The sequence below is a fragment of the Convolutriloba macropyga genome, chromosome 10 (genome assembly GCF_964194025.1).
Source record: "Convolutriloba macropyga chromosome 10, txConMacr16.3, whole genome shotgun sequence".
NCBI lineage: Eukaryota > Metazoa > Xenacoelomorpha > Acoela > Convolutidae > Convolutriloba > Convolutriloba macropyga.
Window position 1 is genome coordinate 36,392,061 of NC_134477.1, and position 72,089 is coordinate 36,464,149.

General features: G+C 35.1%; 1 protein-coding gene across 1 annotated transcript; it reads right to left on the reverse strand.

Moving 5' to 3' along the window:
* Positions 1-3,589: 3,589 nt before the first annotated feature.
* LOC142348485 (uncharacterized) lies at positions 3,590-45,922 on the reverse strand. Its single transcript, XM_075399861.1, has 2 exons — positions 45,194-45,922; positions 3,590-4,509 (listed from the first exon to the last, which is right to left on the reverse strand). The coding sequence occupies exons 1-2, from the start codon at positions 45,568-45,570 to the stop codon at positions 3,684-3,686; spliced, it is 1,203 nt and encodes a 400-aa protein (XP_075255976.1). The 5' UTR covers positions 45,571-45,922; the 3' UTR covers positions 3,590-3,683.
* Between the last annotated feature and the right edge of the window lie 26,167 nt (positions 45,923-72,089).

Consider the following 72,089-nt stretch of genomic DNA (forward strand, 5'->3'; position numbering starts at 1 on the left):
CAAAACTATTTAGTCTTGCTCCGGTTCTGCTTCTGTATGTACAGAAGCAGGAAACAAAAAAAAATTTGAATATTGAAAAAAAAACAGACTTATGAAAAGACTAATGGTGGACCCATGAAAAGACCTTAACTCGACTTTGCTGGTTATTAAAAGACTAATGCTGGACCCATGAAAAGACCTTAGCTGGACATTTCTTCGCTATGAAAAGACTTTAGCTCGACCCATGAAAAGATATTAGCTCGACTTTTACTAGGAACCTCGACCGTGTAATTATAGTCAATATTGGCCCCCCCCTACTAGACTTTTAAAGTCTTTTCATAAGTCGAGGTCTAGGCCTGGGTTGGTATTCGTAAAGTGTGAGATCTTTACAGAAAAAATGAAAACACTGCGAGGCGTGAAAATAACTCCCACGAAAAACAAAATAGCATCTTTTATACCATTCCTTGGCTAAGCTAAGATAGAGTATTGGGAGCCAAAATAGACTGACAAAATCAAATATCTGTCTCCAAGCAGATCAGCCTGTCTTGCTTTCTTGTGTTCATCAATTGAATAAGTTTTATCTAATGTTTCAGCTTCTGGTACACAATCAACAAGGGTTTTAAAACTCCAAAGCATAATTCAGAAAAAGTATCAGATTTTTTATTTGTGTGCAAATCGTGGCGATCAGTCCAGCACAGCTGTTTGTTGTGTCAGAAACGTTGCCACCGAAAGGAAACACAGATAAGTGAAAATCCAGCAGTTAGACAGACAGCCAATGCTCAAAAATTAAAAAATATTGGTGTTGACTTTGGAACTTTGAAAGTGATCCTATTTCGGAAATTTGTAAAGGAATGGGCCTGGCTTTTACTTCGTTTAGTCTTTGAGAAAACCATCTCAACACTGTTAATGGTATCGATACCGAGGCTGTCTGGATGTGGTCCATCGATTCGTTGCTACAGGAGGACAACTAATGACAATCTTATCTGACAATGGCACAAATAAGTCGGAGAAGCAAACTGGTTCAAGGCTCATGAAAGATCAAACGGTTTGCAGACATTAGGAAGATTAGAAAGGGAGCAAGTGTTCGTTCAACCTAATTGCAGTTTCAGAATTCGGAAGCGTTTGGGAACGGTCAGTTTTTGCATCAAAGCCATGTATATCTTCTTCGGATCTCCACCGATGAAAGATTCTCTACGAACAGCATTGGTATTGTCCAGCAGTTGTCGAACAATATACCACTCATAACAGTCAGTGGAGATTTCGACGATCTGGCACCAAAGCGCTGCCACCAAATCATTTTTTTTTTCGTTTGCTTGTGGGGCATTTGAATTTAACTTGGGCAACCAGTCTGTCATCCGATAAACCTGCAGATCATAAAAAAGTTATTAGGAGACCAACCGAAATAAATACAATTATTTGTCTGAGTTCCTTCCTTCCTGGTATAAACTGTATAAATGTTGGACCGAAGAATTGGAAATACCTGTATTGGCAAATTTGGATTGAATGATTGAGCAGCTCATACAAGTTTTCAATTATGCATTAGGAAAAAAAACTCGAGTTGTATCAAACACAAGATGCCACAGCGTGCTCAGCTTTTTTTAAAACTGTAATGGGAAGCTATAAAAGGCCAACTGTCACAATGAGAGCTGTGCAAAATAAAAGCAAATTAAACTAATTTTGCTTTGTGATCAAAAACTGTTCCAGCTATGGTGCCAACATTACCTGAAACTTGAAACTTGATAATAACTGATAATAAACTCGTCATATTGTCCATTGAATAAATCCAAAGATTGAGTTTACCGATTAAAATATATATTGCTGCATATCGTATTGTAAACAGGGTTGAACTGTTTTATCAGATAGTGAATAGCGCGCTGAAAATCTCAAAAAAGGCAAATTGAATACAATATGGCACCTTGCTTTGAGTATTAAGCTTTTTAATGAAATAAACAGGTTTTTTTGTAAATTTTATGTTTCAACCTTAAAAATACATTTTTAAAACTCTGTGTCTTTCTGTTACTCTTTACATTAGAGAACTTTATTTGCTATCAAAACTGATAACCTACAGACGAAGTGAGTCTCAATAAGCTATTCAATTAAATGTGCTAAAACACAAACAACTTTCTATGATTAAAATCAAGTTTTTCCCAATTAATTTTTTTCTGATCCTCAGCATCATAAAATACGTTGGTAAGTGATTGAATTATATGATACAAGCTGTTGGAAACCGGAAAACATTTTTCAAATCGTACTTGAAGATCTTTTCCCTTCCCCCTACAAGCACAAATTTCTTTAATTCGATATTAAAGTTAAAAATCAATTCGTTTTATTGTTATCTTTAAATAAAAGCTGCTCTATCGGACAAACTGCTTTTCCAACTGTGTTTTAATCAATGCAGCTCATTACTTTCTGTATGGTGTACAATTTACAACATTGAGTTTATGTATGAATCAATTTTCAATGGGGAAACCTTTGTGTGATATATATAAAAATGACATTTTAAAATTTTGGATTTTTTCTAAATCTTCTAAATTTTAAAAAGGATTTTATCATGCAATTTTGTGAATCAGTGTCAATGTCCGGCGGTTTATCATCAAACATTACAATTGCATTATGCAGCCAAGTTTGAGCAAATCTGTTGAAAGGATTGGCGAAACCAAATTAAACGCAATCCTTTCATTAGATTTTGATGTGATTGAACCATGCTGCGTAGCAGAGTTTCAAAGTATACAATTTTTGACCTCAATATTTACACTCCTCTATTTACCGCCTTTAGTTTTTTAGTATTAAAAATATTTTTAAAAATAATTGAAAAAAACCAATTAGCTGAAAGATTGTGTTAAACAGCTTAAAAATTTGTAATCTCATGTAGGATAGGAAAAAAAGGTTGGTCTAGAATGTGTGGTCTAAATTAAAAATTTTCGTAATAGAGAAGATGATCTGTAAAAATATATATAAAAAATGTACCCCTGGTTTTATGCTCGTTTGTTTTCGCAAATTGGTGCGAAATTGGGCAAAGATGAGATTTTGAGACAGTTAGATAACATTTTGAAGAAAACCAGCTAACATTTATGTAACAACCAGCTGAAACCAGCTAACACCAGCCTAAAAGATAGCATTTTGAAGAAAACCAGCTAACATTTAGGTAGAAAAAGTCCACCGAGACAGCTCAGTAGTTACTCTTTATCTATAAACGTACTGCGTGTGTGTGTGTGTGTGTGTGTGTGTGTGTGTGTGTGTGTGTGTGTGTGTGTGTGTGTGTGGTGTGTGGTGTGTGTGTGTGTGTGTGTGTGTGTGTGTGTGTGTGTGTGTGTGTGCGTGTGTGTGTGTGTGTGTGGGGGGGGGGGTGAGCCTAGAACTCTGAAGAGTACTTACAAAACTGCTCAATTTTTCCGACAGTTCTCCGTTTCTGGTTTTCAACCTCAATCTACTGAAACTAGTTTGAACAGCAACAAGTGATCCAAATTACTTTAGCAAATTTAATCATTTTCTGGAAGTCATTAGTCTATTGCCAATCTTATAATCCTGCCAGGCAACAAATAAACTTCTAATATGTTTATAATTTTGTGACTGTTTCCACTCGTTTTGTCTGATAAACGGGAAAAATCAATTCAATTCACTAATTTATTGAACAATTCTTCTAAAAAGCTTCCTTTGTAAACTTGACGGTTTTGGCTTTCGTCAAAAAAAATCAAAAAATAAATCTATTCGAAATTGCTGCTATTAATTTCATCTTCAGAAGGCGAATAAGGTTCGAAAGAGTTCTGAGATATGTAGTCTTCGTTGTTCACACTTTTACTCGCATGAGTCCACCTATTTTGAGCTTTTCGAATTTTCGCAACGCTGCTTCTAAACAACCGTCTCATTTCGGACCGAAAAGATCTGCTCAAAAATCCATAAAATAGTAGGTTGCCGAAAGCGACCAAAAGACCATCCAATACGAATAACATAACAAAGTCAAAGTGAAGTTCGGAACCCACGGGGCCGTTATATAATTCGTATAACTGAACAGATATCACGGGTAAGAAAGCGAAAGTGTAAATAAAAGTAGGTATTGAAAACTGTAGCGCACATTTGTAAATTTTATGGGAGTAATCTCGCGCCACCGCAAACCCCGTACCAGAATGACTATACGAACTGTTGTTCTCAATTTCGGCTTGAAAGCAGTACTTCACATACGACTGCCTTGCTTTGTATATCACAGTTACCAGCAATACCCAAATTATAGCGATGATTGTCAATTTTATCAAACTGGACCCCAAAATTGCGATTCGACCGTTATCGCCTATGACGCATTCTGAACCATCATCTACAAAGGTGTAATTCAACCGACAAGCGGTAGGTTGTAAATAGGTCAAACTGTAGACAATTTTGTATTGGCCTAGGTAGAGTACTTCGAATACGTTGATGAGGATGCCTAAAGGCCAGCCAATCAGATTCATGAGCAGAAATCGTTCTCTGTACCAGAAGGCAGAGTTGTCCACTTTTTCAAACACGGCCAAGAATAAATTGCCGAATAGAAGACCAGTCCTGAAATTGTAAAAAAAAATAATGTATAACTATTGCGTTATATGATAGTTGTTTTTAGAAAAATTGTGATAAATTAGTAGTTCTAATTTTTTTACATAATCCCGGGTTGACCACCATAAATGTTTCTTGGAAACCATACGTAAGACATGTATGGTTGTATGGCTTCTTTGATACCATACATAAGACCATACAAAAATTTCAAGGTGATCTCAAATGACGTATTTTGGACCATGTAGTACAACAAATGTATCGTAGTTGCCATTGGCCTTCAACAAAAAAAATTTTTTTCTATGGTGTCTTGGATACCATATCCAAGACCATAGACTTTTATGGCCCATCCAAGATCATAAAACTTTTTTTGTGCAACATCTTTTTTTTGACACAAAATGATTTTAACAACGTCCTATGCGGATTTCAGACAATAAAAATGGAGATTTAAAAATTTCTTGTGAAAAAAATTTTATGGTGTCTTGGATACCATATCCAAGACCATAGACTTTTATGGCCCATCCAAGATCATAAAACATTTTTTGTACAGCATCTTTTTTTGGCAAAAAATGATTATAATGACCTCCTATGAGGGTTACAAACGATTGAAATAGAGATTTAAAAATTACTTGTGAAAATTTTTGTGGTGTCTTCGATACCATATTCAAGACCATAGACTATTATGGCCCATCCAAGATCATTAAACTTATTTTTTACAACCTAATTTTTGGCTCAGAAATGCTTATCACCGCACCCTATGCGGGTTTCAGGCAAACAACTTGAAAGTCCAAGACAAACTCATGAATGATAATTTATGGTTTCTCGGATATCATCTCCAAGACCATATACTTTTATGGCTCATTCAATATCATAAAATTATCTTTTAAAAGCTTTTAACAAAATCAATGCCATTTTTCAGATATTGTGCCATTTTTTTCGTCAATTTTGCTTTAATTTTTGTGATCAGCCATGCATTCAGTATTAGCTGAGCTCTTCTTAAACCTTGGTCAACCTTTTCAGCATGTTATTTTGATGCAAGTCAAAATTTTACGTTTTTTTTTTGTTTTTGTAGTTGGAGTGTTTAAGTTTCAATGATACGTCCTTCTCCCTATTCTACTTGCGCTTTCTACATCTATTTCTGTCCGTGAAGCCAGTTTTACTGATGGTTATTGTTAATTCAACCATTTTTCTCTTCTGACAATCTCGACAAATTTCTGTGTGTGTGTTGTTTTTTTGTCAAACTAATCAAAACATCATAGCCTCCATGGCGAGGTGCGAATTTGTTCCCGCCTCCCCATGAAGTCTTGCAGTGACGAAAAATTATTGAGTGGACCTAAGCTACTTCCACAAACACGTTAGCATGGCTGTTCTACTCAGCTGTACTTGATTTCTGCAAAACTGGGTCTCTGCTTCTAGCTCAAAAAAAGAGGTACACTTCTGTAATTTGCTGATATCTTCCAAAGTACTCTATCAAATTTTTTGGGCGGAGAATCGTTTTTCTGATGCCGTAATTTTCTTGTTTTTGCTGTTTAGGTGCTGTCCTAAGTCGTCGTGGTGAAAAAGTTATTCACTGTTAAATTTTAAAAAGTCACCAATAATGTGATTTTGGTGTTCTCCAAAAACGGGTACCCCAGAAAACCAGATTAAACCTACGTATTTTGGTTCCCTGAATTCTCTTCTTATTAGAGAGGATCCCCATATATATTTTTAGTTTGATTTTTTGGAATTGAGTTGGTCAATTTTTGCTCTGCATGCGCCGAACCTCCATTTTCGGCCATGTTCGGCTAATTCGGCGGTGACATAAAGTGGAATTTTTTTGTGTCAAGAATAAACATGATAATGTTTTAGACTGCTCAGTTAAGGGGGAGTATCACTATATACTTATTGTACCATTTTTTCACACGTTTTGATGGTGCAATTTAGCGATACGTTAAACTTGGTATTCTAAATAGGTCATTTGAACAAATGAATTACTTTCTTGCAATTGAACAAGTTATCGGGCGTGCTTTTTGTGTTTTCTGAACAGTATTCAGGTTCTTGAAGCTATTTGTATCAATTAATGGGGTTTACTCAACAATTTTTCATATTTCACGATTTCATCAAATTTCTGTGAATGTTGTTTTATGTCAAAACACACAAAAAATCAAAACCTTCATGGTGAGGTGGGAAATTTTTTCCCATCTCCTCATGAACGTTTTTCGTGATCCAGAACGTCAAAGTGCACCCGAATCACAAGCAAAAATACGCCGGCAACTCTGTTTCACGTTGTTTTACGTCAGTTCCGGAGATTTTGGGCTTTGATTTTAGCCCAAAAAATGGAGGCAAAACAGTATTTTGTTAATATCTGCTAAAGTGCTGGACCAAATTAAACGGGAGTAGTCGCATTTTGTTGACACTAAAGCCATCTTGCTATCAGTGCTTTGTTGATTTCTTAAATCGTCCTATTCAAAAACTTATTAATGTTTAAATTTGGAAAAAAAGTCGAATTTTTGGGCTATGTTGAGTGACTCAAATTTCGGTACAACAAAGCACAAGCTTTACCCAACAAATCTTAGTGTATTATAGTCCTCAATTAAATGGGAGTATCCCCATATATATTTTTCTTTGAGTTTTTGGAATTGAGACAGTCAAATTTGGCTCTAAATCTGGTGACCTCGCTTTTTTGGTCAATTAGCAATTTTGTTACGAGCTGATTGTTTCAGGATTATTATTTTCTTTCAATTTATTTTGATCTTTTACTTCAATCACAGCCTTCAGGGAAAAGACAGCCAGGTAAATAAGAATAGTTGCAACAGATATCCAAGCAAAATCTGCATTTGCGGAGGAAACAACTTGCTTTATCACATTGATAAAGGAACTTAAGTTTGTACTTTTTCGAATTTCCCATTCAATTTTTGACCCAAACGAGTGATTTTTGGCATAATTGGTTGCTATTAGGACATTCTTCTCTGGAATGGCTAGTCACAGTCCTGAAGATATTCTTCAGAACAGTTATTCAATGTTGAAAGCGGAAAAAAAAATTTTTCTCAAATTTTATGGGTTAGTGGTGTTCTGCGCAATTGAACAAGTTTTTGGGCGTGCGTTTTGTGTTTACTAGACACTATTTAGATTGCTGAAGCTAATTGTATCAAACAATGGCATTAATTCAATAATTTTTCTTTTTTCACGATTTCATGAAATTTCTGTGGATGTTGTTTTATGTCAAAACACACAAAACATCATAACCTTCATGGTGAGGTGGGAAATTTTTTCCCACCTCACGTTGAAGGTTTGCCGTGACCTAGAACGTGGAAGTGGACCAGAATGACACTCACAAACACGCCGGGAACGCTGTTTCACGTTGTTTTACGTCGGTTCCGGAGATCTTGGGCTTCGATTTTAGCCCAAAAAATGGGGTACAGAACAGTATTTTGTTAATATCTTCTGAAGTACTGAACCAAATTAAACGGGAATGGTCGCATTTTGTTGGCACTGAACCCCTCTTGCTTGCAGTGTTTGGTTGGTTTTCCAAATCGGCCTAATCAAAAAGTTATTAATGTACAAAGTTGAAATACGCCGAATTTTCGGGCTATTCTGGGTGACCCAAATTTCGGTACAACAAAACGCGCGATTTACCCAACAAGTGTTAGTGTTTTGGAATCCTCAGTTAGTGAGGAGTATCCCCATATATAGTTTATATAGTATTTTATGTAGTTCAGATGGTCAATTTTGACTCTGCAGAGCGGTCACCTCGCTTTTTTGGGCATTTGGTACGGTACCTTATAATTGCTATAACTACTTGAAGAATGTACCGATTGTGCTCATTTTTTAATATGATGCGTATCTCAAGCAGTGCTACAAACAGTACTAAGGGCATTTGTTTTGGTTCAGCCGTTTTAGAGAAATTGGCCAGTAAACTTGCCCTCGATTTTAGCCCCAGAAGCGGTTGACACCAGCGGGTGACCACGTTGACACCAGTGACACCCTGAAGCTTTGAACTATATTATGAAAGTTGAGTGTTTTGAAATCCTCAGTTAGTGGGGAGTCTCCCCGTTTATATTTTGTATGTAGTTTTACGTAGTCCAGGTAGTCAATTTTAGCTCTGAAAGTGGTGTACCTGTCTGCTAAGGTCATTTGGTATGGTACATATTTTGTGCTATAACTCCTCGAAGAGTGCACCGATTGGGCTCATTTTTTAATATGATGCGTATCTCAAGCAGTGCTACAAACTGTACCAAGGGCGTTTTTTTTTGTTCAGCCGTTTTGGAGAAATTGGCCAGGGAACTTGGCCCCGGTTTGACCTCCTAAAGCGGTTGACACCACCATCCGATTGACACTTTTGACACCTTGAACCTTTGAACTGTGTTACAAAAATTAGTGTTTTGAACAGCCCGTGTAACGTAGTTTTCGAATATGTATACTTTATATAGCGTTTTCAGAGGTTTAGGTGTTCAATTTTAGCTCTGAAGTCAGGTCACCTCGCTTTTTGGTCATTTGGTACGGTACCTTATAATTGCTATAACTCCTCGAAGAATGCACCGATTGGGCTCATTTTTTAATATGATGCGTATCTCAAGCAGTGCTACAAACTGTACTAAGGGCGTTTTTTTTGTTCAGCCGTTTCAGAGAAATTATCCAGTAAACTTACCCTCGGTTTTAGCACCTGAAGCGGTTGACACCATCCGTCACCACCTTGAAGCTCTGTCAGAAATCGATTTAAAGCTTGTTTTTTGGTTCGTTAGCCTCCTTATATAATGACAAAGTTTTCTAGCTATTATTTGAGGAGTCTCTCCATATATGTTTTGAGCACGTGTCACAACATGGTAAATCAATATTATTATTATTATGACTTCGAGGATATGCCACTGGGATGTTATTCCCGCTGTTAGGTTCTAGGATGTGCACGACAGTTTTCACAGATACAAATGAATGTCCATGTGCAAAGATTCTGCTCATTCCAGTTCCTTTCCAAATAGCTCCACATGTATTCAATGAGCTTCCTCTTCAGTACCTTATTTTTATATAATATTAGTATTAATACTATTATTCTAAGGTGAGGGCCTCGGGCCCGCATGAGGTGCACCCCCCCCCCTGCCCCGTTGAGACGCCGGTTAGTCGGTTCCCCCCCCCCCCCCCCCCGCTGGGCTTTTGTGCATCTCATGTTGGGGACGTCTTCGGTGTGGTTTATAAAAGTTAGGTTTTCGTACGGAAATTCACGATTATTTCAAATAAATAATTTTAAAAATAGGTCTTTTTTATCGGGTCAAGGAGTTGTTCAAATCGAACCAAACTCGGCATCGAGTATCCCATGGGTAACTAGATTGTAAAACAAAAAGAATTTTTGGTATAGCTTGCCTAGGAAAAAAGTTAGTTTTTCATACGGAAATTTGCTATTATTTCAAATAAATAATTTTAAAAATAGGTCTTTTTCATCAGGTCAAGAAGTTGTTCAAAGTGAACCAAATCAATATCCCAGACTACCAGTACTATTCAGGTTGCAATGCAAAAAGAATGGTCCGCCTAACGGTCCTAGAAAAAAAGTTCGTATTTCAATCGGAAATTTTGACTTATTCGCTTATTCTATTTTCAAAAATATAGAAATTTCATCGGGTCAAGGAGTTGTCCAAATCGAACCAAACTCGGTATCGAGTATCCCATGGGTACCTAGATTGTAAAACCAAAAGAATTTTTGGTATAGCTTGCCTAGGAAAAAAGTTAGTTTTTCATACGGAAATTCGCTATTATTTCAAATAAATAATTTTAAAAATAGGTCTTTTTCATCGGGTCAAGGAGTTGTTCAAATCGAACCAAACTGGGTATCGAGTATCCCATGGGTAACTAGATTGTAAAACAAAAAGAATTTTTGGTATAGCTTGCCTAGGAAAAAAGTTAGTTTTTCATACGGAAATTTGCTATAGTTTCAAATAAATAATTTCAAAAATAGGTCTTTTTCATCGGGTCAAGGAGTTGTTCAAATCAAACCAAACTGGGTGTCGAGTATCCCATGGGTAACTAGATAGTAAAACAAAAAGAATTTTTGATATAGCTTGCCTAGGAAAAAAGTTAGTTTTTCATACGGAAATTTGCTATTATTTCAAATAAATAATTTTAAAAATAGGTCTTTTTCATCGGGTCAAGGAGTTGTTCAAAGTGGACCAAATTGATATCCCAGACTACCAGTATTATGTAGGTTGTAGTGCAGAAAGAATGGTTTGCCTAACTGCCCTACAAAAAAAGTAGATATTTCACACGGAAATTGCGACTTTTTCGCTGACTTTATTTTAAAAAATAGTTAAATTTTATCGGGTCAAGGAGTTGTCCAAATCGAACCAAACTCGGCATCGAGTATCCCATGGGTAACTAGATTGTAAAACAAAAAGAATTTTTGGTATAGCTTGCCTAGGAAAAAAGTTAGTTTTTCATACGGAAATTTGCTATTATTTCAAATAAATAATTTTAAAAATAGGTCTTTTTCATCGGGTCAAGAAGTTGTTCAAAGTGAACCAAATCAATATCCCAGACTACCAGTACTATTCAGGTTGCAATGCAAAAAGGATGGTCCGCCTAACGGTCCTAGAAAAAAAGTTTGTATTTCAATCGGAAATATCGACTGATTCGCTTATTCTATGTTCAAAAAATAGTGAAATTTTATCAGTCATGGAGTTGTTCAAATTATTTGTTGTTTTTCAGCTTAAGTTATGAGCTCTTCTTTCCTGTCAACTTACAAAATTCCAAAGATGATTCCAGGAGATTGCAAGGAGGAATGCCATCCTGTCAAAAAGGTTAAAAAAAAATTAATATGTATTATAAAATTGAGAGGGGTGCCTCAATGCCAACGGGTAATAGTTCGGGAAACAACCAGATTTTCCCGTTGGCATTGGTTGAGGGCTTTTGGATTCATTGACTATAATTCAAAAAGAATGATCGGACTAGCGTTCCTAGGAAAAAAGTTCGTATTTCAATCGGAAAGATCGACTTATTCGCCCATTCTATTTTCAAAAATATAGAAATTTTATTGGATCAAGGAGTTGTTCAAAGTGAACCAAATTGATATACCAGACTACCAGTATTATGTAGGTTGTAGTGCAGAAAGAATGGTTTGCCTAACTGCCCTACAAAAAAAGTAGATATTTCACACGGAAATTGCGACTTTTTCGCTGACTTTATTTTAAAAAATAGTTAAATTTTATCGGGTCAAGGAGTTGTCCAAATCGAACCAAACTCGGCATCGAGTATCCCATGGGTAACTAGATTGTACAACAAAAAGAATTTTTGGTATAGCTTGCCTAGGAAAAAAGTTAGTTTTTCATACGGAAATTTGCTATAATTTCAAATAAATAATTTCAAAAATAGGTCTTTTTCATCGGGTCAAGGAGTTGTTCAAATCAAACCAAACTGGGTGTCGAGTATCCCATGGGTAACTAGATAGTAAAACAAAAAGAATTTTTGATATAGCTTGCCTAGGAAAAAAGTTAGTTTTTCATACGGAAATTTGCTATAATTTCAAATTAATAATTTCAAAAATAGGTCTTTTTCATCGGGTCAAGGAGTTGTTCAAATCAAACCAAACTGGGTGTCGAGTATCCCATGGGTAACTAGATAGTAAAACAAAATAATTTTTGATATAGCTTGCCTAGGAAAAAAGTTAGTTTTTCATACGGAAATTCGCTATTATTTCAAATAAGTAATTTTGAATAGTTTTTAAAAATAGGTCTTTTTGATTTGGTCATAGACTGGTCGAAAGTGAACCAAACTGGGTGTCGAGTATCCCATGGGTAACTAGATAGTAAAACAAAAAGAATTTTTGATATAGCTTGCCTAGGAAAAAAGTTAGTTTTTCATACGGAAATTTGCTATAATTTCAAATAAATAATTTCAAAAATAGGTCTTTTTCATCGGGTCAAGGAGTTGTTCAAATCAAACCAAACTGGGTGTCGAGTATCCCATGGGTAACTAGATAGTAAAACAAAAAGAATTTTTGATATAGCTTGCTTAGGAAAAAAGTTAGTTTTTCATACGGAAATTCGCTATTATTTCAAATAAGTAATTTTGAATATTTTTTAAAAATAGGTCTTTTTGATTAGGTCATAGAGTGGTCGAAAGTGAACCAAACTCGGTATCGAGTATGCCATGGGTAACTGGATTGTAAAAGAATAGGAATTTTTGGTAAAGCTTGCCTAGGAAAAAAGTTAGTTTTTCATACGGAAATTCGCTATTATTTCAAATAAATAATTTTAAAAATAGGTCTTTCTCATCGGGTCAAGGAGTTGTTCAAATCGAACCAAACTGGGTATCGAGTATCCCACTGGTAACTAGAGTCTAAAACAAAAAGAATTATTGGTATAGCTTGCCTAACAAAAAAGTTAGTTTTTCATACGGAAATTCGCTATTATTTCAAATAAATAATTTTAAAAATAGGTCTTTTTTATCGGGTCAAGGAGTTGTTCAAATCGAACCAAACTGGGTATCGAGTATCCCATGGGTAATTAGAGTCTAAAACAAAAAGAATGATTGGTATAGCTTGCGTAGAAAAAAAGTTAGTTTTTCATTCGGAAATTTGCGAATTTCGCGAATAACGCTTTTTAAAAATAGGTCTTTTTCATCGGGTCAAGGAGTTGTTCAAAGTGAACCAAACCAATATATTAGACTACCAGTACTATTTAAGTTGTAATGCAAAAAGAATGGTCCGCCTAACGTTCCTAGAAAAAAAGTTCGTATTTCAATCGGAAATTTTGACTTATTCGCTTATTCTATTTTCAAAAATATAGAAATTTCATCGGGTCAAGGAGTTGTTCAAATCAAACCAAACTAGGTTTGGAGTATCCCATGGGTACCTAGATTGTAAAACAAAAAGAATTTTTGGCATAGTTTGCCTAGAAAAAAGTTAGTTTTTCATACGGAAATCTGCGATTATTTCGAATAGATTAAGATTATTGAATTTTAAAAATAGGTCTCTTTTATCGGGTCAATGAGTTGTTCAAAGTGAACCAAATCAATATCCCAGACTACCAGTACTATTCAGATTGCAATGCAAAAAGAATGGTCCACCTAACGTTCCTACAAAAAAAAGTTCGTATTTCAATCGGAAATATCGACTTATTCGCTTAATTCGGATTCTTTTTTTAAAATAGTGAAATTTTATGGGGTCAAGGAGTTGTTCAAAGTGAACCAAATTGATATCCCAGACTAGCACTTATATGTAAGTTGTTTTACAGGAGCGTGCTCAGATGGACAAAGAAAACAAAAAGCCCTCGATTAAGAAAGAAAAACGAAAAAACTCATTCAGGAATCCAATTTCTTTTCGTTTCTCAGGATTTAAACCCACTGAGAACAGCTCTTTTGGCCCAGCAAAAGAAGAATTGAAAGCTGCCTACCCTCTGATTCAAAATGTTTCATTTCTGGGGCTGAGAAAAGACTCAAAAAAGTTACACGGTTGGGTCAATTTTTTGAATCCCAAGGATTGCTCATCGACTTTTTCTCTGATGCAGAAAAACCCAATACAGGGGATCAAACCCGAAAAAATGGGAGAAATGCGTGAAGCAGAGTTTGCGGCAAGTCTCACAAACCCACCTTTAAAGCCTCTCCCGAGGAAGCAACCAGAGTTTAAGGATTTTTCAAAAGATGTGCAAGATTTTGATTATAAATGTTTTTAACATTTTCTGAAAAAAAATTGTGCGTATCCAACAGGTTTTTTACTGTTTATCTCTTTCTATGATTACCCTCTATTCGGTAAATTTTAGGTTTGTAATAAAAAATTAGTTTTCCGCCTAACGTTTATAGGAAAAAAAGCTCGTATTTCAATCGGAAATATCGACTTATTCGCTTATTCTATTTTGAAAAATATAGAAATTTCATCGGGTCAAGGAGTTGTTCAAATCGAACCAAACGGGGTATCGAGTATCCCATGGGTAACTAGATTGTAAAACAAAAAGAATTTTTGGTATAGCTTGCCTAGGAAAAAAGTTAGTTTTTCATACGGAAATTTGCTATTATTTCAAATAAATAATTTTAAAAATAGGTCTTTTTCATCGGGTCAAGGAGTTGTTCAAAGTGGACCAAATTGATATCCCAGACTACCAGTCTTATGTAGGTTGTAGTGCAGAAAGAATGGTTTGCCTAACTGCCCTACAAAAAAAGTAGATATTTCACACGGAAATTGCGACTTTTTCGCTGACTTTATTTTAAAAAATAGTTAAATTTTATCGGGTCAAGGAGTTGTCCAAATCGAACCAAACTCGGCATCGAGTATCCCATGGGTAACTAGATTGTAAAACAAAAAGAATTTTTGGTATAGCTTGCCTAGGAAAAAAGTTAGTTTTTCATACGGAAATTTGCTATTATTTCAAATAAATAATTTTAAAAATAGGTCTTTTTCATCGGGTCAAGAAGTTGTTCAAAGTGAACCAAATCAATATCCCAGACTACCAGTACTATTCAGGTTGTAATGCAAAAAGAATGGTCCGCCTAACGGTCCTAGAAAAAAGTTCGTATTTCAATCGGAAATTTTGACTTATTCGCTTATTCTATTTTCAAAAATATAGAAATTTCATCGGGTCAAGGAGTTGTCCAAATCGAACCAAACTCGGTATCGAGTATCCCATGGGTACCTAGATTGTAAAACAAAAAAAATTTTTGGTATAGCTTGCCTAGGAAAAAAGTTAGTTTTTCATACGGAAATTTGCTATTATTTCAAATAAATAATTTTAAAAATAGGTCTTTTTCATCGGGTCAAGAAGTTGTTCAAAGTGAACCAAATCAATATCCCAGACTACCAGTACTATTCAGGTTGCAATGCAAAAAGAATGGTCCGCCTAACGGTCCTAGAAAAAAGTTCGTATTTCAATCGGAAATTTTGACTTATTCGCTTATTCTATTTTCAAAAATATAGAAATTTCATCGGGTCAAGGAGTTGTCCAAATCGAACCAAACTCGGTATCGAGTATCCCATGGGTACCTAGATTGTAAAACAAAAAGAATTTTTGGCATAGTTTGCCTAGAAAAAAAGTTAGTTTTTCATACGGAAATTCGCTATTATTTCAATTAAATAATTTTGAATATTTTTAAAAATAGGTCTTTTTGATTAGGTCATAGACTGGTCGAAAGTGAACCAAACTCGGTATCGAGTATCCCTTGGGTAACTAGATTGTAAAACAAAAAGAATTTTTGATATAGCTTGCCTAGGAAAAAAGTTAGTTTTTCATACGGAAATTCGCTATTATTTCAATTAAATAATTTTGAATATTTTTAAAAATAGGTCTTTTTGATTAGGTCATAGACTGGTCGAAAGTGAACCAAACTTGGTATCGAGTATCCCTTGGGTAACTAGATTGTAAAACAAAAAGAATTTTTGGTATAGCTTGCCTAGGAAAAAAGTTAGTTTTTCATACGGAAATTTGCTATTATTTCAAATAACTAATTTTAAAAAATAGGTCTTTTTCATCGGGTCAAGGAGTTGTTCAAATTGAACAAAATTGATATCTCAGACTACCAGTTTTATGTAGGTTGTAGTGCAGAAAGAATGGTTTGCCTAACTGCCCTACAAAAAAGTAGATATTTCACACGGAAATTGCGACTTTTTCGCTGACTTTATTTTAAAAAATAGTTAAATTTTATCGGGTCAAGGAGTTGTCCAAATCGAACCAATAACGGCATCGAGTATCCCATGGGTAACTAGATTGTAAAACAAAAAGAATTTTTGATATAGCTTGCCTAGGAAAAAAGTTAGTTTTTCATACGGAAATTCGCTATTATTTCAATTAAATAATTTTGAATATTTTTAAAAATAGGTCTTTTTGATTAGGTCATAGACTGGTCGAAAGTGAACCAAACTCGGTATCGAGTATCCCTTGGGTAACTAGATTGTAAAACAAAAAGAATTTTTGGTATAGCTTGCCTAGGAAAAAAGTTAGTTTTTCATACGGAAATTTGCTATTATTTCAAATAACTAATTTTAAAAAATAGGTCTTTTTCATCGCGTCAAGGAGTTGTTCAAATTGAACAAAATTGATATCTCAGACTACCAGTTTTATGTAGGTTGTAGTGCAGAAAGAATGGTTTGCCTAACTGCCCTACAAAAAAGTAGATATTTCACACGGAAATTGCGACTTTTTCGCTGTCTTTATTTTAAAAAATAGTTAAATTTTATCGGGTCAAGGAGTTGTCCAAATCGAACCAAACTCGGCATCGAGTATCCCATGGGTAACTAAATTGTAAAACAAAAAGAATTTTTGGTATAGCTTGCCTAGGAAAAAAGTTAGTCTTTCATACGGAAATTCGCTATTATTTCAAATAAATAATTTTAAAAATAGGTCTTTTTCATCGGGTCAAGGAGTTGTTCAAATCGAACCAAACTGAGTATCGAGTATCACATGGGTAACTAGAGTCTAAAAGAAAAAGAATTATTGGTATAGCTCGCCTAGCAAAAAAGTTAGTTTTTCATACGGAAATTCGCTATTATTTCAAATAAATAATTTTAAAAATAGGTCTTTTTCATCGGGTCAAGGAGTTGTTCAAATCGAACCAAACTGGGCATTGAGTATCCCATGGGTAACTAGATTGTTAAACAAAAAGAATTTTTGGTATAGCTTGCCTAGGAAAAAAGTTAGTTTTTCATACGGAAATTTGCTTTTATTTCAAATAAATAATTTTAAAAATAGGTCTTTTTCATCGGGTCAAGGAGTTGTTCAAATCGAACCAAACTGGGTATCGAGTATCCCATGGGTAACTAGAGTCTAAAACAAAAAGAATTATTGGTATAGCTTGCCTGGCAAAAAAGTTAGTTTTTCATACGGAAATTCGCTATTATTTCAAATAAATAATTTTAAAAATAGGTCTTTGTCATCGGGTCAAGGAGTTGTTCAAATCGAACCAAACTGGGTATCGAGTATCCCATGGGTAACTAGAGTCTAAAACAAAAAGAATTATTGGTATAGCTTGCCTGGCAAAAAAGTTAGTTTTTCATACGGAAATTCGCTATTATTTCAAATAAATAATTTTAAAAATAGGTCTTTTTCATCGGGTCAAGGAGTTGTTCAAATCGAACCAAACTGGGTATCGAGTATCCCATGGGTAACTAAATTGTAAAACAAAAAGAAATTTTGGTATAGCTTGCCTAGGAAAAAAGTTAGTTTTTCATACGGAAATTTGCGATTATTTCGAATAAATTTCGATAATAGAATTTTGAAAATAGGTGTTTTTCATCGGCTCAAGGAGTTGTTCAAAGTGAACCAAATCAATATCCCAAACTACCAGTACTGTTCAGGTTGCAATGCAAAAAGAATGGTCCGCCTAAGGTTCCTAGAAAAAAGTTAGTATTTCAATCGGAAATATCGACCTATTCGCTTATTCCGTATTCTTTTTTCAAAAAAATAGTGAAATTTTATGGGGTCAAGTAGTTGTTCAAAGTGAACCAAATTGATATCCCAGACTAACAGTGACATTTAAGTTGTAATGCAAAAAGAATAGTCCGCCTAACATTCCTAGAAAAAAACTTCGTATCTCAATCGGAAATATCGACTTATTCGCTTATTAATAGCCGCCCTCATCTTCTCAGCCGGCTATTATAGCGCTCCTATTTTTTTTACTTCGTCGAATAAAAAAATGTTTCGCTTTACCTCATTTTGCCGCTTTTTCAACATTTTGCGTGATATCTTTTTGACTTCTCTAGGCTAGTTTCTCGCTTCTCTCATTCTGCTAAAAGTGATTTTGAGCATCAGTTGCTCAGCAAAGCAATTCAAAATGAACAAAATCAGTATAAAAAATTGAATTCAGAAGTAGAAACGGGATAAACCCATAAAGCCCAATTTTAGATGCCCGCTATTTGAACGTCGTTCCTATAAGTCTTAGCTACCATCTCTAATGCTTATTGGTATTGATAGTAGCCCCTGTAGCCTCTCTCTAAGAAACAGAAGTACGTTATGTTCAACTAGGAAATGCCATCAAAATAAATCGGACTTAAAAAATGTTTTTGTACAAAAATCTTTTTTCAATATCTTCTATTCTTTCAATCCCAATCATGCTTATTGGAATCAACGGCGGCTATTTTCCGGCAATCTGTTAAAAGTTGGTCTGACATGCGAAATTATCGACTTCTTCGCTTGTTATTTTTTCCAAAAATAGTGAAGTTCTATCGGATTGTAGACTTCTTCAAATATCGGATCATAGAGTTGAATAGATATGATGAATTGACATCCCAGGCTGACAGTAATGTGTGGCTTGTAATACAAAAAGAGTGGTCTTCCTAACGTTACTAAAAAAGTTTGTTTTTCAACTAGAAAGAACTGGACAAATTTTTCTGTTACTGAGCACTTTTTTATTATTCAGTTTTCCTTTTTTTGTGAAGATAGCAATTGCGGTGTTTCGTAAGCTGACTTGCGCGGCTGAAAAACTGCATTTGCTATCCTATCAGAAAAAGAAAGGCTGAAAACAAAAAAAATGTATTTTTTAAAGAAATTGTCCTTTCCAAACGTTTTAGCTCATTTTTAATTTTTTCTCGACATGCTAGACTGATCTATGTTGATTTTTGACAATTTCTTGACGTGTCTCACAATTATGATGTTCCTTGAATTGAATGCTTTGCATAGAAATATGATATGATGATTTTATTTGTGTTTGCAACTTAGATGACTTAGGTCTACTCTTTGCTTCTTAAATAGAGCCTTTTTTGCTTCAAGTCACTCTAAATTGACATCGTTTTGACCTTATGACCTTCACAACCTATTAATTATCATGAGTAGATGTCTTAAGATTGTTAAAATTTACATGTTTGTTGTAATTGGTTCTAGTAAATCTAAACTTTTGTCTAAATATCAAAAAAACCTGTCAAAAGTCAACGTTTTTCCGAATTTTTGAAGATTTAAAGAATCGTGTTTTTTTTCGGTTTTTGTTTGAAGTTCCCCAGGATAAACCAGTAGTACTAGTAGTATGTGGATTTTACTGCAGATCATTGCCCCGCCAGACGTTTCTACAAACAAAGTAGATATGTCATTTTGAAATATCAACTTTTTCGTTTAGTCTTTTTTCGAAAATAGTGAAGTTCTATGGGATCATAAACTCGTTTATATATCGGACCATAAATTTGAAGCAATAGTATTGCTCAACTAACAGTATTGTGTAGTTTGTAACACAAAAAGTATGGTCTTCCTAACGTTGCTAAAAAAGTTTGTTTTTCAACTAGAAAGAACTGGACAAATTTTTCTGTTACTGAGCATTTTTTTGTTATTCAGTTTTCCTTTTTTTGTGAAGATAGCGATCGCGGTGTTTCGTAAGCTGACGTGCGCGGCTGAAAAACTGCATTTGCTATCCTATCAGAAAAAGAAAGGCTGAAAATAAAAAAATGTTTTTTTTTAAAGAAATTGTCCTTTCCAAACTTTTTAGCTCATTTTTAATTTTTTCTCGTTATGCTACACTGTTCTATGTTGATTTTTGATAATTTCTTGACGTGTCTCACAATTATAATGTTCATTGAATTGAATGCTTCGCATAGAAATGTGATATGATGATTTTTTTTGTGTTTGCAACTTAGATGACTTAGGTCTACTTTTTGCTTCTTAAATAGAGCCCTTTTTTGCTTCAAGTCACTATAAATTGACATCGTTTTGTCCTTATGACCTTCACGACCTATTTATTATCATGAGTAGATGTCTTAAGATTGTTAAAAATTACTTGTTTGTTGTAATTGGTGCTAGTAAATCTTAACTTTTTTCTAAATATCAAAAAAACCTCTCAAAAGTCAACATTTTTCCGAATTTTTGAAGATTTAAAGAATCGTGTTTTTTTTCGGTTTTTGTTTGAAGTTCCCCAGGATAAACCAGTAGTACTAGTAGTATGTGGATTTTACTGCAGATCATTGCCCCGCCAGACGTTTCTACAAACAAAGTAGATATGTCATTTTGAAATATCAACTTTTTCGTTTAGTCTTTTTTCGAAAATAGTGAAGTTCTATGGGATCATAAACTCGTTTATATATCGGACCATAAATTTGAAGCAATAGTATTGCTCAACTAACAGTATTGTGTAGTTTGTAACACAAAAAGTATGGTCTTCCTAACGTTGCTAAAAAAGTTTGTTTTTCAACTAGAAAGAACTGGACAAATTTTTCTGTTACTGAGCATTTTTTTGTTATTCAGTTTTCCTTTTTTTGTGAAGATAGCGATCGCGGTGTTTCGTAAGCTGACGTGCGCGGCTGAAAAACTGCATTTGCTATCCTATCAGAAAAAGAAAGGCTGAAAATAAAAAAATGTTTTTTTTTAAAGAAATTGTCCTTTCCAAACTTTTTAGCTCATTTTTAATTTTTTCTCGTTATGCTACACTGTTCTATGTTGATTTTTGATAATTTCTTGACGTGTCTCACAATTATAATGTTCATTGAATTGAATGCTTCGCATAGAAATGTGATATGATGATTTTTTTTGTGTTTGCAACTTAGATGACTTAGGTCTACTTTTTGCTTCTTAAATAGAGCCATTTTTTGCTTCAAGTCACTATAAATTGACATCGTTTTGTCCTTATGACCTTCACGACCTATTTATTATCATGAGTAGATGTCTTAAGATTGTTAAAAATTACTTGTTTGTTGTAATTGGTGCTAGTAAATCTTAACTTTTTTCTAAATATCAAAAAAACCTCTCAAAAGTCAACATTTTTCCGAATTTTTGAAGATTTAAAGAATCGTGTTTTTTTGCTTTTGTTTGAAGTTCCCTAGGATAAACCAGTAGTACTAGTAGTATGTGGATTTTACTGCAGATCATGGCCCCGCCAGACGTTTCTACAAACAAAGTAGATATGTCATTTTGAAATATCAACTTTTTCGTTTAGTCTTTTTTCGAAAATAGTGAAGTTCTATGGGATCATAAACTCGTTTATATACCGGACCATAAATTTGAACCAATAGTGTTGCTCAACTAACAGTATTGTGTAGTTTGTAACACAAAAACTATGGTCTTCCTAACGTTACTAAAAAAGTTTGTTTTTCAACTGGAAGGAACTGGACAAATTTTTCTGTTACTGAGCACTTTTTTATTATTCAGTTTTACTTTTTTTGTGAAGATAGCAATCGCGGTGTTTCGTAAGCTGACTTGCGCGGCTGAAAAACTGCATTTGCTATCCTATCAGAAAAAGAAAGGCTGAAAATAAAAAAAATTCTAATTTTTAAAGATATTGTCCTTTCCAAACTTTTTAGCTCATTTTTATTTTTTTTCTCGACATGCTAGACTGTTCTATGTTGATTTTTGACAATTTCTTGACGTTTACCACAATCATGATGTTCATTGAAATGAATGCTTTGCATAGAAATTTGATATGATGATTTTATTTGTGTTTGCAACTTAGATGACTTAGGTCTACTCTTTGCTTCTTAAATAGCCTTTTTTGCTTCAAGTCACTCTAAATTGACATTGTTGTGATCTTATGACCTTCACGACCTTACTTTCACCTTATCGCCACTTATTAATTTTTCGTGACATGTTAGATTGGTTTATGTTGGTTAGTGTTTGGTCAATAAAATTGGTGTCCTATCAATCTCCTTTAGCCTATGAAAACAATCACAGATTTGTTTCCAGAGTGTTATGGAAAAAGAAAATCAAGAGGATTGTAGGCGTAAAAGAGGCCGCAGAAGTCGAGAAAGTGTCGTGAAGAGAAAGAAAAAATATCAAGATAAGCAAATTGGTTTTTTAAAGAAGCGGCAAAACTTTTGTGAAGAGGAGCTGAAGGAAGCAAAAGAGACTATTTCAAGGCTCAATGCGCATATCTCTCGTTTCAAAGGCAGATCTGGCTTGCAGTCACGAGTAAGTTTATTACCTGTAATTTTTCTGGCCGTTCCTTTGTCAGAATTAATTTGAACATCTGATATCTAGAAAAACTTTCCGTTTTAATATTGGTAAAGTTTTCTTTTGTTTGAAAATAATCTGAGTTTATCTCCTTAACAAAGTTAGAATAATTGTTTAAATTGTTTTTTAGAGTGTACTAAACAATGGCAGACCTCAAAGGTTTTGCGTTAAAATGCAATCCGAGAAAAATGAAAACCACGATGGTCGGGTTCAGAGGAGAAACGTTATTAAGCGACTTGCAGCTGTGTCACAATTTAGTGTCAGCAACTTTAAAGTACGACACGAACGCTGCCTGGGTTCTGGATCTTTTGGACAAGTGTACGCTGGGTCTTTTGGTTTCAAACAAAAAATGCAATGTGTAGTAAAGATCGCTAAAAAAGGAGCAGAAGAAGATTTGATTCTCGAAGGCCGAATTCTTAGAAAAATTTTTGATGAGCCGGTGGACTCTAACCAAATGTTCTTCCCCTTTCTCTATGGTTATCACAACGATGAAAAAGGTCTCGTATTGGAGCGTTTTTTCGGATATTCTGTGAAACATCACGCTCTCGGAAGTATAAAAAATGATTGGATAAAGCGAATAACTGAAATATCGAAAGCACTTATGTTACTCCATTCTAGAGAAATTCTGCATCTTGACATTCACGCAAGCAATGTTCTGGCCTCACCCGATACTACAAAGCTTATTGACTTCGGTAAAGCAACGTTAGAAGATTTTCCTGTCACTTACAACCTTGATGCTGTGGAACGAGAATTGTATAATAGAAGATATCAGCAAGTTGAGTTTGAGCTGAGAAATGAAAAGCTCTGTAAAACTAAAAGGTGCTCCGATGTTTACAGTTTGGGTGCTCTCATTCTATATATTGTTGAAAAATGCCCTATTTCAGTGGACATAAAATGCAGTCTCGAAGTAATAGGTAAAAATTGCTGTGCACCTCGTGCAATTAGAAATTCTTTGGACCTCATTATTATTGAGTTAAATGAACTGTCGACAGAAGATTTTTCCTTAAGATGAACTGCAATAAAAAAATTCTCGTTGTTGAGAAAATCTGATCTTTAAATTTTGGTTACATCATGTAAACTTTACAGAACGCAATTTTATGGTCTGGAAGATACAATTTGAAAGAAAATAAAGTTTTCGTTGGTTGCCTTGTATTTGAAGACTTTCGTTGGTTACCTTGTATTTGAAGACTGACAAAAGACTCACATTATCTGAGATAGCGTCGGTTAAATGGCTTCTTGTTTAGCATTGCCACTTTACCTGTTTACCATTTAGCAATTTTTCAGTCGAATTGGTAGTGCTCAATTATCCTAGCTTCTAAATCAAATTTTTTAATAATCACAATTCTTTTGTTTTCAGAAATGAATGAGCCAAGAAGAACAGAGCGTTCAAATAAAGGTTTTAACTCTCAGCTACACTCCGATTTGTATGAAAACGAGAAACTTGAGAAAAGTGCTAAGGGGAAATTATGGCTTTTCTATTACAAAGGGGACACGAATTCTTTCCCAATAGAATACAACAGCTGTAGGTGGCCAGATGGAACAACCCTAGCACAGAAATTAGAGATTCGTATTGGTGACAAGATGGACATTCGTTACAAGAGTGTACCCATAAGAGCTTCTCTGAGTGGCATAGTGTTAAAAGCTGACGTGGTTAGAGCAGAAGCTGCAATTGCAAAAAAAATTGCAGATGCTGATAGATCTTTGACAGATGTGAGCTACCATGGGTTAGTTAAAATTCGTAGTAACTATTTTTTTGCTTATTGTTATTAAGAATATCTGAACAATCCATTAGAGATTTGTAGAAAGCTTTAGAAAATTCTTTATGTGTCAAAGCAAAGCTTTTTTTGTTCAGTGATGCGGATCAAAGTGAGGTTGCGTCATTGGAGCGTTACGAAGCGCCAGTCCTCCCTAAGACGAAAGAGAAGAAGAACCGCTCTTCTGATTCAAGGAAATCAGCTCCTCCAAACAAAAAGCTGCGTTTCGATGATTCTGTTGATGATAAAGATATCAGGGCACAAGATCCTGTTGTTACATTAGGTGCAACTTCAACTCCGTTAGAGGTAGTGTTTTTTATCATCTAAGCAAGATAACCAAAATTTTTTTGCAGAAAATTTGCAAACAATTTTTTAAATCGTTAGAATCGATTTGATTGTGTTAACGGTTCAGTTTTTTATCTGTTTTCCAATATTTTTTAGAATACGAAACCAATAACGGAAGGAGCTATGAAAGCCCTTGTTGATGCCTTCCAGACAAAATTCAAAGAGGCTGTGAAGGTGCAGGAGGATCACACACGAAAAATGGCAAAGGAAAATCAGCTGTTGCGCGCCAAGTTAACAACCTTAATTAAGAAAGCGCGTCCTTCTATTGCTTCGTCGGAATCGAACCCAATACCAAGCCGTGTCGAGGGAGATAGCATTTGGGTTGGAGATCTGGACCTCATGACACTAGTTCCAGATAGCGGACCTTCTTCTTTTGGGCGAACTGTAGCAGCAGCTGCTTTCGGAGAAGGTGATAAGTGCAAACTTATCAACGAGAGGATTGGTCCTAAATTGTCAAAAAAAGGCGCAAGAACTCCGTGCTATGCTGATCTCGAACAGAAGTTCAGAGATTGCATTGCTCGAAACTTCTCGAATGACATTCAAGCTGCAACCGAGAAGGCCATTTCAGGAGCAAACCAGTATGGACTAGAAATGAGGCAACGTTTTCCTACAAAAATTTTGAAGCATGATGCCGAAAACATACCACCTACAGTCAATGATTTGAACAACTAAGTCTACTTCTGGCTTGTGGAATCTAAAAGAGGGCAAGGCAATTCGCTCTTAAGCGTTGCCAGACTTTTTTGTACTATGATTATTTCTATACTTTGATAATCTTGGCCCTCATCAGTGCTGCTGATATTGTTTCTTGGCAGTCATCAATTGTGCTGTTGTGAACACATTGAGGAGTTTGCGAAAGAAAATGAAAAACTAGTGCTCTCTAACTTATTATACTCAAACAAATTGTCTTCTGCTTCTTTTCACATAGTCGCTTTTTATGCTACCGATGTATTCAATTCTCTTGAAACCGCCCTACAGCTGCATTTATTGCTCCGATTTATAAAATTTCTCCTCTCAACTTTTATTATGTTCGTTTTTCGTTGCTTAGTTCAGCTTAAAAGTTTTCATACCTAATCAGGATTACCAAACATTTTTGTACCCGGATACTTTATTTTGATAACCTTGGCCTTCATCAAATGTGCTGATATTGTTAATTCACAGTCATAAATTGTGCTGATGTAAACATATTGAACATTTCTCAATTTGAAAAACAAAATGATAAAACTAGTGCTATACGTTTTTATACACAAACAAGTTCTGTTCTGATTCTCTCACTATATTTGCTTTTCGTACTGAACTTCGTACGCTTTTCGAAGTTCAGGTCTCTTGAAGTTCTCTTAGGGCTGCATTTTTTGCTGTTTATTAATAGTTCTCAACTTTCACCAAGTTTGCTCTCTATTGTTTTATAAATGAAACGTTTCCTAATAATTGATCTTCGTTGCTTCTTTTGACCTAAGCGTTGGGAAATATTCGACAGTAAAGAGGAACATTCAATCTTAAGGTTTCCTTGTCAATTTTTTTGGAAAAAATGCCTAAGCACACCTCGTTTTTTAATTCTGGAACCTAATTACTAGTTAACGAAAATTTTTCCTATTGTGAAACGTTATCTAGAGTTTGTCATGTCAAATGTTTCACCTTTTCAGACCAATGTCCGAGTCCGACAGGAGCGAAATATTCTCTTCAGAAGAGGAAGGTGAAAAAGTGTTCTTTGCAGAAATGTCCGATTCAAAGAGGGTCAAGAGAGCTCGTTTCGAATCCGAGGACGAAGAAAACGAGGCAAACAAGTTATCAAAAAACTCAACTTTGAAAAAGAAGAGAGCTTACGTTGAATCTGAAAACGAGGAAGAGTTAATTGAGGAGAGTTTAATCGAAAAAGTTACTGACGCCAGCATAGTAACTCCAAGCGGCGTAAACGTTGCAAGCTCTGCAGTGCCTTCTGGTGTTGGATCTTTGATACACCCAGTAGTCGATTTGTTTAACTCTTCAGTTGACACAGTATTGGAAGAGCATAAAAACAACCTTAAGCAGCTTCGCATTAAAGAAAAGGCATCGAATCGCGAGTTTATAGATTCTCTCCACCACTACATGTTCGGTGAAGGTGCAGCTGCCAGCAACGATCGATCCGCGTCTCCAGTAATAGTGAATGGTTTCAATTTAATGGAGCTGCAAGCGGGACCAGAGCCATCGAAATTCGGACGCAAATTAGGGAAACAAATGTTCGGAGAAAATTCTGACTGCCTGCTTACTACTCACATGATAGGACATCAACGGTCATTCTCCGAAATGCGGGAAAAAGTTGACGAGCACCTGGAGGAAGCTTTCGAAAGTTAGGCTTAGGAAATTTTTCATTTTATTCACATAAAGCAAAATTAAGTAAATTTGTTTTCCTGCTAAATCTGAATGCCTAGGTTGAAAAACGTTGAAAAAAATTTACAACAAATTTTACTGGAGCGTTCTGCAGAAAGACCTAAGTGTTCGTTTAAAATGACTTTTATTCTATCTAAAACTCTGTGTGATATATAATCACGGCTTTGATCTATTGTTTTTGTTTCAGAGGTTGTCAAAGCGAAGTATCCAAGACAATCGGAAATTGCCTTTCGTGAAGCCAGAAATGCCGCTAATCAAATGGGCTTAGATCTTAGAAGAAAATGAGATCGTCACTCTCACTGGCAAGACCTCAACCCTTTTCTCTCCAATTCAGCTGCGATTTAAATAATAGGCAATTTTTGATTTGTAATTTTCTGCTGTCAAAGGTGATTTTTTGTGTATTTAATGTGAACGATAGTTCCTCTAATCAAACAATAACTCAGCCGTCTTCTGTTTGATGTTCATTTGTACACATTCATTATGTGAGTTTTAAGTCGAGCTGTTACATTGAACTCGTTTTATAAAAAGCTGTTTTGTACAACTAAAACAAAATTGTTTTTGCATATGAATCGACAGGTATAAAGGAGTTCACCATTGAATTTTTTCAGATGAAATGAAATACAAGAATAAAAGCTTAATTTTGGCTCAGTGTGATGCTCATGTTACATCTTTTTTGGTTCAGCGAGACGATTTACCTGTGCAGTCTATGGTTGATAAAATAAGTGAGTCAGAATATTCAGAAAAACTCACCAATAATGCACTTTACAAAAAATTTGATTCTTTGCTGCGACAAAGTTACCTTGAGGCAAAAGAAAACAAGTTCGAGTTTCGGCCGGACAGTTTTGGTGGCTATGGTTTGCATTATGTTGGTGAAAATGTACTTAAAGCTTTTCAGTCAAACACTTTAATCTCAAATCTTTGGGCAGCTTTAGAAAAGATTGATACGGAAGATGAAGACAAAATTAAACCAATCTCAGTTTTTAAACCGACTGATTTTTGCAATCTGTCGCGAATAATGGTCGGCTCTGTCAGATTCGTGAATCATTCTTGCTTTCCCAATTGTGAGTACGAAGTAAAAGATTGGAAAAACCGTAAATGCGTAAAACTGAAAATAATCCGGGATATCGATCCGGAGAGTGAATTAACGGTTTTTTACGGCGATTCATATTTTGGAGAGCAGAATAGTGATCGCTTGTGCCCTCATGTTGACAAACACAATAACGCTACTACTACTCTTCCTGCAGTTCAACTTTATCTAAAACCCCAGCAAAAAACAGTTGAAGCCAATTTAAGGTCTCGATTTACCAGAAAAAGGAGAAGAAATTTCGTTGGCTTTGATTGCAAGCGAATGCGAGTTAGAACAGAATTAAGGGCGTTCGATTCCGACAGTTCGGATGCAGAGACCTCTTCAGACTTTTCAGTAGAGACCACACAATCTGTTGAACTTTTGTCCGATGCAGATAACAGGCAATTAGCAGCGTACAATCAGATTTCTTCACCGCAAGTTGTTCACCCACCCCTGCCTTTCATTGACGATGTGTCGACCATAAACGCTGATATGGACGACGCAAGTGTTTCGTCTGCCGACGGTTCTTCTTCAAACGAACTCGAGCCCGCTTCAGATGCCAACTTCAGGCTTTGCGTCAATGCTATTACAGCAAAGCACGGCACATCTAATGCGGAAGCGAGGGACTGGGTCAAATTGGTAAAAATTGTGAGTTTTCGCGATGATCTTCCCAGCTTCAAGACCATAAAAAAACAATTTCATATAAATAAACTTGCCCTTTCGGCAATCGTGAAAAAGAATGGCGATGGCGAATTTATCAAGTTGAATTTTGTTGAAGAGCTACAAACTTTATTGAAAGATAACATTAATCTCTTTTATTCGTACGATTCGAACCGCGAGAAGCACAGTGATTTGCAGCTACCTTCAGCTTTTAACTTTGCCACAAAAACTATCGATGTGTTCCTCATTATGAACTCAGATGGTGTGCGGCTCGTGAAGTCGTCGAGTAAATCGTTGTGGCCTGTATGGTTTGCGATAGTTCTTTTCCCTCCCGTGAAAAGGTCTCTCTTCGAAAATATTGTTCTAGCTGCATTGTGGTTTGGTAACAACAAGCCTTCATGGGACGAGATGTTTCAGGTAAGTTTTTCTCTAATGCAGAAATATAAAAACGAAAAATATATCTGACCTTTATTTCAGGTCATAAAGAACGATCTGCAAACTGATTTTTCCGTAAAGTTTCAAAGCCATGTCTTCATTGTGAGATATCGGGTTGTACTTCTGGTGTCAGATATGCCAGCAACCGCATCTATGCTGAATATGCATCATCATCTCGCCACCTATGGTTGCACGCTATGCCTGGTAGAGACCAAAAGACAAGACCGAATCCGATATTATCCATTCAAACGATTCAAAATGAGGACCGCTGAGATACACAATGAGTGCCTTCGAACACTTGAACGCCAGAGATTGAAGTCATTCAAAGGTGTCAAGGGGAAAGTCAACTATTCGATTTGATACCGAATCTGCCTTTAGCTGCACCAGTGGACGCAATGCATCAAGTTTATTTGGGTGTCACTAAAGTGATGATGCAAGTTATTGTTGACAAAACCAGGAAGACAGATATTGCAATCATAAACTCCCTCATAGGAGGCCTGAAGGTAAGAACAATTGAAAATATTGAAAATTGACTTTTGCGCAGATAAATTATCTCAAGTTTGTTTTTAGTTGACCTCCGATTTCAAGCGAAGTGTTCGAACGCTCAAATATCTGGAATTTTTCAAAGCCAATGAATACAGAGCGTGGTTGTTCTACATCGGACCAATTCTTTTCAGTTTTTCTGTCAATGAAGACATCTACAATCGATTTCTACTACTTAGTTACTCAATTCGACTACTAATGGTGTCTACAGAAGATACTGACAAAGCTGAGAGATTAATTTTTGATTTCCTGGAAAAAACGAAAGCACAGTATTCGGACGTTGTTTTTTCAGCGAATACTCATTCCCTGATGCATTTGGCGTGGCAAGTGAAGCAATTCGGTCCTTTGTGGTGCGCCTCTTCAATGATGTTTGAATCTGCGAACTACCTTCTGCAGTCCAAGTTCACTGGTTCGGTCAATCATTTACCTTTGATAATTGAGCGCTACCATCGGAATAAACAATCTTTGCGAGAGAGTGTTCGACATGACAAACTTTCGGACTACTGCAACTCTCTCAGAAAAACATCGAAATTTTTTCGTAAACGTGCAATTAGCAATGGAGTTCCCGACGACTTGTGCAATGCAGGAGAACTGTTCTACAGCAATTACCAGTCCTCTGCGTTCCATTTAGATTCTCTTGCCCATTCGTCCTCGTTTAACAGCTTCATTTCCTTCAAACACAATAACAAACTGCGTTTTGGTCAGATTCGTTTGTTTTTCAACAAAAATGGAGCTGAAATGCTAGCTGTTTACCAATTCAAAGTTGTTCAAACGACAAAATGCCCAACGCCTGTTTCTTGTGAACTATATTCATTCGTCAAAGTTGAGAAAACAAGAAAAGTGTACACGCTGTTTGTAGAAGCGATCCACGAGAAACTTCTTCACATCTACGTCAATGATATGCATTTTCTCGTTCCGTTGCTTTCTCGTCTTGAGCATGATTAACCTTTCAAAGATTCCATATTGTTGTTGATAATTGAAAATTTATTCGAAGTTCTCTTTATTTCCAAGTTATAAAAATTTGCGGCTTTGATCAGTATATATGATACCTATAAATGATTTTGAGTAACAAAGTCCGTTTATAGAGGTGACTTTTGATAGAGTCCTTTTTACCAGTGAAGTTCTTTCTTCTCAAGCTGTTTTTTGATGTTATCTTGAGGAACTTTTTCCATATTTTAGATTAGCTTCAGTTTTTTTTCAGAAACTCAGGATATCAGGATCACAACGATAAGGTAAGATGATTATGCCTATTTTGTTCAGTCTTTTTGATAACATATGCAAGAAAAAATTATGATTACCTAATTTTTTTACCTTGAAAATAACATTATTATGGCACAGCGAAAGAGAATTCTACGAAATCAGTTTTTTTCAATGAAAAGTTATGATTAGGATACAAACTGATTTAGGATTATTAGCGGCTTCAATTCATGGTTTTATGACGTGGCTGGTTTCTGCTGTTAGCCTTATACTGTTTTTATACAAAAGTCTTGCCAGTTACTTTTTTTAGTACCGTTCTCCTGCAATTTTCGTTTCCTATTAACCGAGTAACCACCATAAATGGTTTTCTTGAGAACCATAAACCGACCATTAATGGCTTTCTTGAATACCATGAACCTTCCATAAATGGTTTTCTTAGATACCATACACATTCCATTTATGGCCGTCTTGGATACCATAGAGTTACCATTAATGGTGATCTTGGATACCATAGAGTTCTCATTAATGGCTATCTTGGATACCATAGAGCTTCCATTAATGGCTATCTTAGATATCATACACCCGACCATTTATGGTATCTTGGATACCATGGTAAGATCATACACGAAAATTTGGCCCTCCGTGGATGGAACCATAAATGGTCTTAAGTATGGTATCTAAGATGGGGCAACCCGGGATTATAAAAGATATGATTTATTGTCTTTAGTTTATAGAGAACTAGAGTTTTTTAAGTATATCCTCTGAACCATTTAACTCTTCGGTAATAAAACTCTCGGCTATGAGTTCTGGAGGGGAGTATATGCGTGTTATGAATGTGGATGTCCGCCTTATCCAATGTTATAATCTCATCTTCAATTTTTAACGGTTCTAATTACTGCGGATATAGTGAGGAATAAATGTGGAAAGAAGTGGATTAAATGCAGAAAAAGCAGTGTCCACTATTTTACTATTATCCCCTATTCTATTATGTAGGAAATAGATTCCACCCTTTATAGCGGTGGAATTGGGCAAAATGCTCAAACCAAGTCGAAGCCACAACCTAACAACCCAAAAAGGCCGCATATTCACCGAAAAAGCATGAAAACTTGCCATATTAGAGAGGTAGAAAGACCGACATCAGTAATAAAAGATAACAAGAAGCAAACATCAGCCGCATTGCTGCTGTCAGCCTCATCAAAATCATATTTTTGCGAGTTATCGCCAATAAAGAACCCAAGAACTGTCGATGATGCAGTTACCAAATCAGAAAGAATAATCATAGCTACAATTTTTCGGCTGGCAGTTTTCAAATTTTTCACCCAGAATGGAGGGAAAATAAGAAGGGGTGCCGATATTAAGTTTAAAATGGTAAGTAACGTGTAACCTCCGGTTCTGAACTCGTGAACGAAATCAGAGTTGAACGTTGAATTAACCGAGTTTTTATGATAGTATGTTGATGGCAAGCATTCTAGTTCTCTATCGGATTTCATTGCAAAGATAAGCCCAGAAAAAAATAGAAAGCTTCTGGATTACAATTATTCTCGGTAAGAAAGACCAAAAATTTCTAGAAGTATTAAAAAGTTCATAAGAAGCTTGATAGGTTTGTTTCCAACAAATTTTGACAGATTTAAGATCTTCCAAGCAGTTATTATTACGTAAGGAATTCGGTGAGATGAAAATAAGGTCAACGTGATTGTCGATTTTGTATCTCCAAGTTAATCGGGTTCCAAAAACCTCTGCTCGGATTCCTCAATAATTAATTAATAAATTAAATAAGTTGAGAAATTTGATATCAATTCTGTTACAAATCACAAATATGCAACTTTCTGTTTTCAGGGCATAACTCTCGTGCAATAAATAACTTTAAGTTTGACTCAAACAGTGTTATGTTGACATATTGCTCATTGATCATATATTAAATATCCCACCTTTACTATTAATAACGAGAGGTTAAACAAGATCACAATGGTCTCACAAAGGAGAAAATTCGGTCAAAATAGAAAAATCATCGGATTTCTGTTCCTAAGAGAAAACTAGACGTCCTGTATTAGTTTCAAAAATGGCTATATGATTGCAACATTATGCAGTCTGGAAACATCTAAAATAGTGGATCACACGGAAGTCTGAACATCATTACTTGTCAAAAGTGTTTTGGCAAAGCGAATGTTTTTTTTTCACTATTTTCTCCGGAAAAGTGTTACAAGTTGAAGAAACATGAATTGAAAAGTGTTGTTATTAAATGCTTAAGACCTAATTTGTATAACAAACTTCAAGATAGCAATGATAACTTGCAAATTGTTGTTTCAATGACGGTCATCAGTAGTCCGGAACTTTCTGTTGCAATAAGTAAGGTCAAAGTTTATCGAAATTCTGTTACAAAAGAAAATCTTTTACAGAAGGAAAACCGCATGCCGGAAAACAGTTACAAAAGAGTATATATCTATTTGCCAAGTAATGTAAACGAAGAAATTATAGAGCCTGTGTCTGAAATTATTGTTCAAGAAGTGGTTTTATTAAAATTAATTTGTAATTGCTCAGAGTGTTTTCAGATTAAACATTTAATGAACTTATTTACAAAAATTCTGCAACGGATGGGTGCGATGTTGAAACACGATGGAAAAAAAACGATTTTCATCTTAAAAGTTTTAGCGAAGAAATTTTAATTATAAACTGCTGGATCAAAACCATTCAATTGCAAAAATATGAGGATTGAATTTTTTTTATTTCCAGCACAAAACTCTAGATAACAATGCTGATCGAGTTCATTTCCTATAGTCTGTGCAAAAACCACGAGAAAAAACTGTTGATCTGAAAAAACAATTATTGGTAAAAGATGTTCCAAAAGCTTCTAATGACTGGCAGATGTTATTGTTCCCACAATTTTTTGAAAAAAATTATGAGAACTTTTAGGATAGCCCCACCTTTTTTGTTAAAACAATTTCTGACTTTTTTGTTGACACCCTAGGCTAGCATACGTCGTTTCCAATTAAAGCTCTCTGTGTCTATAAAATCACCACACAAAGAAATTTTAGGAAATTTCCTCTTTGTGGCAAAATTTTTTAACATTTTCTACCCGCAATTTCCAGAAATTTAGCCTAATTTTTAATCAAGTTTAACTATAACTAAATTTTTGGTCAAAACGCAATCACTTAAGACAACTAGCGGTTTTTTCGAGGGTATCTTTCAATAACAAGTAAGTTTATCATTTTTCAATGTTTCCAAATAGAACACAAAAACGAAAGACATTAAGTTTTTTGAGAAAAAAAGTTGCGAAAAATTTTTAGCCAATTTTTTGGAAGTTTTTATAAATTTTTAAGCCGTCCCTCAACTCTATTAATCTAACATGTCATCCGGTTTGACTTCGCTCTTCGTTAAGATTTTAATAAGTATGAAGAAAAACATTTGAGATCTGTCAATTGATAGTTAAATGAATAAATTTCTTTGAAAAATCAAATAATTACAAAGATACTTCATATAGAACCTGAGAAACCAAGACAAACATAAAGTATCAAGTAATAGCATAAATTTTGTTCGCATGAACAATTGATTGAACACCGGCGATCAATGACTCATTTTGCTTCTTGTACTTTTTGGACCACACTCAGAATTGAAAAATAAATCAGATACTCTCTTCGCCTTTTTTGAAAATTTGATTACGTTTTTCACCAATATTATTTTTTCCTTTTCGTGTCATTTTTTAGGACGACAAAGAATATGAGATGTTAGGAGTAGCTCCAATTAGTTAGCTATTATCGAATTCAAATTTCAAATAATTTGCATTGTTTTCGGGTACATCTTTTTTATAGAAATCTTTATAATTTTTGCTTATTTTGAGGTCAATTTGAGACGGCATACAAAGTGACAGAAGTGTAATCACATTGAGTTAACTTTGGCAACAGAAAACATTAGACTTCAGCGCGCGGACGGCTATTTCTGAGATAAGAGAGAAATCTAAATTTTGCGAGCTTTCATTGACTTGCCGTGCTTTGACTGCTGCTATTAGTGTTATCCCACATTTTAAAAATGGACTTCTTCACTAGTGTAATTGAAAAGCAAAATAAGTTTTCTATTTGAAGTTAGCTTCTTTTAAGTGAACCATTTTTATCATTCTAATAATTTTTTTGATTTCGAAGCTAATTGTTTGTTTTTTCGACACATTTAATTCTAGCTCTCCCATTCAAAGCCGTTTTGCCGTTTTTAACAGCTTAAAACATCAACATAAATGATGACAATACATGATAAAAGGGAAATTTTAGAGCATTCAGTTTCCTTTATGCTAATGGAGATAATCTGCTTAGAAACGGCACGTTTTTCAAAACAGAACATTTTTTTGTATATCTTATGTTCTGACATGTTTTCTCTCTTTTTCCCTTGTTTTCCTTCCTGTTAATGACAGAATTATCGAGTTTGCCATTAAAGTGTATTTCAACGATTTAGACTTGAATTGTTCTGTACTTCTATACGTTTGATAATTTTAACGTAATTTTTTCAGTGGACGAATATGACTTAATTTTAAAGACCGTTTTAGTTCAATATTGATGAACGTTTCATCTTTCTGAGCCAACACAATAAAACAAGAGGTTTTAATTGCTCTCCAGCAAAACCTTTCGTCTGCCCTTTGACCCTTCTTGCACGCAGATTGTGCTTCTAGCCGAATTGGCATATTTTTTGTGAATATTATATTTTTTTTGGATTTGATGCTCTTATAACTATAATATATTACTCTTTCGCAGTGTTAAAAACCATAATAACAACATCAAACCATAACTTTATTTCACAGGCATACAAGCTACCAGAGCTTTCATCTTATTCAACGTTGTCACATAGAAAAACATCATTCAATATGTGAAGATGGAACGTCAGCTTTTTTATATAAGTCATGTATTTTTACTGTAAATTTATCCTTATATACTAGTCGGGTTGACATTTTTTTGTTTTTTTTGGTTTTTTTCGTGGTTTTTGTTCTTTTTAATGTTAAAAAACGAGCGTGTTTTGGAATGAGTGAAAAGCACCTCTTTTGGATAACCAAATCACATTTGAATATTTTGCCAGCTCTTCAGCTCTCGAAAGTATTTTCTGGTATTAACTATTTTTTCATTTCTTGATTTTCGATTACATGAAAACCACTATTTTTGTTGTTTCTTCTGCTTTTGTTTTTTCCGAGACTTTATCTGCTTTATTTCTGAATTTCTCAGCTAGATTGATCCGTTTAAGCTTATTTTTCATACAAAAGATACATTCACTTTGACTTTTACATGCCATTCAATTCTTTCTTTATACCAAAACAACGTTAAGAGATATTACAAGAAAATTTTTTTGAAAAATTGAAACAATAATTTCTCTTTGATGAGGTAAGCCACCAAAATCGAAATGTGAAAATTATTTTAAATATTTATCAGTTTCCACAATTTTGCATTTATGTAACCAACACGTTTTGCGAAACACTTTACTGTATAAACGTTACGTGAAGCTGCGATTTCCTTAATGATTTATCTGTTTTTTTATTATCTTGATAAAACATGAAAACAATTTTTTTTGTATTTAAAATATTGTAACCTCTACAACCAGGTTTAACAATGTTTTTGACCATAATCTTCCCGCTGAAAAAAGAACAGGGTAGAAAAACAGTCATTAGAAGTCATTAATTAGAAATCATTATTTCGACATGAAAATTGTAAAAGAAAATTTTTATTCTCTCAAAGGGTTATGGATTAAAAACTGATAAAGCTCGATCAAAATCGCGTATAAAGCAAATTAATTCAAATTTAAAGCTTTTGTCTTTAGTTACAACACGTTTTTAGAACATTATTTTGAAATTCATTATAAATTAAGTGCAGCAAAGTATTCCGTGATTGAAGGTTTTTCACGCAATTATTTTTGGTTCCTCTGTAAAGTCAAATATTTTCCCTGTTCTTTCTGTTTCAAAATTCAGCTAAATAACTTTTTTCTTAGCAGTTTGATAAAAACGAAACGTTTCTGAATTATCCTTTTGGATATATTGATTTGATATATATTATGATTTCAAATGCAAATGTGTGAATATCTTGTTCCACGGACAGAACAAATGAGTCTTCTTGTTCATTTTATTGTAGACATTAAATAGACTTTGTTTTTCTCCGAAACAAGCACACGCAAAATATGAGATTATTTTTGTTGTTTTCATTTTTTTCTAAAACTACCAATTGTAGCGCTCGTGCAATAAAATCTATTTAACCTATATAATAGTTTCTGATGAACTTTCCTTCCATTGACCAGATAAAGTAAAGATAAACTCAAAAAAAAAGCTGATATTGAAGACGACAGAACGCTAAACAACATACCTTGTAAAAGCTCAAACTACGGAAAAGAAAAACAATTTTATGAAAATTTATAGTAATACAAACCTCGCATACAAAAACTGAGTACTGGAAAAGAAGTTAGTTGAGCTATTTTATAAAAAAAAAACATTTCGCTTAAAAAACGAAATGAACTTTTTTTCAAATCTGCTTTTGTACCTTCAAGCCGTATTTAATGACAAAAACATTTTAATCTGTTAGTTAAATGGGTTTAAGTGTTGACAATGCTACATTGCATGGTCACGTATTCCCCCATTTTCGCAAAACTTAGTTACTCAGATATTTACGTACCAAAAAAAAATTTTTTTAAATAACTGAGTCTACCTCGAGCTTGGCAATAAATCTTGGAGACCATTGAACCAAAAAACAAAGTTTTGTAACCAAGTTCTAACTACGATCATAGAATTTTTTCTCCGAAATTTGCAACTATTTCTATTGAAAAAATTTGTTTCGGTAATTCTGTTTGACTGGGAAATTAGGAAAAAACTCATTCAACCATTAAGAGCAAGATATCAAATGTATTTTTTTAAATCAGATATGCTGCATTAAATAGTTTAATCCCAAACATTGACAGAAAAGCTACATGCAGTTGAACAATGTGAAAATCTCAAAATTTGATTTGAGATGTTTTTGTTGTACCTTTAAAAGACCGAACAACAGATCAATTTTATAAACTGTGAACATGTTACCACCACTTCTAAATAATAGCAAAAATCATTCAACACTTAGATTAGTACAGACAAAACTGGTTACATAAGGTTCTGGACTTCATATTTGAGAAAAAAAGCAGACTTCTTGATTTCTCTTATATTGTTTGTAGGGTAGAATCATTTTCAAAAGTCACATTATTTTTCATAAACTTTGATTGAATTCATGCAAAAACATCATATTTTTGCCATCAGTTAAATGTAAAGGCAATCGAATCGAAGTAATCTCGTACAGTTTTTCAAATATTTATTTTTTTTTAAACTGAAAATATTTTTCAACTTCTAAAATCATATGTTTAAGGACAATTTTCAGTTTTGTAGAATAATTTTGGAGTTAAAGAAATTTAGTTTTATTATAAATTACTTTTCGTCAATTCAGTAACTATTCAAAATAAACAATTATATGCAGTAAAAATATCAACCAATTTTGACTCAGAAAAATTCCTTAGTACGTAGATCAATAATTCGATCAAAAAAATGAACGTTTTAGATAACTCGTTAAATTCTACAAGCTGACGTGTGACTTCATTTAGATTCGATGGGAAACCTGCTGTAACTTAAAAAATAAGCAGACAATTATTAATATACTAATATTCACAAATTAAACAAACAATATCAGAATTGAAAAATGAAACTGCAGCTGACGCTGATATTTAGAGCCGAAAATTTGACTGGTTTGAAAACTATTGTCCTCGGCAGCAAGTGCATCGGCTGTCGAAATTTGAATAAATCAAATCTCTTGATGACTTTAAGAATTGACTTCAAAGTTTATTAAACACATAATTAAAATTTCAGAGAATCATAAAATCAAAACATTTCTAGTTCTGGAATGTTTTTTGCTGGTTTTGAAATTTGTGTAACAATCAAAAACAGATTTTTGGCTGTGATTAAAAAAATCAAATTCAAATTTTGCAACCAATCTAGAAAGGAGACCCTCTAAAAGGATCCTCAAACGAAATAAAAGTAACGGTTTTCATACCATTGAAACTCTATTCTAAAAAAATCCAACTATCTAATTTGAGCCGAAAAAAACTAGGCAACAGAAAAAGTTAAGGTCTGGAGATAAAGAATTCTGTTTGATTGTTTTTTTTTGTTTTTACTCTCACTAGAGTCAAATAAAAAGATCAATTGTGATTTTTGAAAATTGTACAGATTAAAAGCATTCACTAAGAAGCATATATAAAAATTGAAAAAATAAAAAAAACCTACTAAAAAATTAATACGATAAACGTTGAACAAATCAGTCAGCTTCCGATTGGAAGAAGCGTCCGTAACAAAAATTGAGCATATTGTTTCCGCAGGTTTCACAATAGGCAGCTAAACATTTTAGAGAACAAAGGAGAAAGATTGCAAATATGCCCAATTAGTTTGAAAATTACCATAAACTAAAAAAAATTTTAGTGCAAACCCATTTTTGCATCTTCTGAACTTCTTAACTTCTTGAAAGTGTGATGTAATACGTTTGTTTAATAAGCTAAACTAAGAAAAAAAAATTTAAATTTTCACTAATTTAATTTTATTTGCTCTGCAAAAGACAACAAAAACCTTTTAAAATGCTCAATAGAGTTGATTTGCAAAACTGATCACTAAAAAGACTTGTAATCAATTTTTGATTGAGTGACGTACTTATTAGTCTCAAAAATCAGTATTAACACGATTTAAAGAAATTTACTGTTATTCAAGATTGCTTTTCGTCAATTCAAAATAAACAATTAAATGCAGTAAAAATATTAACCAATTTTTACTCAGAAAAAAAACCCTTGGTACTTCAACCAATAATTCATTCAAAAAAATAAACGTTATAGATTACTCGTTAAATTCTACCAGCTGACGTGTGACTTCATTTTGATTCGATGAGAAACCTGCTGTAACTTAATAAAAATGAACAGAGAAATTTTTAATATACTAAAATTCACAAAATAAACAAACATTATCAGAATTGAAAAATGAAACTGCAGGTGAAACTGATATTTAGAGCTGAAAATTTGACTGGTTTAAAAAGTATTGTCCTGGGCAGCAAGTGCATCGGCTGTCGAAAATGGAGTAATATAAATCTCTTGATAATTTTAAGACTTGACTTCGAAGTTTATTAAATACATAACCAAAATTTCAGAGAATCATAAAATCAAAAAATTTCCAAATCTGGAATTTTTTTGCTGGTTTTGAAATTTGTGTAACAATCAGAAACAGATTTTTTATTTGTGATTAAAAAATCAAATTCAAATTTTGCAACCAGTCTAGTACGGAGACCTTCTAAAAGGATCCCCAAATGTAATAAAAGAAACGGTTTTCATACAGCTGAAACTCAATTCTAATAAAATCCAGCTAACTATTTTTTTGAACTGAAAAAAAAACTAGGCAACAGAAAAATTTAAGGTCTGGAGATAATGAATTTTGTTTGATTGTTTTTAATTTTTTTTACTCACACGAATCAATTGAAAAGATCAATTGTGATTTTTGAAAATTGTGCAGAATAAAAACGTTCACTATGAAGCATAAAAAAAAATTTGGAAAAAATAAAAGAAACTACAAATAAATTAATACGATAAACATTGGACAAATCTGTTAAGCGTCCGTAACAAAAATTGAGCTTTAATGTTTCCGCAGGTTTCCGCAGAAAAATAAAGAGAATCTCGGCCTCAGCAGAATCTTGACGATCTTTTGCCGGAAATATTTCCTTTGTTAAAGATGTTTAGAAAAAAGCCTAGTTTCTTAAAAACAAAAAATAATGGTTTTTTGAGAACAAATGAGAAAGATCGCAAATATACCCAATTAGTTTGAAATATACCATAGAGAATTGAGGGACTAAAAAAATTTATTTAGTGAAAACCCATTTTTGCATCTTCTGAACTTCTTAACTTCATGAAAGGGGAATGCTATATGTTTGTTTAATAAGCTAAACTAAGAAAGAAAAATTTTAGATATTCAATAATTAATCTTTATTTGCTCTGCAAAAGACAACAAAAACATTGTAAAAGGCTCAATAGAGTTGATTTGCAAGACGTGACCACTAAAAAACGTGTAATCTTTTTTTCATTGAGTGACGTACTTATTGTTCTCAAAAATTAGTATTGACACAATTTAACAAACTTTAAAAACAATGTTTTCAAGTCGAAATTTTTAAACAATGTGATTATGTTCTCATGATTTTTTCAGAAAAATGGCCACTATAATTAAAGCTTTTATTTTTTTCTAAAACTTTAAGACTGTTTTAAACTCATTAACTATACTAAAGTAAACTGAACTTATCTCATTTGGATTGATATGGGAAGATTTCAATCACTAAACAGAGCACTAAACAGAGCACTGAAAATTGACAAATTTTAACAAAAAAATATAGTTTGAATACTGGACCAATTTCTTCGATTCTCTTCTTCTTCTGGTTTTCTTAAGAAAGGAGCCTACTTTCAGATATTTTTGTTTTCAAAATTTTCAAAATAGATTTAGAGGAAGCTTTGTCGGCCTAGAGATTTGTACGGAATGAGACAAGAGACGAATTCAATACCCATAAGCATAGTGATACGGAAACAGGAAGAAAGTTTAGCTTGGTGCGGGACATTAAGGGACAATAATTGAGGCAGAAGTTGGCAGGAGTTTGCTAAGTGGGTGATCTGAGAAGTGTGCCCTGAACCAGGCACATTGAACTCAACACTAGTTCCGTGTTCCGAATTCCTTGCCAGTCTAATACTTATCAGCGCAGACAAGAGCCTTAGATGAAGGAGTTTAGTAGGAGCATCAAATAGCACACTTGAAAGAAAGGAGAAAAGTTGTTATTGGTGGGCCCCTGTTAAAATATGGCTCCTGTCGTCCTTTCTCACCGCCTTCAAAGATAGCCTGATTGGCTCGACTACCAACATTACAAAGAAAGTGAAATCGGAACCCATGAAGCTTGACTGTTTAGTGGTGACTCGGCTAGACTGCAATTGAGGTCTCTTATAAAATTTAATCAATACCTCTATGCTAATAGGAAAGACCCCTTATGAATAGACTTTTACTCGACCCATAAAAAAACATTGCTCGATCCAAAAAGCCTATGAAAATAAGATGCCTGACCCAAAGGCCCTATGAAATGGATTTTGCTCGACTCATGAGCAGACCATTCTCGAAAAAAACTTACTTTTGCTGGACTTTAAATAAGAACCTCGACTGTGTAATTTTGGTCAATATTGACGCCCTCCCCCATTAGACTAATTGGGTCTTATCATAAGTCTATGTCTGCACTAGGGCGGCCGAAACCTTCCGGTCTGGTCAATGCCTATTTTTGGGTATAGTCGACATGGAGCATCACTGTCCGCGACCTAAGTCGCTCTGGTCAATACCCGCCTTGGGTCGCGGACCTCTTCCTGGACTCAATCGGCGTCAATGATTGAATCAGATTTTTATAGCATGCAATTAATCTCCTGGGACTGCCATTCTTGGATTATGAAACTTATTGTTAACTGTGATCTACCACCTGACCACAATTTCAGGGTGAGTGAGTAGCCTGAGGGTTAAAACTCGATCCTTTATGCATGGTTTTATCCTATAAATTTGAAATTTGCAATTGAATCTCAGGGGTTGAAAAAGAATAATTCTGCGAAGTGAACTGAAATAACTGTACTACATTTGTTACCAAATTTGTTTAGCATTTCTATCATATTTGAACCTGTTTGCATTTCATGTAAATTGGGTGCGGGATTCAAGTCCACCCAGTAGATTCTGCGACGCATACTCACACCCATTAAATCCAGATGCAAAATTTAGCTCTGAAATGCTTTCAATTGCTTTCAAAAGGTCTTTTCTAGTAAACAAGTTCCGAAGATTGTTTTGTCTTAATAATGCCTACTGCAGAAGTATAAAGCTTTCGAAAATCATGTAAGCATCATGAAAAATAGTGCAAAGTTTGTCTGTTGATTGAATCCGGACCTTACGCTGAAGATATTATACGTTTTAAAATTTATCGTATTTCCAACATTTTAGCCCAATGTTAAAAACGGTCTACAGCTGAAATAATTTTTTATTGCCAATCTATACGCCGCTCTGATACCCATTAGCAGAAATGGATAACGATCTTACTTTTTTATACAAACTATAATAATAATATTTTAGCAACAGTTTTGGAACTTTACCTTAAGTTACATGTGGTCAAATTGGAACGTATTGAGGTCTACTGAATTCTATCTTACAAAAAAAAAACGAGCAAAGGCCAAATTTGAATTCGCGAAAGGTACTTCCGTTAAAATCTCGGAGTCGATTTTCAAATTTTGTAAGTGGATTTCCGAAGCAGTTTTTGGAGTATAAAATTATAAAGAGTTTCCGATTTTCCCAACTTTTTCAGTTTCAGCACTATGATCCGCACACCCCTATAATCCCCGTTAATACTACGCAAGATGAAATCAAATTCCCGTTCGCATAATTACGTACAGGCGACACCTAATTTTATGTCACTTTTGTTTCAATTTAGCATTTGATTTTAAATTTCCTCCTACCAGGGGCTTGATGCTTATCAATCCTACTTCGGTATGTTAGAAAGTGCTAATAATACCAAGAAAGCCATTTGCAGCAGTTCTTTTAAGTCTCTCGAAGAATGGCAGAAAAGTTACTCATTATAACTATTGGATGCTCAATCTTCGATTGTTAAATAATACTATATTTAAAAAGTTATTTACTTATAATCAACAAAAAGAACCTAGTATCCAAAACTCGGCCCCTTGATGACAACATATCAAGCTCACGCGTGATTTCAGTTCTTTTCTGAAATTCTCTGAAAAAACTGAGCGGTCTGCTTCCACTCAATTTTTTTATTTGTTTTCGGATTTTGTGGATTCAATTTACTTGAAGGCAAAGCCAATTGACCTTATTCGTCAAAGTACTTCATCAGGTTTAGCCTTTCGACGCTACTGTTTTTTAATAGCAACAATCAATTCGTGTGTGTACTAATTCAAGCTCATGTTATTTGAAAATTGTTCTTCAGAAAAATAAAAATGAAAACACTACGCCGCAAAGGTACATCCCAAATTTTCCGCTTTAGTAAAAATTGCTCAAAAATAGACACACAAAATGAGCCAAATTAGTAGACGAGCTTAGGATATATAGTTTCATCAAAACCACCGTTTTGCGAAATTTAGATACCTTAAATTTGGAAAAAAAGTGGCAAGTCTTTTGGATCAATTACGTATCTAACTTTTGCATTGAACGTATCTGTAATTTAAGTCCAATTTAATGCACCCTTTGAGTGTGCAAAACAGAGACAATTTTTTTATTATTTGAGCATGAGAAGGTGGTTTATAATAATATACCATAAAGAGAGTGGTTTACAAATGCAGACAATATTATACAATATATATATATATTTGTTTTTAGTTCAGGAATCAACAATACACCACCATGACGGAATCACCACAGACCAAAATGACATCCCAAAGCTAACAAATGGCATCAAATGGGATTATTCCAACAAAAATTTTCACCCAGATAAAATAAAGAAATTTCAGAAAACTCAAAAATGCATATCGACTCAATATAAAATCAAAAACCATGCTTTAATTCTTTGAATCTATTCTTTATATATTTGTTATAAAATTGCTTTCATCACTTTAGCCTTAATTTGATCTTAAAATTTTTCAGAAAAGTGTCAACGTGTTAATAGTCATTTAGGAAGAATGGAAGGATTTTTCGGGAAAAAAAACAATAGACACCTGGCAATAGACACATTCCTCGGTTATAATTTGAACAATTTTGCAAAAACAGGTTGAGAAATTTCCTTCACTTTTGGCCCTTCACTTTGATAAAGGATTTATTTTTTCGCAATATTGTTGCACTTTCATTGTAATAACAAAGGAAAAGCGAACAAGAGATAACATATGGGGCAGATTTGCTGGTGACGAATTGGGTATACCTCTGCGGTGTTTTGTTTGAAAGATTACAATTTTCAAGGTTTAAACTTTTTGCCGAGTTTTCACACAACTAGCCTTGAACAGTGATTTGGTGTGATATTGAAGAAATGTAGCAGACAATACTATATGATCATATACAATGCTTGTATGTCCCATAAAAAACTTGACACACGAATAGTAAACGCTTGTATTACACACCCAAAACTGATTTCTATAATTGCTGGCTCTTTAACAATAAGGGGTGCCCCGCCTATTTAGTTTTTAGAAAATTGTAAAATAGTAAACTACAAGCATCTTTTAAGGAAACTGAAAAAGTGTGAGACGTTGAGAGAGGTTAACAACCTCTATCACATTTTTAATTAAATGTCAAGACCGCAAAAAAATGTGCTTTTTTAGTTTTGAAAATGTACCAGGGCGGAACGATATTGATGCATTTAATCTTCAGCTATTTCTCTTTTTCAAGAGTGTGGGTTCCATTTTTTCAGATACAGAAGTGCAATTTTGGAATTGATTTAAATATTTAGGCAGTAAAGAGCTATACCGGGGGGGGGGGGGTGGCGGTGCGAGATGAGAATTGTTTTAGAGGACTCCTTTGTGCCTTTAATTCTTACCATATCAGAGAGGACGAAAACCCAATATCCATAAGCACCGTCATGTAATAACACGCAGAAGCTGCATTGCTGCCTTTAGCCTCATCAAAATCGTATTTATCATCCTGCTCGCCAATTGCAAAACCAATTAAAGTTGATGACGAAGTTATAACATCTGACAAAATAATCATAGCCACTATTTTCCTACTCTTAGTGCCGAGTTTCTTCAGGAAAAATGGTGGAAATATGAGAAAAGGTGCCGATATGAGGAAGATAACAGACAACGCTCCGTATCCATATCTTTTGAAATCGTTTATAAAATGAATATTGAATGTCGTATTTTCGCGGTTTTTATGGTAATAGGTTGACGGAAGACAAATTTTATCGGAGTCCATCATAAATTTTTTTTGTATCCGAATAATTTTTTTTTGAAAGATTTGTCTAATTTTTTTGGATCTGAAACAGCAGTTCTGCCTAATGGTTAAAAATTTAAATGAACTGCAACTCGAAGCGGAAAACGAAGTGATAATATTGACCTCACTACTCAAAATTCTTACAATTCCGATACGAATAAGATGGCCTAATTTTGGTTATCTAATCAAATCGGTTCATAAATCTATAATCCAAACGGCGTATAGTTTTTTCGACCTCGAAGTACAGTTCAAGATTTTGCAAATAATGCTCAGATCTTCAAGATCTACAGACAGATAGATATTTTGCAACAGTATTGCTTTCCAAAAATGTGGCAGTGTTATTGTCAAATGATGATCATAAGATACTCCAACAACAATTACGTAACTCAAAAGTAAACAAAGTTGATTAAATATTATTGCTCGTCAAATGTCAGATACAACTAAATATATAACAAGAGCGACGAAATTTAACTTTTCGTTTCATGACAAAATTTCACCGTCGAAATCTTCATTATATGCTTAGTTCATTGCACAATTAACCGACGTCTGTCTGCGTTGAACCAATTTTTAAAAGATTTCCCTGAACTTTGGACTGCTTGTTTTGACCAAAAATAGGATACGTATATTTGTTTTCTAGGCGTATAGACACTTTTACAGACACCCCAACAGGGTTACGCAATTTGATATGAGTTGAATTGTGCAGTAATTAAACTTCATAAGGTTTGCGTTATTAAAAGATGCTCTTGAAAAATTACAGTGCAATAAAAGCTAATTGAATAAGTTTTTGCATCAGATTGTCAAAATACTTGAAAAAATGCCTTTTCTATCTTTGTGATATAGTCTTTATAAGTTCAGCATATTGTTTTCTGCCACATATGATTGGTATAGAATCTACTATAGTGAAAAGTTTGAAAAGAAAGATGTGTCAAGTAGTACTTACCCAGTACATATTTGTCTTCGAACGCACGAAGAACGCACGAAAAATTTTGAACGCGCGATAGTCTGGACATATCCACTTTCCGTCTGGGACGGTCTGGACATAGGCACTTTGAGTCTGGAACGGTCTGGACATAGGCACTTTCCGTCTGGGCCTGTCTGGACATATCCACTTTGGGTCTGGGACCTCAGTCTGGGTAATGAGATCTGATAAAAGAGCAGGCCGCTCCTTATTTCTGTCCTATCTAGAATTCTCAGCTGCTTTTTTGAATACAGGCTGTTGAAGGTCATGATCCCAAACATACAGCCATCAAATTCTGAACCCATATCTAGTTGAGCTGAGAGAAAAATTCTCTCATCGAAAAAGAAGGACAATTTAAGGTGCTTTTCAGTATTAAAGAAGAAAAGCAGGAACGGTGACGCCAAAATAGGGCTTCTATTAAGGATCAAGTGTGTAACAGTTGCTCTTCTATCTTCTAAGACGAAGAAAGCTATACACCGCAGAGTTTGTTTGAGCGGTTCCAAATGTGCCCGGATAGTGTGTTTGCACTTCGCTTTTGTAACTTTATATGTGCAATATTTTTACGATTGGATCACAATTTTCATTTTTTAACTATTTGCTAGTCAAAATTTTTCAACATCAAATTGGAGTGAGTTTGCTACAGAACACGGGCTCTCGCTATATAAAAGAGTTCAATCTGGTAAGAAAACAAAACAAAGACGAAAATATATGTCTCATACCTATTCAAAAGGAAATTGAATATAAAATTAAGCGGCCCTTTGTTCTTTGGAACAGAGGGCCGCTTTCACAATCCTCTTTTTAGCCAGAAATTGAAATTCCAAAAAATGGAGTTTGTAACACTGGAAATATACCTCAAGTATTTTTTGCGGGAATAGGACGCAGTAATAATTAATTAACCGCATTAAATTTTTTTCAATACAAGAAACATTTTGCTGCTCAGGGTTATTAAAATTACGACACATGTTAACATAATTTTTATCGCTCAAGTTGGTATATGTTTGCAATCATTTTGCTGAGTTTGACGAAGAAAACCGTTTTATGCGGCAGTTGCAGTTGAGTTTTTTGTGTTGCAGCTTTGTCCCCTTTTCAACACGGGACTGTGACTGTTTATTTAAATTATTACTACAACTATGACCTATATGGTCGCTGTGATAATTGGAAAGAGACTAAATTGAAAAAGTAAGGCAAAAATTTTTTGCCCTCTCAGTTTCTATGCTGACTTTTTTCCTCCTACGCAAGCTCAGCTCCGATATCCCCTGCCCTGTTTTCTTTTGTGAAAACATCAAAGCCAATTGATAGTGGTTAACGTCAGAAATTCATCACAGACGTCCCTTAGACAGACCTTTTTCTTAAAATTCACGACAGAGAAATTCTCGACAGACCTCCCTTACACAGACCTCTTTTTTAAAGTCTCCTGTTGACTGAACTTTTCCCATGAACCCTTAATCCTTTCCGAATCTCAACCGACTTTGTAAATTTTTCGACATTCACTGTCTTCAACCAACCATACGCAATCACTTTCGGCTCACTTTTCTGTTGGATTCGAATTTTCATTTTTTCCAATATTTTCATTTTCATATTGTCCAAAAATTGGCAGATAAATTTTTCCGAGCACGTGCTAGACAAGATTGGAGCAATCTTGTGTTTGTCAAAAGTGTTTTTGATGATCTAAATAATCGACGATGATTTACAAAATCATCTAGGCATGTAAGCATGCTAGACGAATAAATTTTCTTCTCAATTAAAAGTGGTTTTGGGTAACACCGTCCGATGATTTGCTCAACAAGACAGATTATGACAATTTTAGTGATTGATAGATTCGCAGACAACCCATTTTTTGGGTTCTTTTATCTTGTCCGATCACTTTCACAATCCTCCGACGTGAAGTAATATTGGTGGATTGAGCTTCCCTATGGTCTTTTGTTTAATTAAATATCATTCAATCGTCTCTTTGTTCCCTCGTCACAAACTTTTCGAGCTCTTGATCTGCACCCATGAAGTTCGTTACTTTTTCAAGGATCATTCTTCTTGGTTCGCATTTTAGAGCTATAAAGCACATAATTTGTCAAGAAAACTGTCAGTTTTCAACTTTGGAATTATTTATATATGCAGAGACTTGTTCTGTTGGACAAGCAGCCCAATTGCTTCACAATTCTGAGAACATTTTTCACTGTAAAACGGCAAGAGTAGTCAGCTACCAATTTTGGGAAAACTGTTGAAGCAAAAACGCCTTCTGTAAGTTTCTTGGCCAGCATTCTTGCCTTAGTCTGTATTCTATTTCTTTTCCACCTCAAACGTATGTTCTTTTTGAACACAAAGCAATTCTTACAACAAAATTTTAGATTTCATATTTGTTACTGAATAAGATTTCTGACCTGTTCTGTCCTCTCACGAATATTTTTATTGATTTCGTTATTATGACTAACAACTATTCGAAAAGAAGATGCTTCAAGCGTAACGATACTGGCTGCTTTGTATTGAAGTCCAGTTGACTTTTGCCCATACTGACTCTGCCGGAAACAAGTCCAGTCAGTGGTCAGTGGCAGTGATTTTACATAAAATTGTAAAATCTTACTTTTTTGGAATATCCAGTTCAACTATAAGAAGTTTCAATTATGCAGCAAATTGTAACTGATGCGATAGCTTGAAAATTTTTTTACTTGCTTTTTTTTGTCAATTAAAAGCCATTTATGTTACTTGACTTTTTTCTCAATATTTGCTGCACACATGCCATTGTATTGAAAAATCGGTTGAAATGGCTTACTTCTTCCCACTGAACAATCAGCTTCTTTTCTTCAAACTGCAATATGAAGGCAGATTTGGCTCTGTTTTCTTCATGTGAGGTAAAGACTGATTCGACCTGCTTAGGCCATTCATTAATTGGTTGCATCGATAAGACCAGCTCAGTAAAACATTCGCTTGCCTTGACTTCCTCAACTTGATTTGCTCTAGTGCCATTGTAATCTGGATTTGAATACCACTCCAACATTTCCATTATGTAAATTTGCTGTTAAGCAATATCCTAGCCGCTCGATTTGCCACAAACAAGTGCCGTTTGCGTTGAAATCTGGGTATTCATTAAAGAAAAACATATAGGTCTGAACCCAACGGTTTATATCAAAATTGTGTTTTTTGACAACCTAATCGTTCAATCCCACCACCAAACCGCTGTTTTTAATACCTAACGTGGAATCATAAGAATTCTCTCTATTTTCTAATTATTATCTTTATGTGGGCAGAAGAATTTTTCGCTAAAAAACGTAGAAAAACCACTACACATATGATGTTGAAGATCAACGTTGTCCTTCGATGCATTGAATCACATTCTTTCAATATTGATTTCAGCTTTAATTGGAAAATTTTCGTTCTACTCCAGGGTTCTCATCCTTCACCAGGTTCGACTTCGTTGTATTAATATTTTCCATTGTTTGGCCGGACATCTTTCAAAAGTAGTCTCATTTGTACATTAAAAGGAAGCAATAATAATCCATTTGTTTAGAATACCAAAAATAAAAGAGACACGGATTTCCTTTGAGTTATGGGAGTATCAACGTCTTTCGTGGTACCTCTGCAAGCCCGAAGACTGCTGTCACTAATATAGCCAGAAGGAGAACGTCGTTTTAGAGGACGTCGTCTTCGCCTCCACATACGCAGAGCATCAACCCGCTTCTTTTTCTTCGTTTTTCAGATCCGTTTTGGGTCTTACAGTGTTACCGCTTTCATTTCATCATTGTATCTCATCCATTTTTAGCTCAAATCTTTGTTTTGATAGAAAATATAGTAACCAATTAAACATGCTAATCGTTTTTTTCTGATGTTTGCAGGGATTTGATTTTAAAAAAATGATACAGAGGTTGGCTTTCAGATTGTTGTATTTGCTGCAATAAAAAAATTGCGTTCATTTATGATGCCCTGTCGTTTGATGGTGCAGTTAACGCAAGTTGTTGGAGTTTTTTCCAAAAATGTGGCACTCGTTTTCGTACTTCAGTTGTTCAATAATTTTTCAATTTCTATCACAAATTGAAGAACCTCCTGATTTGTTCATTGACATGATTATTGTAGGAACAATGATTATTGAAACCCCAGGTTGAGGTCCTCGTTCAAAATGATCTATGAAAATACCCATCCAGACCATTTTTGCCTATGAAAATACCCAGGCAGACCAAAAATGCCTATGATCCAGACTTTGCCTCGTTCAAAACTTTGGTGCGTGCATGTGCTCGTTCAAAAACTCTTATGAAAAGACCCGTACAGACCAAAATGCGTTATGATCCGGACTTTGGCTCGTTCGATTTATGAAAAGAGTCAGAAAGAGCGAAAAAGCAAAACGCTTTTAATGAATGCCGATTTTTAACTAATAAAATACTGCTTATGAGCCGTATGATCATTAGTGCGTAGCAAAGAGGTGGCTCCTCGAAAAGTATTAGTAGTAGTAGTAGTAGTAGTAGTAGTAGTAGTAGTAGAAGTAGTAGTAGTAGTAGTAGTAGTAGTAGTAGTAGTAGTAGTAGTAGTAGTAGTAGTAGTAGTAGTAGTAGTAGTAGTAGTAGTAGTAGTAGTAGTAGTAGTAGTAGTAGTAGTAGTAGTATCATTTTCTAATAGCTCATTTTAATGCTGTGATAATGCACATTTTGAATTGTTTGAGAAATGACAGCCAATGTTTTCATTTTTGTACAAAAATTTCAAAAAACACTCAAATTACCTAAAAAAAAAATCAGTATCCATGAAAAACGTTCGCTAATAACTTTTTGAAAAAGACAAGTTAGAAAGTGTATGATGGCTCATTTTAGAGCCATGGCAAAATACTTTTTGAATTTTTGTAGAAGAAACTGCCAATGTGCTCACTTTTATACAAAAATTTCAAAAGCCTCTCAAATTACTGAAAAAAAAAATCAATTTCCATGGAAAACGTTCGTTATTAACTTTTTGAATAGAAAATTTAAGAAATATTAGAAAATGTATGCCAGCTCATTTTAAAGCCGTGGCAATGTACTTTTTGAATTTTTGTAAAAGTAACTGCCAATAAGCTCATTTTAATACAAAAATTTCAAAGGACTGTCAAGTTACTGAAAAATAAATCGAACTCGATGGAAAACGTTTTTTAATAACTTTTTGAAAGAGACGAGTTATAAGGTGTATTAGAGCACATTTTAATGCTGTGATAATTCACATTTTGAATTGTTTGAGAAATGGCAGCCAATATTTTCATTTTTATACAAAAATTTCAAAAAACAGGCAAGTTACTGAAAAAGAATCAGTATCCATGAAAAACGTTCGCTAATAACTTTATAACTTTTTAAAAAGACAATTTAGAGAGTGTATGATAACTCATTTTAGAGCCGTTGCAATATCCTTTTTGAGTTTTTGTGAAAGAAACCCCCAATCAGCTCATTTTTATACAAAAATTTCAAAAAACACTCAAATTACTGAAAAAAAAATCAGTCTCTATGAAAAACGTTTGTTAATAACTTTTTGAAATAGAAATATTAGAAAATGTATGTTAGCTCATTTAAAGCCGTGACAATTTTCGTTTTGAATCCTTTCAGAAGAAACTCCCAATCAGCTCATTTTTATTAAAAAAATTTCAAAAGACTCTCAAGTTAATGGAAAAAAAATCGAACTCGATGGAAAACGTTTTTTAATAACTTTTTGAAAGAGACGAGTTCTAAAGTGTTTTACAGCTCTCTTTAATGCTTTGATAATGCACATTTTGAAATCTTTGAGAAATGACAGCCAATGTTTTTTTTTTATACAAAAATTTCAAAAAACACTCAAATTACTGAAAAAAAAGTCAGTATCCATGAAAAACTTTCGCTAATAACTTTTTGAAAAAGACAAGTTAGAATGTGTATGATAGCTCATTTTAGAGCCGTGACAATATTTGTTTTGAATTTTTGTAGAAAAAACTGCCAATGAGCTCATTTTTATACAAAAATTTCAAAAGGCTCTCAAATTACTGAAAAAAAAAATCAATTTCCATGAAAAACGTTCGTTAATAACTTTTTGAAAAAGAAACATTAGGAAATGTATGCCTGCTCATTTTAAAGCCGTGGCAATGTACTTTTTGAATCTTTGTAGAAGAAACTCCCAATATGCTCATTTTTATACAAAAATTTCAAAAGACTGTCAAAATACTGAAAAAAAAAATCGAACTCGATGGAAAACGTTTGTTAATAACTCTTTGAAAAAGACGAGTTAGAAGGTAAATGATAGCTCATTTTAAAGCCGTGACAATGTACTTTTTGAATCTTTGTAGAAGAAACTCCCAATATGCTCATTTTTATACAAAAATTTCAAAAGACTGTCAAAATACTGAAAAAAAAATCGAACTCGATGGAAAACGTTTGTTAATAACTCTTTGAAAAAGACGAGTTAGAAAGTAAATGATAGCTCATTTTAAAGCCGTGACAATGTACTTTGTGATTTTGTGAGGACATAAAAGCAAATATGCTCATTTGGGTACAAAATATTCAAAGAACTTACGATTCTGGGGCCAAATTTGGTCATTTTTGTCGAACTTCGACTAATTTCTCCCAATTAGAGGCACAAAACATGCAAGTTTTTGGTGTCATAACAAACTAGAATTTACGCTCCCAACGACAATATAATTTTTTTTAAATTAAAGCCAAACAAAAGAATGCGAAAGCAATATAGAGGCCAAAATCAGGCTCGATTTTTGCGAAATTTTCAAGTTGTTTAGTTTAATAACTCTTTTGTCACAAATCGATTTTCCAAGTATGTTATATCATTTTTTTGCTCATTTAATACTCTTTACGATGATATAGGGATCTAAAATTTTCGCTAAAGTTTCAAGGCCCAATTTCTCGATTTCCCAAGTTTCACTCAAAATGAGCCAAATTCAGCCAGAATGGCAGAAATCGAGTTTTGATTTATTCATTTTTTTCACGTTTTCTACCCTGGATCAACGCCCCAGTTCATGCTGATTCCAAAACATATTCATTTTTTAAATTTGGTTCAGTAGTTTTCGAGATATAAGCCTTTTTCGGACGCATACCAGCCCCCCCATCCGCAACCACCCCCCCCCCCCCGCCTCGTTCTTTCCATCTCCCCTTCAAGTGCAAATCTTTTTTTAAATACGTATTTTTATCGTTGTACTATACTACAGCTATAGAGCTTCTCGAATATATTCTTTTTATCAGTTTGATAATTTTACTTCATAGTTATAGCGGCTAACCCAGATGACAAAGTGAAATTTTCGAATGCCAACGCCTGCTGTCACCTGACATGCTCATTCGTGTGCTGTCCCGTCAGGTGACAGCAGAGAGAGGCTCATTGACTGCCTCCCACTTCCGCGAGGTAAGCATGTATAAATTTGAACGGGTAATGAAATAGAAATTTCCGAATGCTCTCACAGCGACCGTCAAAGGAAGTAGAATGCTAGATTGAATGATATGCGTAGATATAGATTGAATGATATGCGTACGAATAGGTTGTACGAATGTGCGTTGTAAGGACGGGTTGTACGGGGACGGAGCCTGCTACGGAGGAATTGTACGGAGGGAACGGGGCGTCCCGAGCCTGTCGCGACCCATAGGTACTATAGGTACTACCCATAAATGTTATATCGTTGGAAAGCTCTCGTGAAGGCGAATTTGATGGGCTATACTATATGGCAGGACCCAATAAGGGCGTACTATTATATCTGTACTATTATACTATTAGTTGGTTCCTGGCGTTTTGTTAGAGTTGATATTTTTAAATACAATTTCAGATTAGATGATTGCCTTTTCGTTGTTGAAGGCATAGCAAAAGTTTATGGATGGAACCAACTCAAATTACCCGAAGATCCTGTTACCCGAAGATTACCCGAAGATTACCCGAAGATTACCCGAAGCAATGTAATTTGGCAAATGCATCACTGACATTGCTAAAGTTAGGGACAAACTTGGATAGTGTTTTAAAGAACAGAAGAGACAAACTTAATATTCAAGTCTATTTCAAACAATCGGGTCTTTTCCATTATAGCCCCACCAGCTTAATGGGCATGTAACCTATAGCAGATTATCCTCGATGAATTAATTTCGACAGGGCTCTATGCCCCCCTACATATAACCTATAATGGGGTGGCTATAATGGGAAAGACCCAAATAATCTTGGTTAAATACATTGAGAATTTCTGTCTTCTACATGATTGTCATATTATACTCATCATGCCCTATTTTTTGACCTACATCCATCGATGCTGGATGGTGTACACGGCCGTTTATTGATAGTTTGAATTGATAGAAAGAAGAACTAATAGAAAAAAAGAAAAAGGAAAGACATAACGAAGGAGAATTGTCATATTACATAAGCTCTCGCCGCCCCCCCCCCCGCGGCATCACGGCTGTGTACTTCTAATTGTTCCGACCCCTCTTGAGGGGGGGGGGGACTATATACTCAATACTCAAATGGGTTTTTTTGTTCAGTCAATTTTGGCCGATCGATATTTTAATCGTAGAGAAACATGAGTGGTATCGTTAAAAAGCTGGTGCAACGTAGAATCAAACTCGGTGTGGAGTATCCAATGTGTTCCTAGAGTCTAAAACAAAGAAAAATTTTGCTATAGCTTGTCTAGGAAAAATGTTATGTTTTCATACGGAAATTTGCGTTTATTTCGAATAACTTGAGATTATTGAGATTATTTTTCAGATGTCAAGTGTTGTGGTTTTGGGTGACTCCTATCTTGATAGAATTAGTCGTGTCTTTGAGTTCCCAAATAACTTTACTATTGTCGCAAGAGGCGGGGCACACTTGAATTTGTGGCTGGAAAATGAAGCAATCATCAGATGTCACGATGTGTGTATGACTTTCTTGGGTGGCAATAATTTGACGGCGAACCCACGAGACGCCCTGGGATATAAAGAGCAAATAAAAAATGTGCTGGGGCAATTGGTCCAACTGCGAAATTTCTGCAATTTCCACCATGTAAAGCTTATAATTTGCCAGGTATTGAATTGCCGAGTTTCTATGGATTCAGCGTTCGATGTCATAAAGACGTTCAACAACATGTCGGAAGAGTTTATTGATGATGGAGTTCACATGACAAACAATATGTACAAGCAGTTAGGGAAGAAACTAGTTGAAATTGCGGAGACAGCACCAGTGGCGCGGCCAGATTTGGCCGACGTGACTTTGCAAAATTTTCATTAACCGAATGCTTTTGTTAAGAAATCAACTTTTGTTGCTTTTCAAAATGACCGTTTTGACTTGATATCTGATTGTTATGACCTGCTACCTTTAGTAATTGGTTTACTTCATTCCAAAGTTTTTGAATTCATTGGTCAGATGACTTTTTAAACCTTTTCGTTAGAGCTTCGAATTTTTTTAGGCAGCCAGAGATTTGTACAAAGGAAAACTGATAGTAAAATATAGTGGAAACTGATAGAAAATATAGTGGAAAGCCTGATGCAGCATAGTAGGTGCTGACCCACTCGAAAGGTGAGGGGTCGCATTCTGGATTACCACTCGACAGTTGAGGGTATCCTTTTATATGACTGTTCCCTGTTCTAATTTTAAATTATAATTCAGATAGAATTTATCATTTGGGCTATTCGATAGTTGAAAGCCTGATGCAGCATAGTAGGTGCTGACCCACTCGAAAGGCGAGGGGTCGCATTCTGGATTACCACTCGACAGTTGAGGGTATCCTTTTATATGACTGTTCCCTGTTCTAGTTTTAAATTATAATTCATATAGAATTTATCATTTGGGCTATTCGATAGTTGAAAGCCTGATGCAGTATAGTAGGTGCTGACCCACTCGAAAGGTGAGGGGTCGCATTCTGGATTACCACTCGACAGTTGAGGGTATCCTTTTATATGACTGTTCTCTGTTCTAGTTTTAAATTATAATTCAGTTAGAATTTATCATTTGGGCTAATCGATAGTTGAAAGCCTGATGCAGCATAGTAGGTGCTGACCCACTCGAAAGGTGAGGGGTCGCATTCTGGATTACCACTTGACAGTTGAGGGTATCCTTTTATATGTCTGTTCCCTGTTCTAATTTTAAATTATAATTCAGATAGAATTTATCATTTGGGCTATTCGATAGTTGAAAGCCTGATGCAGCATAGTAGGTGCTGACCCACTCGAAAGGTGAGGGGTCGCATTCTGGATTACCACTCGACAGTTGAGGGTATCCTTTTATATGACTGTTCCCTGTTCTAGTTTTAAATTATAATTCAGATAGAATTTATCATTTGGGCTATTCGATAGTTGAAAGCCTGATGCAGTATAGTAGGTGCTGACCCACTCGAAAGGTGAGGGGTCGCCTTCTGGATTACCACTCGACAGTTGAGGGTATCTTTTTATATGACTGTTCCCTGTTCTAATTTTAAATTTTAATTCTTATAGAATTTATCATTTGGGCTATTCGATAGTTGAAAGCCTGATGCTGTATAGTAGGTAATGACCCACTCGAAAGTTGAGGGGTCTCATTCTGGTTTACCACTCGACAGTTGAGGGTATCCTTTTATATGACTGTTCCCTGTTCTAATTTTAAATTATAATTCAGATAGAATTTATCATTTGGGCTATTCGATAGTTGAAAGCCTGATGCAGCATAGTAGGTGCTGACCCACTCGAAAGGTGAGGGGTCGCATTCTGGATTACCACTCGACAGTTGAGGGTATCCTTTTATATGACTGTTCCCTGTTCTAGTTTTAAATTATAATTCAGATAGAATTTATCATTTGGGCTATTCGATAGTTGAAAGCCTGATGCAGCATAGTAGGTGCTGACCCACTCGAAAGGTGAGGGGTCGCATTCTAGATTACCACTCGACAGTTGAGGGTATCCTTTTATATGACTGTTCCCTGTTCTAGTTTTAAATTATAATTCAGATAGAATTTATCATTTGGGCTATTCGATAGTTGAAAGCCTGATGCAGTATAGTAGGTGCTGACCCACTCGAAAGGTGAGGGGTCGCATTCTGGATTACCACTCGACAGTTGAGGGTATCCTTTTATATGACTGTTCCCTGTTCTAGTTTTAAATTATAATTCAGATAGAATTTATCATTTGGGCTATTCGATAGTTGAAAGCCTGATGCAGCATAGTAGGTGCTGACCCACTCGAAAGGTGAGGGGTCGCATTCTGGATTACCACTTGACAGTTGAGGGTATCCTTTTATATGACTGTTCCCTGTTCTAATTTTAAATTATAATTCAGATAGAATTTATCATTTGGGCTATTCGATAGTTGAAAGCCTGATGCAGCATAGTAGGTGCTGACCCACTCGAAAGGTGAGGGGTCGCATTCTGGATTACCACTCGACAGTTGAGGGTATCCTTTTATATGACTGTTCCCTGTTCTAGTTTTAAATTATAATTCAGATAGAATTTATCATTTGGGCTATTTGATAGTTGAAAGCCTGATGCAGTATAGTAGGTGCTGACCCACTCAAAAAGTGAGGGGTCGCATTCTGGATTACCACTCGACAGTTGAGGGTATCCTTTTATATGACTGTTCCCTGTTCTAATTTTAAATTTTAATTCTTATAGATTTTATCATTTGAGCTATTCGATAGTTGAAAGCCTGATGCTGTATAGTAGGTAATGACCCACTCGAAAGTTGAGGGGTCTCATTCTGGTGTACCACTCAACAGTTGAGGGTATCCTTTTATATGACTGTTCCCTGTTCTAATTTTAAATTATAATTCAGATAGAATTTATCATTTGGGCTATTCGATAGTTGAAAACCTGATGCAGCATAGTAGGTGCTGACCCACTCGAAAGGTGAGGGGTCGCATTCTGGATTACCACTCGACAGTTGAGGGTATCCTTTTATATGACTGTTCCCTGTTCTAGTTTTAAATTATAATTCAGATAGAATTTATCATTTGGGCTATTCGATAGTTGAAAGCCTGATGCAGCATAGTAGGTGCTGACCCACTCGAAAGTTGAGGGGTCGCTTTCTGGATTACCACTCGACAGTTGAGGGTATCCTTTTATATGACTGTTCCCTGTTCTAATTTTAAATTATAATTCAGATAGAATTTATCATTTGGGCTATTCGATAGTTGAAAGCCTGATGCAGCATAGTAGGTGCTGACCCACTCGAAAGGTGAGGGGTCGCATTCTGGATTACCACTCGACAGTTGAGGGTATCCTTTTTTTATGACTGTTCCCTGTTCTAATTTTAAATTATAATTCAGATAGAATTTACCATTTGGGCTATTCGATAGATGAAAGCCTGATGCATTATAGTAGGTGCTGACCCACTCGAAAGTTGAGGGGTCTCATTTTGGATTACCACTCGACAGTTGAGGGTATCCTTTTATATGACTGTTCCCTGTTCTAATTTTAAATTGTAATTCTTATAGAATTTATCATTTGGGCTATTCGATAGTTGAAAGCCTGATGCTGTATAGTAGGTGATGACCCACTCGAAAGTTGAGGGGTCTCATTCTGGTTTACCACTCGACAGTTGAGGGTATCCTTTTATATGACTGTTCCCTGTTCTAATTTTAAATTATAATTCTTATAGAATTTATCATTTGGGCTATTCGATAGTTGAAAGCCTGATGCAGCATAGTAGGTGCTGACCCACTCGAAAGGTGAGGGGTCGCATTCTGGTTTACCACTCGACAGTTGAGGGTATCCTTTTTTTATGACTGTTCCCTGTTCTAATTTTAAATTATAATTCAGATAGAATTTATCATTTGGGCTATTCGATAGTTGAAAGCCTGATGCATTATAGTAGGTGCTGACCCACTCGAAAGTTGAGGGGTCTCATTTTGGATTTCCACTCGACAGTTGAGGGTATCCTTTTATATGACTGTTCCCTGTTCTAATTTTAAATTATATTTCTTATAGAATTTATCATTTGGGCTATTCGATAGTTGAAAGCCTGATGCTGTATAGTAGGTGCTGACCCACTCGAAAGATGAGGGGTCTCATTCTGGTTTACCACTCGACAGTTGAGGGTATCCTTTTATATGACTGTTCCCTGTTCTAATTTTAAATTATAATTCAGATAGAATTTATCATTTGGGCTATTCGATAGTTGAAAGCCTGATGCAGTGTAGTAGGCGCTGATCCACTCGAAAGTTGAGGGGTCTCATTCTGGATTACCACTCGACAGTTGAGGGTATCCTTTATCCGGCAAGTTTACGTTCTCATTTTCAAAATTTAATTGAAATTTGCTATCATTTGGGCTATTCGATAGTTTAAAGCCGGATGAAATTTATCAAGTCTTGACCCGACCGAAGACAATGGGTCTCGTTTTGGATTACCAACTGACTGTTGAAGGAGTTTTTTTACTAAAATTGGGAAGCATTGAAGTGTTGAAGTCAATTTCGATCTGATTTCTGAGCGAAATCTTATCAGATTGTCTTGCAATTTTTGTACTGCTTCTCAAATAATTTATTTTAGCTAAATTCTTTATTTTGAGCTTTTCAAAATACTTAATTCATTTAAGTTTCATCATTTGCGTTGTTCCTTTCTTGAAAGCATGCTGAGGTTAATAAGGTTGTGACCCACTGGATAAGTAATGGTTCTCATTGTGTATTACCACTCAACAGTTGAGGGTATCCTTTCATATAGATGTCCCCTGTTCTAATTTTAAAACATAATTCAGATTAAATTTGTCATTTTGGCTATTCGATAGTTGAAAGCCTGATGCAGCATAGTAGGCGCTGACCATTTGAAAGGTGAGGGGTCGCATTCTGGAGTACCACTCGACAGTTGAGGGTATCCTTTTATATGACTGTTCCCTGTTCTAATTTTTAATTATAATTCAGATAGAATTTATCATTTGGGCTATTCGATAGTTGAAAGCCTGATTCAGTATAGTAGGTGCTGACCCACTCGAAAGTTGAGGGGTCTCTTTCTGGATTACCACTCGACAGTTGAGGGCATCCTTTTATATGACTGCTCCCTGTTCTTATTTTGAATTATAATTTAGATAAATTTATCATTTGGGCTATTCGATAGTTGAAAGCCTGATTCAGTATAGTAGGTGCTGACCCACTCGGAAGTGAGGGGTCTCATTCTGGATTACCACTCGACAGTTGACGGTATCCTTCTATATGACTATTCCCTGGTCTAATTTTAAATTTTAATTCTGATAGAATTTATCATTTGGGCTATGATATAGCTTTCCTAAGAAAAAAATTAGATTGTCATACGGAAATTCGCAAATTTCGCAATTATTGAATTTTGAAAGTAGGTCTTTTTTATCGGGTCAAGAAGTTGTTCAAATCAAACCAAACTTGGTGTGGAGTATCCCCATGGTAGGTAGATTCTGAGACAAAAAAAAAATTTGGTATAGCTTTCCTAGGAAATTAGTTGCGGTTTTCAGTGGGTATATTTCCTGTTGCGTCCTAAGACAGATCAATTTAATTTCTTATTAATGATGAAAAACCATTAATGTACTTTACTTTAGATTTTTGAAATGGGAAGCAATAAATTCCAATGGCTCATTATGTCCGTAGAAAAGGACGATATTTGCATTATTGACGCTGAATCAGGTATGTGGGGTGAAAGAACATTAGCAGAGAAGTTGCTTAAAACGGAAGGAAAACAAGTAGTGCTTTTCAAAGATCAAAAATTAAGGACTTATTTAGTTGTGAAACAAGGTGTGGGTAACATGAACAAATTGTTAGAAGATTTAAAACAAGAATATGGTCTCAGCTGTTCATCTGAAACACAGCTCGCTCTGGCGTCCAATTTAGCGACAGAGGTAGCACAAAAGTGTAAACCGATGGATGGAGGAGACAGGAATGAAGAGTCTAGACAAAGGGATGCTGCAAAAACCGTTCCCTCAGAGAGCATTCGTGTTGTTCAGGTTAATGAGTTAACGTTAAATAAAAAGTCAAGTTTGTAAGGTAGTTTAATTAGTAGTTGCGGAGTTGCATATGCCAAGACTTAACTGTCGAAGGGAAAAAGCAACATGAAAGTTTCAAAAATTTAGTTTGGTTTAGTGCTGTGAGAAACATCAGTTTGCTGCGCAAGTTATGCTGAAAGACGAGAAAAGAGTCCATGAGATCATTAGGGTTTTGGAACAGACTACCAGCCAGGCCGCTGAGGAGCTTGCGTGCTTGAAGAGAAAGTTAAATTCTGTTGTAAGCTTTTCAATTCGTCTTTCCTTTCCTATGTCTATGCTCTGCCTGCGTCTTAATTTTTTTAAAGAAATGCTTCTGAAATATTTCAACTGAGCTTTATTCACAAGGGCGGCATTGGTCTTTTTGTGGTCCTTTTTTTGTGGTCTTTTTTGTGCGTGATTTTTCATCCAATTTTTTTGTCTCAGGTGAACGGTGTGGTTGGCGATCTCGAGTACGCAGAAAGAGATCTGACCGACAGTACCGAAACACGTAGCTTAGATTCTAGTGATGAAGGCGATGAAGAAAATCATGAAGAGTCCCTGGAAGCTGCAGCTGCTTATAAACAAGTTGAGGCAAAGCCACCGGTTCAATTTGGACTGAATAATAAAAATCTGGATCTAATCTATTCTGGTCATCAGCCATGGGTTTTTGGTTTGGCTCTCCGCAAATGGATTTTTGGTGTTAATGGCCTGGCATATGAGATGATCTTGCCGACGAAACAGCAAGGTCTCAAGCGAACATGTGTCTCAATGGAGAAAATGCTTGTTTTTTTTCGTGAGTTTTGCTTTAACTTTCAATTGTTCTTTGCTCATGGTCCCTCCAATCAAAATTTTCGTCGAATTCTAAAATTTTTAATGTAGGCCGAGGAAATTAATCTTCAACTTAAGTCTATATTTGATTTGACTGTTTGCAGGTGCAGTTGAGCGGAAATTTCCTAAACGAGCTTTCCCTGATGCCAGAAAACAAGCCTCAAGGGCAGCCAATAAAGCAGGATTGAATGCGAAGCAGCGTATGGAAAAAACTGGGAAATACAGTGCTGATGCAAAACTTAGGAAGCAAGAAGCTCGAAAGAAACGTCAAGTTTCGAAGTAGATGTTCGTAGTGAATGCTTATTAAAAACTTGGGTATAAAAACTCTGGTATATTGTTTCAAATTGTGTCGCTATAATTGCATGTATTAATCTTAAATTTTTTGAGAACACTCCATTTATATTTGATATAAAAATGTTTTGATTGTTGTTGTTGTCGTCGTGCTTTGATTTTGTACAGCCTGAAATCTTTATTTTTCTTAGCGCCTGAGGTTACATAGATTAGTTTTGTTTCCTTGCTTTGTACAATTGGAGGTAGATAGATAATTTTAGTTGTAATCAGACGTGTCTATCCTATAATGAATCTTGATAACGTCTACTAAGTGAAGTTTTTCTGGCGGCAGTGCTTTAAATTTCATTAAAACAGTCCTCTACTTAAAAGAAATCAAAGCTTTCTTACGTACCTTGTTTTTTAATCTTTGCAAGAAATCAGATCTTCCAAATATTCCTGTGTAATCGACTCTTCTATAAACTTTAATTAGATACTAGCTAGCCATTAAAGCCAGGTACGCTGTAAGGAAGTATTTTCCAGTGTCATGTCTCAAAATAAAGCAGGAGTCCGAAGCCCAGGTAGAGTTATAAAGGAAACTCATTTTGAAATTGAAACTCATTTTGATAATTTTAGTTATCAGACGTGTTTATCCTATAATGAAGCTGGATAACGTCTACTGTGTGCAGTTTGTCTGGCGGTAGTGCTTTAAATTTCGTTAAAACAGTCCTCGACTCAAAAGAATTTAAAGCTTTTTTACGTACCTTGTTTTTTTAATCTTTGCAAGAAGTCAGATCTTCCAAATTTTCCTGCGTAATCGACTCTTCAATAAACTTCCTAATTAGATATTAGCTAGCCATTAAAGCCAGGTACGCTGTAAGGAAGTTTTTTCCTGTGTCATGTCTCAAAAGAAATCAGGAGTTCGAAGCTCAGGTAGAGTTATAAAGGAAACTCATTTTGAAATCGAAACTCATTTTGATAGATAATTTTAGTTATCAGACGTGTTTATCCTATAATGAATCTTGATAACGTCTACTAAGTGAAGTTTGCCTGGCGTTAGTGCTTTAGTTTTCGTTAAAACAGTCCTCGACTCAAAAGAAATCAAAGCTTTCTTACGCACCTTGTTTTTTAATCTTTGCAAGAAATCAGATCTTCCAAATTTTCCTGTGTAATCGACTCTTCTATAAATTTTGTAAGTATTTTCCAGTGTCATGTCTCAAAAGAATGCAGGAGTTCGAAGCTCAGGTAGAGTTACAAAGGAAACTCATTTTGAAACCGACCCCGAAACTGTGGTTGCTCGAAGTTTGCGATATGAGCATAGAGATACCAGGTTTGTGTTTTCTAATGGTCAAAAAATTTTGGTGGCTTCAATTGAGAATGACAAATGGCCTTTGGGTACAACTCTTGACGAAAACCTTTCCTTGAAGCCCGGTGATCCGGTCAAAATCATCGTAAACAGACTGCCTTGTGATGTGACATTTCTTGGAAGAGGTTCCTCGAAAACTGCATCTTCCTATAAAACAAAAGCTGAACTTAGGCTTTCCAAAGGCCTGCAATTGGAGTTTCTTGACTGTCCACCTTTGCAACAAACCCAGAAATCTCTGAGTCAAAATCCCTTAACCATTCTTGCAGACACAGTTACAGCGCAAGATGTAACAGTGACCCCAGTATCTTCACAGAATCAGAGGTTCCCAGGTGTTTTCACAGGCTTCTCAACCAGTGAAGAGAAAGTTGGTGCTCAAGAACAATGTGGAAGTTTTCCGTGAGCCGCCTATTGAAGAAAATGTGCCAACAGAAAGCCCGCTCCTGCTCTTCAAACCAGATGCTTCCTTGCCACAAACGTCGGATTCTCAAGTCGCACAGGTGATAAAGGCATATAGATACCTATCGTTTCTCTCGCTGCTTCGTTTTTTGTAGCTAACTGCTTGTTTAAAAGAAAAATTTTAAACTTTTTGAGTTATTTTTTTAAAAAATACAAATTTTAGGAGTCTGAATCAGTTTGTGAGGACTTCACCAGTTTTGCCGAAGAACATGAACAGCGAATGGTGAGAAGTGCAGCTGTTGCCTATGCCGTCAAGAAAAATTCCGAAAAGAAGAGAAGGAAAATTTTCGAGGCTTGTGAGGAATCGGTAAAAATTTGTTTTTTGTTAAGAGATATTTTCTCGTACTGCTAACTTTAATTTTACTGCTAATAAAAAACATATTTCAATTAAGTACGATTTATTGGGAAATAATATACATGAGGCTTGCAAAATGATCTTCTACTCGAGACGTGTTTTTTAAATTGCGATTTCAAGTAGTGTGTAGACAAACCATATTAATGAGTTTAAAATCAGTTTCCAAAGTGCTGAGAATGTTTCAATGAAGTTAGGTTTCGTTAATTTCTTGATCTTTTTTGTAGATAAAAGACATAAACGAAGTTACAATTGTTCAAAAAAAGGATTCCAAAGTGTTGACGAATTTCCAGACTTGCTTGAGGCATATCCTGTGAAACGTGTTTTGTACCAAGGCACAAATTTAATGGAATTGCGAGCAGATGCTCATCCATCGTTGCTTGGGCGAGCTCTCAGAAAAGAGATTTTTGGAATTGATGAGCTCACTGACGACATGATAGACAGTCAGAACTCTCCAAAGCGAAATGAGGCCGCGTTGGATAAAACAATGAAATTCAAAGGTGTGTTTTTAACTTCTAAAAAACATGATTTTGTGCATTAGTTGATTTAAAAAGCTGCAGTGTTGTTCATGTTGTTAACATGTCAGATATGGGAGAAAAGTTTTAGGTTTTAACCTACAACGTGAGCATGTTGACTTCTCTTATTGTGTATTGGTTAGAGCTTAAAAAAAATTTGTTTTAGAAGTCGTAATTCAGAAGTATCCCCTCACACCTCGACTGGCTTATGAGAAGGCAAAACTAGCTGCTAACCAAGCTGGGCGGGAAAGAAAATCATTTTTACGACTGTCTCAGTCCGCTGAAGGGCCTCCTAACTCAACTGAAGAGCAAAATTCGACTGAAATACCAGTTTCACAGAACGATGGGATTTCAAATAATGTCAATTAGCCATGAATACTCTAGATGGAGAAATTGATTTTGATAATGTGTAGTGATAACTCTTCTGGGCCGCAGTCTGAAAGTTGAGTTTGACTTACAGCTATAGTTACAAAAGTTTTTTCGTTGTAACTTCATACTTATGTATTTAGACATAAAGTCATGATTGGAAGTTTAAACTGTAGTGCAAGAGTACTGTTGATGTATCATAAAGAGCTTGGCAGTTTGTTCTTTAGACTTGTAGCTGTTAATTCTTGTTGCGTTGTTCTCTGAATTCTCTATGGAATGTTGATTTATGAGAGAAGTTTTTGAAAACCTGAAATGAGTCAATTGTTGTTTGAAAGTATAACTCAAGATAACTTTTTTAACCATGAGTCTTCCAACCAGGACATTTTAAAATTTTCCTGTTTCTTTTGTTATCAAAATATAGCAGGAAAAGTGCGACAATGAGCAAGCTGATCAAACTTAATTTTTTAAAATGACTATTTGTGTACTTATGTATTTAGACATGAAGTCATGATTGGAAGTTTAAACTGTAGTGCAAGAGTACTGTTGATGTATCATAAAGAGCTTGGCAGTTTGTTCTTTAGACTTGTAGCTGTTAATTCTTGTTGCGTTGTTCTCTGAATTCTCTATGGAATGTTGATTTATGAGAGAAGTTTTTGAAAACCTGAAATGAGTCAATTGTTGTTTGAAAGTATAACTCAAAATAACTTTTTTAACCATGAGTCTTCCAACCAGGACATTTTAAAATTTTCCTGTTTCTTTTGTTATCAAAATATAGCAGGAAAAGTGCGACAATGAGCAAGCTGATCAAACTTAATTTTTTAAAATGACTATTTGGTTGGGTGAAACTGTTGCGTAGAGTAAGACTTATGCAATTAGAAAGATTTTTTCTAAGTGGCCGTTGCACAATTGCTCTTGAGAATTTTTTATCTGATATTTTTTTTTGTCTGCGTTATTTGCGTTTCTCAATTTGTTTTTGAAACTCATGATATTTTTTTTCATTTAAGCTAATTTTGAACTTCAGAAATGGATTATTGTGAAATGTTAGCGCAAACTGAAGGCCACGTGTCTGTTAAATTTTTTGAAAGCAACGATAGAAAACCTCATTATTTAACCAATTTGTTATCTGAAGAAGAGTTTGTTGAGCTGCGGAATAAAGACAGAAAGTTGAGGAAACTCTTTGAAAATATGAGACAGATCTATTCAGAGGCGTATCGTGCGGGCTTTAAAATTGAACCTGATAGTTTTGGCGGCTTCCGTCTTATGAACAGGACCGGTGAAAAAATTCGACCCGGTGAAATCAGTTGTGCTGTCGGATTGCTTGGAAATCAGCCTAAGGGTCGTATTCTGGACGATTGGTCACTGATGGAAGGGGATAAGTTGCTTGTTGGTGTAGCTCGATGGGCCAATCATTCATGTCGTCCAAACTGCGACTATTACATGGCTGGTGGATTTAATGGACGTGTTTGCGTTCGGCTGCGCGCCCTGAGGGAAATTGAAGTAGGAGAAGAGCTTGTGACATTCTATAACGGTGACTTCTTTGGAAGGGGCAATAAAGATTGTTTGTGCGGAAATGTGGAAGATCACGACAAGGATTCGCTTTCTGGGGATGATATTTCCGAAACAGTAGTGACGACCAAACGGCGGAAACGATTAAAGCCCGCTATCAAACTTATTCGATCAAAAAAGCAATCAGATCTATTGGGCGATATGCTAAGATTTTACGATGAACTTCCTAGTGATAGTTCCACTTCAAAGGATAGTTATCTTGACCAAGCAAATTCATCTGTTTCTGATGCAGCTATGCTAGAAGAGTGTGTGGTTCCCTATAGATTACAAACCGATACTGATGTTCCTGAGGCGGATGTATGGCAAGATAGCGAACTCAAAAATGCAACTGCTGTTTGTGAAAGCGCTGATTTCGAAATAAGTGAAACCTCCTCCGATAGTGAAAGTTCGGGAAAAGCAATTGAACTTTGTCCTGATCAACAAACAAGATTTCAAGAAGTAAATCCAGTGACGCCTGTCAACCTCGCTGCATCCCTAATTTCAATTGTTTCGAAACACAATGGTTCAGATGCTCTGCTCAACGATCTTCTTAAGCGAGATCAGAAGTTATTTTCTAACCAGTCAATAGCCCCTTGGACGATTAAAAAGCGATTTCAAATGCTCTGTCTCCGTTATCAGCACACAAAGCAAACACTCGAAAATGGTGAGCTCATTCTCCTCAATTTTCGCTCCTTGCTTCTTGACATTGTCAAAACGTCGTTAGAAGACATGCTGATCTATGCAGAAAATAAATGTTCTGATGAAGATCTTGTTATGCCGACTCTAAAGATCTCAAACCGCAGAATCAAATTAAGATTGATTTTGAATACAGATGGAGCCTTTGTGTGCAAATCTCCGCCGCTGTCTGCCTGGCCGGTCTTTTTTGCTTTTGCGGATCTTCCTCCTAAAAAGCGTCAAGCTTTCAGAAATATTGTTTTGGATTCCCTATTTGTCGGCACAGGGTATCCTGATTTTGATGCTATTTTGAAGCATGTTAAGAGAGAGTGTGCAGTTGTCGAGACCATTTCCTTCAAAAACGAAAACATAGCGGTAAGCTTTGAACCGATTTTGTTTGTTGCTGACTTATTGGCTAAATCTAAAGTTCTCAAGATGAAACAATTCAACGGATACTATGGGTGTACTTTGTGTACTCAGCGAGGTGAGCACTTTGGTGGAAACCATCACTATTCTCACAGTGAAACGTTTGTTACGCGGTCCCCAGAGTCACATTTAGTGAACATAACAGAGCTGGAAAGTGGCAGCATTGAAATGATACGAGCAAAGCATGGGAGAAAAGCTGATTGCGAGAAAAGGACCCAAGGCGTTAAAGGAAGAAGTTAAATTCTATCCGTCATAGCCAATCAGCCGTTGACGTCACCAGTAGACCCCATGCACCAACTATTTCTGGGAGTAGGAAAAGATGTCCTAATTTTTTTTTACGACAGGATGTGGCCTGAGCATAAGAGTGAACTGAATGATTGCTTGAGCAATATTGTCCTACCGATTGAACTCAAGAACACCGTTCGAAGTCTGGAGGCGCTGAATAATTTCAAAGCCAAAGAGATCAAAACAGTACTTCTTTATTTGTCACCTATTCTTGTGGTCCCTTATCTTACTGGGGAAGAAAGGAATAGCAATAAAGATGATCTGCATAAGCTTGTTTATGCTCTCCGTCTTCTATTTGAAAGTAAACAAAATACTGTGTTTGCAGACAAATTGCTTAATGAGTTTTGCATCAGCATGCAAGAGAAGACAAATAAAATGGATTCTATTAACTTTCACCTCCTCAGACATCTAGGCTGGCAAGTGAAAAACATTGGGCCCCTTTTTGTTTCGTCAGCTGCAATGTTTGAGTCAGCTAATCGTCTCCTCCTTGCGCCGCTCACAGGGACTGTAAATCATTGCGAGTTACTTGTTCATCGATATATTAGGACAAAATTGGTCCAAAAAATGGAACTTCAGGAGGACAGCCTGAGTGGCTTGCTGGAGGATTTTGGAGCAGCAAAGATTTTCGACGAGTGTTTTGGCCTAATTGAGACTGGTTCCCTAATTGAGTTCAGGAACAAGAACCCTGAGTTTAAATTATCCTGCAGACATCAGGGTACTTTTTATCTAACTTCCGAAGCCTATGGAAGAGGGAATGCTGCCGACTGCTTCGTTGCAAAAATGGATGATAAAGTTGTAGGAGAAGTTCTGTTCTTTTTTGAGCATTTTGAGAAAATGGTTGTCATTCGGTCGTTTAGAATTTTGAAAAGCCTCAAGTTAGTGAACTCTGATAGCCATAGCTGTGTGCCATATGCGTTTTTAGTGGAAAAAACTGAAAAAACACTTGAATTCCCTTTGAGAGCTGTATCGCACAAACTGTTTAGTTTGAATTATAAAAATAATTTTTATCTCATAACCATAATGAAGCATTTTGAGCATAACTGAGATTTCAATTGTTCTCACCGCTCTTTATAGATTGTCTTAGTATTTGCCTGTGATTTTATTGTGATACCAAAATTAGCGTGTCTATTTTCTATTTCTTTGTTAAAGTTAAAAGCGTTTTTCCTTGTATCATTAAAGGATGTTCTGAAATTCAATTTTTTATCTGGTTGTTGACCGTCAAAAAGCATGGGTCGTCTGTAGCTCCATGATAAACTTTTGTTGCAAGTTTGGCTAATCGCTAAATGCGTCTTATGTTTAGAGATCCTTGTGATTTGAAAAGCGTTTCAGAAAATTGTAATGGAGCAGACACAAATTGTTTCCACTGAAACTGGAATTGGTATCAGAAGGGCTTCGGGTTCTCGTGCATCTCCTGCGCCAGCAAGCTTGAGTATTGAACAGCTGCAAAAGGAGCTGGAAAGTGTCAAAAAGAAACTTGAGGCGCTCTCAGAAAGAGTCCGTGAGCTAGAGAAGGCTTCAGTAGAATTCGTTGATCTTACTGGTGACTCCAGCTCAAGTTTCGCCTCAACGGTGTCAGTTGGCTCAGATGCCGAGTCTCCCAATGTTCCAAATGGCATTTGAAAAAGTTTGAGCTGGCTATTTGTGGTGTTAGATTAGTTGCCTCTAAAACTAGTTTGTGAAGTGTTTCTCTAGGCGTATGATAAATTACGACGAATTTTAATGTTATTTTTGATTGGGTCAAGAAGTTTTCCAAATTGTCCAAATTTTGGTATGGAGTATCACCAGTGTAATGGGAGTGTAAAGTTATCTAGAGTGTAAAACAACCAATTTTTGCTATAGCTTCCCAAGGAAAAAAGTTAGCTTTTCATACGGAAATTTGCGATTATCTCGAATAAGTTGCGATAATAGAGTTTTGAAAATAGGTCTCTTTTATCGGGTCAAGGAGTTGTCCAAATCAAACCAAACTCGGTATGGAGTATCACCAGTGCAGTTAGAGTGTAAAGTGAAAAGAATTTTTGGTTTTGCTTTTATAGGAAAAAAGTTAGGTTGTCATACGGAAATTTGCGAATTTCGCGATTAGCGAATTTTAAAAATAGGTATTTTTTATCGGGTCAAGGAGTTGTTCAAATCAAACCAAGCTCGGTATGGAGTATCACCAGGTCAGTTAGAGTCTGAAACAAAAAGATTTTTTGTTATAGCTTGCCTAGGAAAAAAGTTAGTTTTTCATACGGAAATTTGCTATTATTTCAAATAAGTAATTTCAAAAGTAAGTCTTTTGATTGGGTAATAGAGTTGAACAAAGGGAACTAAACTTGGTATGGGCTATCCCCTTTGTATATAGAGTCTACAACATAAAGATTTGTTGCTATAGCTTGCCTTGGAAAAAAGTTAGTTTTTCGTACACTAATTTCCGATTAATTCAAATAATTAATTTTAAATAATTTTTCAAAATAGGTCTTTTTGATTAGGTCATAGATTTGTCTAAAGTGAACCAAATTGATATCCCAGACTATCACTACTATTTAAGTTGTAATACAAAAAGAATGGTCCGCCTACCTTTCCTAGAAAAGAAAGTTCGTTTTTCAATCGGAAATATCGACGTATTCGCTTATTCTTTTTTCAAAAATATAGAAATTTCAGCGGGTCGAGGAGCTGTTCAAAGTGAACCAAACTTGGTATGAAGTATCCCAATGGTATATAGAATCTAAGAGAAAACGAATTTCTGGTATAGCTTGTCTAGAAAAAAAGTTATTTTTTCATTCGGAAATTTGCTGTTATTTCAAATAAGTAATTTCTAAAATAGGTCTTTTTCATCGGGTCAAGGAATTGTTCAAAGTGAACCAAATTGATATCCCAGACTACCAGTACTAGTTAGGTTGTAATGCAAAAAGAATAGTCCGCCTAACTTTCCTAGAAAAAAAGTTCATTGTTCAATCGGAAATATCAACTTATTCGCTTATTCTATTTTCAAAAATATAGAAATTTCATCGGGTCAAGGAGTTGTTCAAATCAAACCAGACTGGGTATGGAGTATACCATGGATACCTAGAGTGTAAAATAAAAAGAATTTTTGCTATAGCTTGTCAAAGTAAAAAGTTAGTCTTTCCGATCACTTCGAATAATTAATTTAAATTAATTTTTAAAAATAAGTCTTTTTCATCGGGTCAAGGAAATGTCCAAATTGAACCAAACTTGAAATGGAGTATCCCAAGGGTATATGGAATCCATGAAAAATAGAATTTCTGTTATTGCTTTTCTAGGAAAAAATTTATTTTGACATACGGAAATTTGCTATTATTTCAAATAAGTAATTTTAAAAATAGGTCTTTTTATCGGATCAAGGAGTTGTTTAAAGTGAACCAAATTGATATCCCAGACTACCAGTAAAATTTAGGTTCTAATGCAAAAAGAATGGTCCGCCTAACTTTCATAGAAAAAAAGTTCGTATTTCAATCGGAAATATCGGCTTTTTCGCTTATTATATTTTAAAAAATAGTGAACTTTTATCGGATCTTAGAGTTGTTGGAAGTAAACCAAATTGATATCCCAGACTACCAGTAATATTTAGGTTGTAATGCAAAAAGAATGGTACGCCTACCTTTCATAGAAAAAAATTTCGTATTTCAATCGGAAATAGCGGCTTTTTCGCTTATTATATTTT

What these genes read in the sequence shown, in the direction of transcription:
- LOC142348485 (XM_075399861.1), bottom strand. Translation starts at nt 45,570, where the DNA reads ATGATGGACTCCGATAAAATTTGTCTTCCGTCAACCTATTACCATAAA. An exon ending in TTTTCGTCCTCTCTGATATG is followed by an intron (nt 4,510 to 45,193) that starts GTAAGAATTAAA and finishes TTACAATTTCAG; the next exon opens with GACTGGTCTTCTATTCGGCA.